The sequence below is a fragment of the Antechinus flavipes genome, chromosome 5 (genome assembly GCF_016432865.1).
Source record: "Antechinus flavipes isolate AdamAnt ecotype Samford, QLD, Australia chromosome 5, AdamAnt_v2, whole genome shotgun sequence".
In the NCBI taxonomy this organism is placed as follows: Eukaryota; Metazoa; Chordata; class Mammalia; order Dasyuromorphia; family Dasyuridae; genus Antechinus; species Antechinus flavipes.
In genome coordinates, this window is record NC_067402.1 from 230428539 (window position 1) to 230500627 (window position 72089).

At 34.9% G+C, this 72089-nt stretch overlaps 1 protein-coding gene across 1 annotated transcript; it reads left to right on the plus strand.

The window, feature by feature from the left end:
- The first annotated feature begins 11185 nt into the window (after positions 1 to 11185).
- LOC127538719 (ankyrin repeat domain-containing protein 7-like) lies at positions 11186 to 58281 on the plus strand. The gene is made up of 6 exons (XM_051962472.1): positions 11186 to 11472; positions 26757 to 26871; positions 27031 to 27204; positions 28712 to 28818; positions 52882 to 53019; positions 57897 to 58281. Exons 1-6 carry the CDS (start codon positions 11186 to 11188, stop codon positions 58012 to 58014), a joined length of 939 nt encoding a protein of 312 aa, XP_051818432.1. The 3' UTR covers positions 58015 to 58281.
- The last annotated feature ends 13808 nt before the right edge of the window (positions 58282 to 72089 follow it).

Below are 72089 nucleotides of genomic sequence, written 5' to 3' on the forward strand. Positions count from 1 at the left end.
AATTATCCTGTAGGCTGTTTTACATGAGAGCATTTGTCTATGAAATTGAAAGAGTGACAATGAATAAATATGAAATTGAACAGAACTAATATTTGTATTTTCATTATGACCAATAGTTGATCATTTTGATCCATTGAACTCACTGCCTGATATTCTCTGTGAGGAATGGGACGTGGTACTTCAAAAGTCTGATTCGGGAAGAGTGGCTAAACCTGAACCAGATACCTAATGAAAAAAAAAAAAAAAAAAAAAACACTGGCAGAGAAAGCACAGTTAAAAAGGAACTTCAGAATAATTTTTAAAGGTATTTGAAAAATGGAAAGATTCCAAAACAGTGGGAAAGATCACTTCCTAGTAAAATAAAACATAAATATTGAAGAATTAAAAACTAAAAGAGCTGAGATTTCAAAAGATGTTTATAGTCTCTTTTTGAGCCTTTCCTTTTGAATATGTTAACTTTACTACTTACATGTCAAGAAAATTTTAGCATTCAATTTTACAAGATTTTGAATTACAAATTTTTCTCATTCTTTGCCTCCCCTCCCATCCTCTGAAAATGGTAAATTGATATAGGTTGTGCATGTGCTATTTTTTTTTTATTTTCTTTTTTTTTTTTTTTTTAATAATTACATTATATTGACACTCGTTTCTGTTCCGATTTTTTTTTTCCCCTCCCTCCCTCCACCCCCTCCCCTAGATGGCAAGCAGTCCTTTATATGTTGGATATGTTGCAGTATATCCTAGATACAATATATGTTTGCAGAACCGAACAGTTCTCTTGTTGCGTAGGGAGAATTGGATTCAGAAGGTATAAATAATCCGGGAAGAAAAACAAAAATGCAGATAGTTTACATTCGTTTCCCAGTGTTCTTTCTCTGGATGTAGCTGCTTCTGTCCATCTTTGATCAATTAAAGCTCTCTTTATTGAAGAGATCCACTTCCATCAAAATATGTCCTCATACAATATCGTTGTCGAAGTGTATAATGATCTCCTGGTTCTGCTCATTTCACTTAGCATCAGTTCATGTAAGTCTCGCCAGTCCTCTCTGTATTCATCCTGCTGGTCATTTCTTACAGAACAATAATATTCCATAACATCCATATACCACAATTTACTCAACCATTCTCCAATTGATGGGCATCCTTTCATTTTCCAGCTTGTAGCCACTACAAATAGGGCTGCCACAAACATTTTGGCACATACAAGTCCCTTTCCTTTCTTTAGTATCTCTTTGGTGTGTATAAGCCCAGTAGAAGAAACATTGCTGGATCAAAGAGTATGCACAGTTTGATAACTTTTTGAGCATAGTTCCAAATTGCTCTCCAGAATGGCTCGATGTGTTCACAATTCCACCAACAATGTATCAGTTTCCTTGTTTTCCCACATCCCCTCCAACATTCCACATTATCTTTCTCTGTCATTCTAGCCAATCTGACAGGTATCGTGGTATCTCAGAGATGTCTTAATTTGATTTCTCTGATTAATAATGATTTGGAGCATATTTTCATATGTCTATATAACTATAAATATATACATATGTCTATATATAAATAGTTTCAATTTCTTCGCCTGAGAATTGTCTGTTTATATCCTTTGACCATTTATCAATTGGATAATGGTTTTTTTTTTTTTCTTATAGATTAGAGTCAAGTCTCTATATATTTTGGAAATGAGGCCTTTATCAGAACCTTTTATTGTAAAAATATTTTCCCAGTTTATTATTTCCCTTCTAATCGTGTCTGCATTTGTTTTGTTTGTACAAAAACTTTTCAATTTGATATAATCAAAATTTTCTCTTTTGTGGTCAATAGTGATCTCTAATTCTTCTTTGGTCATAAATTCCTCCCTCTTCCACAGGTCTGCGAGGTAACCTATCCTATTCTCTTCCAATTCATTTATAATCTCATTCTTTATGCCTAGGTCATGAACCCATTTTGACCTTATCTTGGTGTACGGTGTTAAGTGTGGGTCAATGCCTAGTTTCTGCCATACTGATTTCCAATTTTCCCAGCAATTTTTGTCAAATAATGCATTCTTATCCCAGAAACTGTTGTCTTTGGGTTTGTCAAACACTATATTATTTAAGTTATTGGCTGTTTTGTCCTTTGAACCTAACATGCCATTGAGTCTGGTTTGATCTTGTTTGCATTTGAATCATTACAATTCCAGGAAATGCATTCCAGTGTTTTTATAAAATAAAGACCAGTAGCCATTAAATTTGAGGCATTTCTTCCTTCCCTGTAAGGACTGCAATGTAAAGAATAAGCCCAGCAAAGTAAGATTTTGATGCGCACTTGATTAAGCTTTTTGAGCATAACAATGCATTGTTTCTTGCAGAGGAACGGTAGAATTGAATTTGTTTAACGTTTCTGGTTTGATCTTTTTTGCATTTGAATCATTACAATTCCAGGAAATCCATTCTAGTGTTTTGGTAAAAGAAAGGAAGGTATTCATCACATGGTAGACTTTCCTTCCTTTCATATAATGGCAACAATGTAATGAATAAACCCTCCTGTGTAAGATTTTGATGCACACTTGATTGAGCTTTTTGAGCAAAACAATGCATTGTTTCTTGCAGAGGAATGGTCGAATTGAATTCAAGGAAGCAAAACCTGAATATAAAGCACTTGATTCAAAAGTTCTGAACAGAAAAATCTGAAGCATGAAGTGTTTTTTCTCATTTTCATGTTTTGGTTCTCAGTATTGTCTTTGCTACCCTTTGGGTCAACTTGATAGACACATGAAATAAATTGGTGGTTTTCTCATTGTTTCTTTTGTATTTAGTGACATAGATCTTTATGTCAAGTCTGGGCGCTTTGCATCAAATTAACTCAATCTGCACACTGCACATTATCTTGTTTATTTCTCCAGGAATCAATGTAGTTGCATGGTAACCTTGCCATTCTTCCCTTTCTAATCTTCGATTCCTTTTCTTGATTGTTCCTCACTATTTGCCATTGTGTTTTCTATGATGATGTTTATGTCTGGTTGGATCTTGTTTACATTTGAATCATTACAATTCCAGGAAATCCATTCTAGTATTTTGATAAACGAAAGAAAGCTATTCATCACATGGTAGGCTTTCCTTCCTTTCCTGTAATGGCAACAATGTAATGAATAAGCCTTCCTGTGTAAGATTTTGATGCATACTTGATTGAGCTTTTTGAGGAAAACAAGGCATTTTTTCTTGCAGGGGAATAGTCGAATTGAATTCAAGGAAGCAAAACCTGAATACAAAGCAGTTGATGCCACAGTTCTGGATAGACAAATCTGAAGCATGAAGTTTTTTTTTCTCATTTTCATGGTCTTGTATGCAACATCATCTTTGATTTGGTTCAACTTGGTAGACACGAGAAATAATTTGTTGGTTTTCTCATTTTTTCTTGTGCATTTAGTGACATAGATCTTTATGTCAAGTCTGGATGATTTGCGTCAAATTAACTCTATCTGCACATTGTCTCATCGTGTTTATATTTCAAACCAGATGAAAGTTATCTCAACAGGCCCTATTTCTCCAGAAATCAATGTATTTGCATGGTAATTCTTCCATTTCTAATCTTCGATTCCTTTTCTTTACTGTTCCTCACTTTTGCCATTCTTTTGTGTTTCGTCTGACAATTTTTCTGTCTGGTTTGATCTTGTTTGCATTTGAATAATTACAATTTCAGCAAATAGATTCCAGTGTTTTTCTAAAAGAAAGAATGGTAGTCATTAAATTTGAGGCATTTCTTCCTTCCCTGTAAGGACTGCAATGTAAAGAATAAGCCCAGCAATGTAAGATTTTGATGCACACATAATTGGGCTTTTTGAGCATAACAACGCATTGTTTCTTGCAGAGGAATGGTCTTAAGGAATTCAAGCAAGGAAAACCTGAATACAAAGCAATTGATTCAATTGTTCTGAACAGAAAAATCTGAAGCATGAAGTGTTTTTTTCTCATTTTCATGTACTTGTTCCCAGCATTGTCTTTCCTATCCTTTGGGTCAACTTGGTAGACTTAAGAAATTAATTGGTGATTTTCTCATTGTTGTGCATTTAGTGACTAAGATATTTATGTCAAGTCTAGGCTATTTGCTTCAAATTAAGTCTCTCTGCGCTCTGCATTATCTTCTTGATATTCAAACCAGATGAACTGTTTCTCCACAGGTCCTCTTTGGTGTGGAATTAATTTAGTTGCATAGTAATCTTGCTGTTCTTCCCTTTCTAATCTTTGATTCCTTTTCTTGCCTGTTTCTCACTATTTGCCATTCTCTTATGTTTCCCATTACAATGTGTCTGGTTTCACCTTGTTTGCATTTGCATCATTACAATTCCAAGAAATGCATTCTCATGTTTTGATAAAAGAAAGGAGCCTAATTATTATATTGTAGGCATTTTTTCCTTTCCTGTAATGATATCAATGTAATGGATGAGCCCTGTTATGTAAGATTTTGATGCATACGCAATTGAGATTTTTAAACATAAGAAGGTATTTTTCCTTGCAGAGAGATGGTCGAATTGAATTTAAGGAAGGAAAACGTGTATAAAAACCAGTTGATGCAAAAGTTTTAGACAGATAAATCTGAATTTCTCATTTTCATGTCTTTGTATCCAACATTCTCTTTGCTATCCTTTGATTCAACTTGCTAGACACAAGAAATAAACTGGTGCTTTTCCCATTGTTTCTTGTGCATTTAGTGACTAGAGATATTTATGTCAAGTTCAGGTCATTTGCGTCAAATTAACTCTGGGTACTGTATTATCTTCTTGATCTTTCAAGCCAAATGAAAGGTTTTCAACAGGTCCTCTTTCTCATGAAAACAATGTTGTTGTATAATCTTCCCTTTCCAAGCTTCAATTCCTTTTCTTTCCTGTTCCTCACTATTTGCCATTCTCTTGTGTTTTGTCTTACAATGTGTCTGTTTGCCTTTGAATAATTAAAATTCCAGGAAATGCATTCTAGTGTTTTTTTATAAAATAAAGGAGGCTAGTCATTATATTGTAGGCATTCCTTCCTTTTCTGTAATGATTTCAATGTAATGAATGACCCATCTTATGTCAGATTTTGATGATGCACACATTAATTAAGCTTTTTAAGCATAACAACTTATTTTTCCTAGCATAGAAATGATCGACTTGAATTCAAGAAAGGAAAACCTGAATACACAGATGTTGATGCAAAAATTCTGGACAGATAAATCTGAAGCATAAAGTGTTTTTTCTCATTTTCATGTCCTTGTATCCAACATTGTCTTTGCCATCCTTTGGGTCAACTTGGTAGACACAAGAAATGAAATGGTTGTTATCCCATTGTTTCTTGTGCATTTAATGACTATAGATATTTATGTCAAGCCTAGGCGATTTGCATCAAATTAACTCTTTGCACACTGCATTATCTTCTTGATATTTCAAGCCAGATGAAAAGTTTCTGAACAGACTCTCTTTTTTGTGTAATCAATGTATTTGCATAGTAATGTTGCCATTCTCACCTTTCTAATCTTCAATTCCTTTTCAGATATGTTAGAAATGTTAAAAACATGTCTACCCAAGACTATAGAAACACTAGGGAACTACAAATTGCACCCATCTCTAGAAAAAATTCAAAGACATGTTCCTTTTCAATATTTAGCATATGAAATGTACTTTAAGGTACTTACAATACAAAAATTTTCCTTAAGACCAGAGAAGTTAAACACCTTAAATGACTTTTAGAAATTGATAGGAAATATCTAATGGATGCCTCTAGTATCCACTAGGATAGCCTCTAGGCTTTACTACCTATCAATTGCAACCATTATATGACATTTTAAGGGGCGAGAGTACTTTAAACTCACCATGCCAGGTTACAAAATAAGCTCGAGGCTTTGAGAGAAGCTGAACTGACTTTATCAAATGGGGTGAGTCACTCAAACACCCTTGGAAATATCAGTTTTTGCTACAAAAGAGGCACTCATCAAGGAGACATTGCAATAGAGTGGGTCAATCTTCCAGCACAATTAGAACAAATCCTTACTCCTTACCTAGTGCTTGTGACTAGAATTTTATTTAAGGCCATTAAGCGAGCAGTACAACTATCTGGGATAAGACCTGACAACATATATACCTTTTATACTAATGCACAAATTAATATATGCTGTGAAACTATCCCAAAGTGGCAAATATTATTGGCTACGGCTCCAAATCTTACACACGGGTCTCCATTAAAGATAACCAGACTATTACATAATGGTGATGGATTCTTAAAGAAAAGGTTTTTAAAGTTCCTCTTAAAGGATCAACTATCTTTCCAAGTGTATCCAAACATAATATTTGTGCAGTATACTCTCATGACTTAACTATAGCGTAGTCAGAACTCCTTTTCAGTCCACTCAGCAGAATGAATTGTATGCAATCATTGTAGCTCTCACTAATTATCCAGGAGCTATGTTATCTGATTTGGCCTATTCAGTAGGTGTGGTACAAAGAATTGCCACAGCCCAAATAAAATTTGTAGCTTCCAATATATATCTGCTCTTTAAGGAACTTCAAGAGCAAGTGAGAAAGCATCCAGGTAAGATTTATATCTTGCATGTCCACTCTCATAGAGAAATTCCAGGTCCTATTTTTGATGGTAATTCAAAAGCAGATAGCCTTCTAACCATGTTGGCCAATACTCCTTTATTTCAAGAAGCCCAAGAATCTCATATCATAGGGTGCTCAAGTTTTATGTTTATAATTTGGAATAACAAGAGAGGAAGCTAGCTGCATAGTAAAAGCCTGTACAGCTTGCTTTGCTATCCACACTCCTACACTCCCTCCAGGGAAGAACACTCATGGTTTGAGACTCGATGAAATTTGGCAAAATGGATTTGACCTGTTATAAACCTTTTGGTCATCTATTTTTTATCCATGTTGTAGTAGACACCTTTTCAGGATTCACTTTTGCAATACCAGCAATAAAAGAAGAGCTTAATGAAATTGAAAATAAGAAAATTATTGAACTAATCAACAAAACTGAGTTGGTTTTATGAAAAAAACCAACAAAATTGAAAAAACCTTCTCCTATCATCTCTTCCCCCTCTTCTTACTAGTTTTTTTTTTTTTTTACCCATCCTATCACCATTTCCCCCTTGTCTTAGTAGTGTTTTTTAACTACTTCACCCACTACTTTATCTTCTTCAACTCTTTCTCCCTTCTCACCCCTTTTTCCTTAGTGTTTCTGCCCTCCCTTCTATACTGTCCCTCCTTTTTGTTTTCCGCTTTCTCCTCCTACTTCTTTATAGGGTTAGATAAATTTCTATGCTCAACTTAATGATTTAATTATTCTTTCTTAAAGCCACAACTGATGAGGTCAAGCTTCAGACAATACTTATCTCCCTCCCTTCTTTCCCCTGGTAATAGATCTTTTGCACCTCTTCATGTAAACTAATTGTCCCATTATATGTCACTTTTCTCTTTTTTCCAGTATAGATCTTTTACCACCTCTTAATGTCTTTTTCTTAGATATCATGACATCAAAGTACATTTACAACCACATCCTCAGTCCATGTGACACTCTCCTCTGTCTGCCCCAGTGACAGATTCAGTTCTCAAGAGTTACAGATAATGTTTTTCCTATCTAGGAATATAAACAGTTTAACTTTTATATATTTCCCCCTCTTTACCTTTTAATGATTCTCTTGCATCCTGTGTTTGTAGATTAAATTTTCTGTTTAGTTCTGTTTTTTTCAATAAAAATGATTGAAAGTCTCTTCACTGAAGAACCATCTCCTTCCTTGAAAGATTATGCTGAGTCTCTCTGAGTAGGTAATTCTTTTTTATATTTTAAATACCATTTGTGGGTTTTTTATTTTTATAATAGCTTTTTATTTTTCAAAATACATGCATAGTTTTCAACATTCACCCTTGAAAAATCTTGTGTATCATATTTTGCTTCCTCCCTCCTCTTCTCCCTCCCCTGGACAGCAAGTAGTCCAATAGAGGTTAAACATGTGCAGCTCTTCTAAAATATTTCCACATTTTCGTGTCACACAAGAAAAATCAGATCAAAAAGGAAAAAAAAATTTGAGAAAAAAAGCAAACAGCAAGAAAAAAGGTGAAAATACTATGGTGTAAGAGGTACATTCAGTCCCCATGGTCTTCTCCCTGGATGTGGATGGCCCTATCACAAGTCTATAATATCATTTGTTTTCCCACTCAAGTTCAGAGAGGTAAATAATTTTCCTGTAGTCACACAGGTAGTTATAATGTCTGGACTAGCTCTCTCCAGAGACCCCTCCAGGGCCCCAGGATCAGTCAGAGTCAGGATCAAAGTCCTTGGTCTTTAGCAGGGAGAAGTGAAGGAGGCAGGCAAGTTGCCATGTGGCTTGCCAAAGATTAATCCTGGACTCTGGAGTCCAGAGCCTGAAGTCTCCTCCTCGTCCTGTGGCAGAACAATTCTGCCCTCTCTTCCTTTTTTTTTTTCTTCATAATTATAACTTTTTATTGACAGAACCCATGTCTGGGTAATTTTTTACAACATTATCCCTTGCACTCACTTCTGTTTCAACTTTTCCTCTCTCTCCCTCCACCTCCTCCCCCAGATGGCAAGCAGTCCTATACATGTTAAATATGTCACAGTATATTCTAGATACAATATATTGTGCAGAACTGAACAGTTCTCTTGTCGCACAGGAAGAATTGGATTCAGAAAGTAAAATAACCCGGGAAGAAAAACCAAAATGCAAACAGTTTACATTCATTTCCCAGTGTTCTTTCTTTGGGTGTAGCTGCTTCTGTCCATCCTTAATCAATTGAAACTGAGTTAGATCTTCTCTTTGTCAAAGAGATCCACTTCCATCAAAACACATCCTCATACAGTATCGTTGTTGAAGTATATAATGATCTCCTGGTTCTGCTCATTTCACTTAGCATCAGTTCATGCAAGTCTCTCTAACCCTCTCTGTATTCATCCTGCTGGTCATTTCTTACAGAATAATAATATCCCATAACATTCATATACCCCATTCTCCAATGGATGGTTATTCCTTCATTTTCCAGTTTCTAGCCACTACAAACAGGGCTGCCACAAACATTTTGGCACATACAGGTTCTTTTCCCTTCTTTAGTATCTCTTTGGGGTATAAGCCCAGTAGAAACACTGCTGGATCAAAGGGTATGCACAGTTTGATAACTTTTTGAGCATAGTTCCAAATTGCTCTCCAGAATGGCTGGATGTGTTCACAACTCCACCAATAGTATCAGTGTCCCAGTTTTCCCACATCCCTTCCAACATTCCGCATTATTTTTCTAGCCAATCTGACAGGTGTGCAGTGCTATCTTATAGTAATCTTAATTTGCATTTCTCTGATTAATAATGGCTTGGAGCATCTTTTCATATGTCTATAAATAGTTTCAATATCTTCATCAGAGAATTGTTCATATCCTTTGACCATTTATCAATTGAAGAATGGCTTGATTTCTTATAAATTAGGGTCAATTTTCTATATATTTTGGAAATGAGGCCTTTATCAGAACAGGAGTATGTAATTCTTGGTTGTAACCCAAGGTGCTTTGGTTTCCAGAATATGATATTCCAGACCCTCTAATCTTTATTGTAGAAACTGCCAGACTTTGGGTCAGAAAATATATTGATATAATACAGGGTTTCTTAAACTTTTTCCACTCACAAACCCCCTTTTTTTGAAAAAAAAGTAATTTTTATATTACCCCAGATATATAGGTATATAAAATATATACAAATCAAACATTTATTCTTAACAAATCATAATTTTGTGACCTCCACATTCAGGTATGAGGCCCTATATAGAATGTGGGATCTAATAAAATGATACTATTAATTATATACTAAGAAACATGAAATTTGTTAACATAATAGTCATATCTCAGGTTTGCAATATATGTCTTCTACTCTAAGCAATCTTACCCTTTTTATATCTTTTTTTGCAAAATATAACATTTTTCTTTTTAAAAAAAGATCAACTCTATAGCCTATACTTTAAAATAATTGTAAATATTAATACTTCATTAAGCTATGGACAGTCTAAATACAAAATTAACTTCAATTTACAATGAGCAAAACAGAAAATTAAATGCCTGTAAATAACTGTGATACAAAATTCAAAGGATGGTCAGAAAGTATTATATGAAAACATCTCCTACATTTTCTGTTACAATTGAAATATTAATTCAGAGAGATACTGATTTCATTTGATGTCCTAAATCCATATATTGATATGATTTTATGTAGATTTCATTAACATAACATTCTTTAAAGAAAAAAGTGTTGATATATTTTTAAGTCAAGACAAATGTCCAATATCATTTTCAAAAGGTTCTTTTTATATGCTTGACATATATGAAAAAATATCTCTGTTTCCATGAAATATATATGTGCATACACACACACATATATGTACATCTATAATACAGGGGATGATCAAGAAGAGCCTTATTAGCTTGATATGGTTGAAAGAAGGGTTTTGTTCTGGATTTAAAGATATGTCTAATATATATGGAGTGAACTTGACCAATGAGACTGGGTCCCACCTTCTTGATAGGCAGGTATTTGCTTTAGTTGTCCTCTGACATCATATTTGGAAATCTCAAGTTCTGTTTCCCTGCAAAGGCCCAATTCAAGGGCATGGCTCAGTTTCACACCAGCCAGATCTGTAGCAAACATTAATGTGAAATGTAAAAATGTAAAATAACCAGGGAAAAAAAAGTAGTCATATCTCAAAAGTAATGAATGAAGTCCTAAATACAGTAGTAGTGGACACACTCATACTCTCCTTAGGGACAAAGATTTGAAGTCAGAATAAATGTCTCACTCTAAGTTTGTCAGGTTAATAAGAATTTTTCTTCTGGAGATCTCTCTCCAAGTCCTTCTTTGTGTAAACATATATACATATGTATCAAACATACATACACACATATGTGTCTATGTAGGCATATGTATATATTCAAAGTCATTGGTTCACAGAGAGAGAGAGATCTGAACCCAGGTTTTCCTGCTTTCAAATCTAGTAATATATTTTTTCATGGGTGGAGCTAAGATGGCAGAATAAAGGCAAGAACTCACCAACCTCACCCCCACCAAATGCTCCAAATCCCTTTAAATACAAAATCTAAACACATTTTGGAACATCAGAACACCTCAAAAGGCAGAGTAGAACATTTTCCAGCTGAAGGCAATTTAGATCATCAGAAAAGGTTTCTGACACCAGAATGAGAGTCCAGTTCAGCCAATGCTGCATCTGGATCCAGCATCAGCAAGGAGAGGACTTCTCAATCAGTGACACTAGAGACTTCCAGACTTCCCATCACAAAAACACCAAAGAGGATTTGGAAGTTCAGCAGAAAAGGGCAGTAGAACCAGGATATGGGAGCCTAGCCACTGCACCTGGCCCCAGTGCAAGAATCAGCCCTGGCACAGATCCCAGCATTAGCAAGGTAGGCCCTCTGACTTTTCCAGCTGTGCAAGAAGCCCAGGGATACCAGAGAGGATTTGGAAGGTCAGGATTTTGTGTCTGTGACACCACGGTGGGAGTCAGACATGTAGTCGGGAGAGATGGAATGACATAAATAATCTACCTGAAAAGAAGAAAGGGAAAAAAGAGCTTTTACAGTGGATTGAATTGGCTCAAGGAAGAAATACCATACACACTCAATATAGATATAGAAATCTCTCTTACAAGAAAAGAGGAGGGGAAGGAATATGAGAAGGGTGGAAGATGATAGAAAGGAGAATATACTGAGGGGAGGGGATTGCAAGAGACAAAACATTTTTGAGGAGGGACAGGATGACAGGAGAGAGAGAAAATAGAACATAGTGGGGGATACAATTAGCAATAGTTGTGCAAAGAATTTTGAGGCAAATTTTTTTGATGAAGACCTCATTTCCCAAATGTGTTACAGGTCAGTTTTCCGAGAGCCCCCACAGCTGTATGAACCATAACATCTGAAGGAGCTGCAGGGCAACCTTTGCTGACACAGGTGTTTTGGACTAGGAATGAGATAAGTTGGAAGGCAAAGAGAAGAGGAGAGGGGTCAGACAAGACAACGGCCTCTCAGTCAGAGAGGCCAGAGAACAGCAACTGCCTCTCAGTCTCCTTGTATCATCCTCTCACAAGAGGAGGTCCATTCTGGGTTGGACCTCTAGCAGCCACTGTCAGGTGGCTCCCATGTATTCCAGCAGCTCTCCTATGTATTCCAATACAAATGTAATAGAACTAGAATCAAACTTATAAAAAATAGGAGTCATTTCCTAATATGATCAAGATATGAACAATTTTTAGATGAACTAGTCAAATTATTTCTAGCCATAAGAGAAAAAAAAGTCTAACATGCTAGATTGGAGAAATTAGGGAAAAACAATTCTGAAGAACAATCTTTTAGATCAGCTAATTGGCCAGAAAAGGAAAATGACAAATGTTGGGATGAATGTGAAAAAAGAAGACATTAATGCATTGTTAGTGGAGCTAGCTGATTCAAACCTTCTATAGAGGTATTTGGAACTATGCCCAAAAGTTTGTAGAAGTTATACTTATCCTTTGATCTAACAATGTCACTACTAGGCATGTTTCCTCAATGATTTTTTTATCTTTTTGCTGAGGCAATTGGGGTTAAGTAACTTGCCCAAGTCACACAGCTAGGAAGTGTTAAATGTCTGTGACCAGATTTGAACTCAGATTCTCCTGACTTCAGGGCTGGTGCTCTCTCCACTGCACCTAGCTGCCCCTAAATAATTTTTTTTAAGACAGTAAAGGGCTTATATGTACAAAAATTTTTTTATAGCACTTCCTTTCTCAGGACAAAGAATTAGAAATTGAAGGGATGTCCTTCCAATGGGGAATGGCTGAATAAATCATGTTAGATGATTATGTTGGAATAATATTGTTCTATAAGAAATCATAAGTAGGCAACATATCCAACATATAAAGGACTGCTTGCCATCTAGGGGAGGGGGTGGAGGGAGGGAGGGAAAAAAATCGGAACAGAAACGAGTGTCAATATAAAGTAATTATTAAATAAAAATTAAATTAAAAAAAAAAGAAATCATAAGTAGGATGTTCTCAGGAAAACCTGGTAAGTTCTCCATGAGCTTATACAAAGTGAAATGTCCTGTGTATAAAGTAATAGTAATGTGGAATTTTATTATTCTCATTCAATATACTGATCTAAGATTATTCTGAAGGACTTATGATGAAAAATGCCATCCACACCCAGAGAAAAAACTGATTGTGTCTGAATACAGATTGAAGCATACTTTTTAAAATGTATTTTTCTTCCAAGAGGCAGGAGGGAGATCTGTTTTCTTTTGTAGCAACATGATTTTGATAGAAGTGCTTTCCATAACTTTACATGTAACTTCTTAATGAGGGGAAAGAGAGGTTATGGGACAGAGAGCTGACAAAGGCTGAAGGGGAAGAATCTGGAACTTCAAGATTAAAAAATAAATTTAAAAATGATTGACAAGTATTTAGAAAAAGTAAAATGTTAAAATGGTGAAAATAAAATTAAGTGTTCCATAAAAAATCCTGAAATAATGCATGAAAATATTATACCCAGCAAAATTAAATGTAATACTGAATGAAAATCAATGGCCATTCAATAAACTATAATATTTTCAGGATTTTGTCTCAAACAAACCTGAACGCAATAGAAAATTTCACATGTAAGAACCAGTATGAAAAACTAATCATTCTTGCTTATTATACATGTACATGTGTGTATATGCTATTCTCTTCTTGTCACATATACAACAAGAAAAAGATAGTACACCTCAAAATCTATATAGAAATAAGGGGGCATAGCATATTATGGTAGAAAATAGATTAGAGGAGAAGAATGGAAGCAAAAGAATTGGTCAGAAGAATCATGTACAGTGAAAATAAGAAGGGACTCAACTAAGGCAGTGGCTTTGTGAAGGTAAAGAAGAGGACAGATATTATCAAGACTTATTAACAGATTGGATCCACAGGGTGAGGAAGAGTGAAAAAGACAGGATGATTCTAAGGATATGAATCTGAGGGATCACAAGGATTTGGGGAAAAAAATTAGAGAAAATTGAAAGAGGCATTTGTTTTGTAGATATGATAATATCTATCCCTGTAATATAATGATAAAATAATTTGGTAGAAGATAACTTCTATTTTAGACACATTGAATTCTTTTTACACATTGAATTCAAGATGCCCAAAGAATGTCCTGTTGGAAATGTCTAGTAGGCAGTTGGTGAGGGAGTTTTTTTTAATTATTATTATAGCTTTTTATTTACAAGATATATGCATAGGTAATTTTTCAGCATTGACAATTGCAAATCCTTTTGTTCTAACTTTTCCCCTCCTTCCCTCCACCCCTTCCCCCAGATGACAGGTTGACCAATAAATGTTAAATATATTAAAGTATAAGTTAAATACAATATATGTATACATATCCAAACAGTTATTTTGCTGTACAAAAAGAGTCGGACTTTGAAATAGTGTACAATTAGCCTGTGAAGGAAATCAAAAATGCAGGCAGACAAAAACAGAGGGATTGGGAATTCTATGTAGTGGTTCATAGTCATCTCCCAGAGTTCTTTCACTGGGTGTAGCTTGTTCAGTTCATTACTGCTCTATTGGAACTAATTTGGTTTATCTCATTGTTGAAGAGGGCCACATCCATCAGAATTGATCATCATACAGTATTGGTGCTGTGTATAATGATCTCCTGGTCCTTCTCATTTCACTCAGCATCAGTTCATGTAAGTCTCTCCAGGCCTTTCTGAAATCATCCTGCTGGTCATTTCTTACAGAACAATAATATTTCATAATATTCATATACCACAATTTGTTCAGCCATTCTCCAATCGATGGGCATCCACTCAGTTTCCAGTTTCTGGCCACTACAAAAAGGGCTGCCACAGACATTTTTGTACATATAAGCCCCTTTCCCTTCTTTAAAATCTCTTTGGGATATAAGCGGAGTAGTAACACTACCGGGTCAAAGGGCATGCACAGTTTGATGGCTTTTTGAGCATAGTTCCAAATTGCTCTTCAGAATGACTGGATGTGCTCACAGTTCTACCAACAATGTATCAGCATCCCAGTTTTCCCACATCCCCTCCAGCATTCCGCATTATCTTTCCCTGTCATTCTTGCCAATCTAACAGGTATAGTGGTATCTCAGAGTTGTCTTAATTTGCATTTCTCTGATTAATAATGACTTGGAGCATCTTTTCATATGGCTAGAAATAGTTTCAATTTCTTTGTCTGAGAATTGTCTGTTCATATCCTTTGATCATTTATCAATTGGAGAATGGCTTGATTTCTTATAAATTAGAACCAATTCTCTATATATTTTGGAAATGAGACCTTTATCAGAACCTTTGACTGTAAAAATATTTTCCCAGTTTATTGTTTCCCTTTTAATCTTGTCTGCATTAGTTTTGTTTGTACAAAAACTTTTCAATTTGATGTAATCAAAATTTTCTATTTTGTAATCAATAATGATCTCTAGTTCTTTGGTCATAAATTCCTTCCTCTTCCACAGGTCTGCGAGGTAACCTATCCTATGCTCTTCCAATTTATTTATAATCTCATTCTTTATGCCTAGGTCATGAACCCATTTTGACCTTATCTTGGTGTACGGTGTTAAGTGTGACAGTCGGTCAATGCCTAGTTTCTGCCATACTAATTTCCAATTTTCCCAGCAATTTTTTATTGTCAAATAATTAGTTCTTATCCCAAAAACTGGGGTCTTTGGGTTTGTCAAACACTAGATTATTAAAGTTATTGGCTGTTTTGTCCTTTGAACCTAACCTATTTCACTGATCAACTAGTCTGTTTCTTAGCCAATACCAAATGGTTTTGGTAACCACTGCTTTATAATATAATTTTAGATCTGGTACAGCTAGTCCACCTTCATTTAGTTTTTTTTTTTCATTAATTCCCTTGAGATTCTTGACCTTTGGTTTTTCCATATGAACTTTGTTGTTATTTTTCCTAAGTCGTTAAAATGGTATTATATATCATAGTGCATATACACATATATATTATTTAATATGTATGTATTTAATATGCATACTTATATATTATTTTATTTGATCATTGCAACACCCCAGAATGGAGATTCTCTTTATTTTAAAGTTGAGGAAACTAAGACAGAAGGTGGTTAAGTCACACAGGATCATATAAATTTAGTGTCTGAGATCAAATTTGAACTCAGGAATTTCTGACTTCAGGTCTAACACTCTACCCACTACCTCATCTTGCTGCAAAAATTTCATTTTAAGTTTCAGAAACAATTTTGATCTGCATTTTTAAGTGGAACAGTCAGAGCAATGCAAAGAATTTTGTTGTAGAGAGCATTGGGCAACTGTTTATCATCTGGGAAATTGGGAGAAATTCAGGAAATGGTAGCTGCAAGGCAGAGCAAAATAGGACATCAAAAAGGGCTCAAAACAGGGGGAGAAGTCATTGACATCTGAAAACAGTCATAGTGGACAAGAACTATTGTGAAACAAAGATTATGCAGACCAGAATTGAATATTGAAAATTCAATATGGAAGAGCTGAAAGTGTCCACTGAGTCCAACACATGGCAGACAAAAAATTTCCCTTTAAAATTTGCTTTACCATTTGTCCTCCAGTGACTGGAAGATTCAACTACCTTTCAAAGAAACTTATTATACTTGTTTAGCTTTAGTTATAGGGAATTTTTTTCCCTTAAAGCTAAAATCAGCTGATTTGCAACTTTCACACACTGATCTTAGAGAATTTTTGTAAGAAGGATTAGAGAGGCAGATTATGTTCAATTAGCATCTGGGGCATCCTACTGTGAAGTGGAGATTCCCATAACAGCTACCCCAGGTTCAAGTACTTCATGCCTTCACATGCTACTTATAATCACAATTTTTCTTTTTTTTTTTATTTTAAATTTTATTTTGGGTACTACAGACTCATCTTAACAAAAAAAAATAACCAACAAAAATATTAAAAGGATGTCACATATCATATGCTGTATCTTCATTTTACTTATGAAAACTTTGAGACTTAGGGAAGTAAATTACTTGTCTAACATCACACAGTGAGTAAGCATTAAAAGTAGGATTTAAATTCAGATTCTCTGACTCCAGAGTGCTTTGTTTTTTCATGTACCATCAATGCTAATGGGTTCTCTCTCAGCAGAAATTTTATTTGAAAAAAGACATGGTTATATTTTTAAGTAAATTAAGTAATAATTTAAGTATAAATATATACTTTTTTCTAATCATTCAGAGGATATAATTTGTTCAAAGCAAAGACATTAAGGAAATAACATTGTAGAAAAGAACTTTCACCTCATAAACATTCTCCCACAACTACAGACCCCATTGGTGAAGAGAGAGAGCATGTATAGAGACACGCATGTAGGAAATACCTTTGGCCTTTCATGATCTCTCATAGTCATAAAATGATAATTGAACTCTGATATCCAGGATCATGAACATCTCTAATTATGTCATTGTATATGGTATTATATAATCTTTCTACTGGTTCAATGTCTTCTGGGCCAGTTAGTCTCTGTTGGGTATGATTTCACTGGTCTCAGATAGGCTTGTGAAGACTAACCACTGCTGGAATTATAATCTCTGCAGAGCATTGCTCCTTGCTATGATCTTCTGTATTTATTTTTAAGGTCACCTGCTGAACATTTCATCTTGTCTTTTAAATCTTTGAATCTAAGGGAGAGTGATCAGAACATCTTCATAAGGGCAGAATGACAACTGTTTAGTCATAGTCATCTTATCCAGCTAATAAACGCCACTTGTGTAGGGTGGCACTAGACTAATATAAAGTCTTTTTGTTTTGACTCCTGATGACACAGTCCTGTTCTAAGAGAATTCCACACTCAAGAGAGTTGGGCGTCATCTGTGCCATTATTCAGTCTTTTTCAGTGTGACTGCAACCTCATTGAGGTTTTCTTGGCAAAGATATTGGAATGGCTTGCCATTATCTCCTTCAGCTCATTTTACAGATAAGGAATTGAGACAAACAGGGATACCCAATTACTAAATGTCTAAGGCCATCCATATTTCAACTCATGAAGATGGGTTTTTCTGGTTGCTAGCTCAGTACTCTATCAACTGTACCACCTAGCTATCTGTTTCCCTCCCCTTTATATTCAAAATTAGTCCATTTTAAATCTCCTATCATAGTTTTCACCATTTCAGCACTACTGGGCTCATTTTCAGTTGTATTCATGCCTGGGATTCTGAAAGAGACTCGAGTTTTATAAATATATTGAAGAAAACTCTTTATGAATAGATGAAAGAAAAGTCTTCTGTCTTTTTCCCATTTTTTCATGGCATTGGGATAAGGTATGTAGATTAATATGAATGGGATAAAGAGAGAGGTATAAGATTAAGAAAAAAGATAAAAAAAGATATCCATGATGCTTGGGCAGAGGTGGAGGTCAGCTGGAAAGCAATAGTAATAGCAAGGCAAGAAAACAAGTATAAGTAGAAGAATTAGTAGAGATGAAGAAAAGAAGACATATATACCAATATAATACCAATGATCAGGAACAGAATTTATTAAAAAAAAGATGTAGAAATGATAATTGAATTCTGACCAAATCAAAATTACAAAAAATTTAACCAAGAGAGAAATCTACATTATATGTCAGCCATATTAATGTTTTAGAAGTATGTGTATGTGCATGTATATATATATATATATATATATATGCATGTGTGTGTGTGTGTGTGTGTGTGTATGTAGGCAGGTATATATATGTATACATACACACATATGTGCATATTTGTGTTAACTGCAGCCTGCTTTGGAGAGGTAGGGGGTAGGAAAAGACACATACACAAAAAATAAAAAATACTCAGCATAAAACAAAAGAAAATCTAAAAGGAAGCAAAGATGGACAGTTATGAACCTTCTTTTATATTTTAGAATATAATTATTATTAACATAATATTATGTTTTCTTGAAATTGAAATTTATTGTTACATATTTTGAATATGTAACACCTCCCTTAAAGCTCTTAGGGCCAGAGAGCACTATGGGAGAAAACCCATAATCCCTCTCTCTCATATCCCACAATTCCTCCCTCTTGTATAAAAGAAACAGACAGAAGCTCTCGGTCAGATTTCAGCTGAATTACTCCAGAAGCCCTCTCTCCGAGGCAAGAGAGAATATTTTCCACTTGGCTGGCTGGTGGTGGAAGAGAGTTCAGCTGGATTGGAGAGAAGCACTCTGGTGCAGACACAGAGCACTTTGGGAGATCGAGAGCTAGAAGCCCTCTCTCGGAGGCAAGACAGATTCAACTTGGAGCTGGATTGAAGGCTGAAGAAAGCAGAGGCAGAAGCAAAGGACAAAGCTGTAAGAGTTCTTGGAACCAAGCAGAGAGATAGACCTCTAAGCTAACCGGGCTATATTGGAGATAATAAAAGATCTGAACTTTTATCACCTGGCTGCATTTTGAGGTGATTATTACTTTCAACTGCAACTAAAACTGCCTTAGAGGCATATTAATGTTTTAAAAGTATGTGTATGTGCATGTATATATATATATATTTCTCCCCGAGAAATCTGCACCCTCTCCCCTAGAGAGAACTATTCTACTTATTTTAAAAGAAGATCACTACATTATGGTATATGAATATTATGAAATATAATTGTTATATAAGAAATTGTTAGCAGGATAATTTTAGAAAAGCATGGAGACAGTTACATGAACTGATGCTAAGTAAAATTAGCAGAACCAGGAGATGGAAACAATATTATACAATGATCAATTCTGACATGAATCTTTCCAACAATGAGATAATTGAGGCTAGTTTCAGGGATTTTGTGATGAAGAGAGACATCTATACCCGAAGAGAGGACTGCAAGAACTGAGTGTGGATCATAAAATAACATTTTCACTCTTTTTGTTGTTGTTCATTTACTTGTTGTTTTCTTATTCATTTTCTTTCCTATTTGATCTGATCTTTCTTATGTAGCAAAACAAATGTAGAAATATGTTTACAAATATTGTATTTAAAATATATTTTAACATGTATAACATATATTAGATTACTTACTATCTAGGGGGGGGGATGAGAGGAGAGAGGGGAAAATTTGGAACAAAAAACTACGCAAGGATCAATGTTGAAAAATTATTCATGCATATGTTTTGACAATAAAAAGCTTTAATAATTAAAAAAAATTAAATGTATTCTTTTCTGATCCAAATTCAATAAGATTAAATTTAACAAAGAGCAGTGGTAAAAAGAGATAAAAATTAATTGGAAACTAAATAATTTAATCCTAATGTATAAGTGGGTCAAAGAACTAAATCAAGCCTCAGAATAGAAAATGGACTGACAGAACCCACAAATCTTCAGAGTGTAATAATGTTCCAACTTAAGATATCTTGGAAGGACTTTGGAAGTGTCTGGGCTCAATTGGGGGTGGGGGAGCCAAATACAATTAGGGCATCTAAAAAGAGGCTCTTAACCAAAATATAGCAGAGTTGCCAATCTATTCTGGTTCAGAAGGCCAATGGTTAGCAGAACAGATGTTAGACCTTACAATTTAAAAAATTGTGAGCTCCCAACCTCAGCATAACAAGTGGGACTTGGCAGGCCATCCAATGCAGGGGGGAAATCTGAAGTAACCCCAGCACAATCAGTAAGAGACCCTGTTCCCCCGCAAAAGAAGATTGGGACAATCTCCTCTATGCCCTAGGAGGACAGGTCAACTTTTTAAAAGGAGCGAAAAGGCAAAAAGAGCTCTGACCATAGAAAAAAGATCTTAGAAGAGTTTGAAAAGGATCTTAAAAGAGAGATAGGAGAAAAATGGGAAGTGGTGGGGAGGGTGGTCAGGAAATGACAGCAAGAATGATGAAAGTTTTTAGGGGAAACCCAACAAGTTGGAAAAGCACAGAATCTGGCTGAAGAAAGTAACTCCTTAAAAAATAAAATTGAAGAAATGGAAAAAGAAAACAATTTCTTAAAAAATAAAATTGGTTGAAATGGAAAAAAAAAACCATCAAATAACTCCTTTAAAAGTACAACTAGCCAAATGCAAAAGGACACTTTTTTTATTACTACAAAGCTAACAGAAGAAAATAAATCACTAAAAATTAGAATTGGACAAATGGAAGTGAATGACTCAAAGAGATATTGAGAATAAGTAAAATAAAATTTTAAAAATGAAAAAATAGAAAAAAATCATAAAAATGCCTCATTGGAAAAAAGGATCCAGAAAATTCAATCTGTATGGAATCAATTACTGGACTGCCTGAAAGCCATGATGAAAAAAGAACCTGGATAACACCTTTCATATACTCATTGAGGAAAATTGCTCTTACATCCTAGAACCAGAAGATAAAGTACTTATTGAAAAAATTCACTGATTACCTTCAGAAGGAGAACTCCAAAAAGAAAACTGAAAGGAATATTGTAGCTAATTTCCAGAAATAGCAGATCAAGGAGAAAATACTGAAAGCAACCAAAAAGAAACTGTGGCCCTTTCCACTCCCACATTAAAGGATTGAAGGGCTTGGAATATGATATTCTGGGAGGCAAAGGAGCATGGGAGGCAAGAAATAACTACCCCACAAAAATTAAACTATCATTTTTTGGGAAAAGATGAAAATCCAAGAAAATAGAAGATTTTCAATCACTTCAATCACTGTTTTGCTTGGATAAAAGAGATGTATGGCTATCTATGTCAGGAAATATTCCAATACGCCATGAACCAGTCCCATTTCAATAAACCAGTGAGAGATCCAATGAAACCCAGTGTTGTGGAGAAGGCAAATGCAAACATTAGGACCCTCCAACTGCCTCACTATATCCACAGGAATGGGCAGATTTCATTTCTGAAAACTGACATGCATCAGCATAGCCCTGAGTAAACATTTAAAATGTTTAAATCTCTACATGGGAAGATGATACAGGTAATTCTTGAGAACTGTTTCTTGATTTTAATGTGATGATATAAAGAGTAATTAGAAGTAGAAAAGAAATTGTATTGGGAAAAGTGGAAAGGGAGGTTAAAATGGTATAAATTATATTACATGAAGAGGTACCAAGGACCTATTACAGTTTAAGTAAAGAAGGGAGGGAGATGACCATTGTTTGAACCTTAATTTCATAGGATTTTGCTCAATAAAGGAATCACATACTTACATAAGTGTAGTATAAAATTTTTTCTCATCCTACAGAGAAATAGGAGAAGAAAGGGGAAAGGAAAGGAGGAGGATAATAGAAGGAAGGGCAGAACTAGAAGGAGAAAGTGATAAGAAAGGAAGAGCTAAAAAAGGGAAGGCAGTTTGAGGGAATGATGGAGCAGAACTTAAAGAGTCAACAAGGATAGGAAAATCATATTTATGTGGTGTGTGTGTGTGTGTGTATGCCTTTTTAAAAGGTTTTTTAAAAAATTTTCAAGACATATACATGAATAATTTTTCAATACTGATCCTTGCAAAATCTTACGTTTCAATTTTTCTCCTCCTTCTCCCCCCCATCCCTTCCCCTTAGATGGCAAGTTATTCAATGTGTTAAACATGTGCAATTCTTTTATACATATTTCAGCATTATCATGCTGCACAAGAAAAATCAGATCAAAAAGGGAAAATATAACAAAATGTATGCAAACAACAATTAAAAGACTGAAATTACTATGTTGTGATCTACACATAGTTCCCACAGTCTTTTGAAGTCTTCATCATAAGACTATTGGAACTGGCCTGAAACTGGTTGAAAAGAGCTATGTCCATCAGAATTGATCCTAGTATACTCTTGCTGTTGCCATTTATAATGTGCTCCTGGTTCTGTTTGTGGGGAATAGAGAGATAAGGTGAAGAATTTACAGGAATGTATGAATTCTTTTTCTGTATTTTATTATTTCTGTCTTTCCCCTATGACCTGTATAATATGTGCAGGCTCATATTTACTTGAGCCTTAGCCAGTTAGAAACATATTTACTTAACCTGAGCTGATGACATTTATTAGTATTTGACATTTATCAATATTTAGTCTATTAGCTGGACCACTGTCTGCTTGATTAAGTCTGAAGGCCTAACTTTCTGTTTCCTAGTAATGAAGAGATTTCAGGGAAACAGAAACCTTCCATTCCAATTTTCCCAAATAGCAACAACCAATTAGATGCCTCCCCCTCCCCTTCTCAATGCTCTCTTATTTGTGATGTAATTTCTTGCATAAAAGCTATGTATCTTTACTACTTCTTTAGCCCTCCTACCTCGAGCTTTATCTCACGATGGACAGCTCATCCTTTGGAGGTTTTCAATAAACAACTTTTCTGCCTTCTACTGAGTGATCTCTGAGTAATCATTTTGGGTAAGGGTCTTCTACATCCTCCACATGTTCATTTCACTTAGTATCAGTTTATGCAAGTCTCTCCAGAATGAGACCTTATTTTAAAAATATTTAGAGAAAGCTGTCACAAAATATGAACAGACAGTTTTCTAGGGGGAGATAGTGGGGGAAGAGAGGGAGAAAAATTTGTAATGTATGGTTTTGCAAGGATGAATTTTGAAAACAGCTTTAAAGTTCTACAATGTATAATCAATTATGGCACATATAATTGAGAGGGTCTATCGCTTGAAGAGATATTGACAAGTCATGTCATAAGTGCAACTAACAATTTGGTTGAATACTGAATTTACACACTGAATCACAAACAGTCCCTACTAAGACTAAAAGACCTGCAGGATGAGCTGATATTTTGGTTGTTTGGAAAGAAGGAGGAAAGGGGGAAAGCAGGGGAGGGGGAGGGAAAGGGAAAATAGGAGAAGGAAAAGGAGGAGAAAAAAAGGAGGGGCAAAGGGGAAGAGGAAAGGAGAGGGAAAAGGGGGAAAGGAAAAAGAAAAGGTGAAAGGAAGGGAGAAGAAGACAAGGGAAAAGGGAAAAAGGCATAGAGATATGGAAGGAGGAAGGGGGAAGAGAAAGAGGAAGGGCAAACAGCAGTGGTCAACAGGGTAGGTTATCCATCATTTATTTATTTTCAGGTTCAATGATTTTAGAGCTGAAAGAAAAAATCAATGTGAGCTAGTATTGCAGATCTAGTATTTTACATCATTAATGGAATGGGGGCGGGGAGGGAGGGAGAAGCAGCAGGAGGGAAAGGTGAAGGCCACTTGGATAATAATCTGTACTGTTTTTCTTTGCAGCATTTTCCTTACGGGTTGGGCGTTGAACCGAAATCAATAAAACAAAATACCTCTAGTTTCTACTCTATACCATATGTGACTTACAAAACAAAGCAGACTTTAATACTCTCTCATAATGGAAGCCTGCAAGAGTCTGACATAAACCGATATAGAGAATCAAAGTATCCGTGTCAGATATTTGAAAATAGTCATTATATATTCCCTATCTTCTCTATCTTTCCTGTCTTTTCTATCTCATCCCTATCTCTTCCCTCTGAATTCACCAATGTCCCTTAAATAAACAGAATTTCCTCAGCCCAGAGTTGAATGGGACTATTATTCTCTATAGCCTTAGAGAATGTTTAGATCTTTCAACTAAAAGTGTTATTATATCTTTTCCTATTGAACTGCTGGAATCTCCTTCTTCGCTCCGCCCCCTCTATTAATAACACTGTCAATAAAAGACAATTTGCAAAATAAAATTGCCAATAAAACGCAATTTAAATTCTGTATTGAGATCAGCTCTCCCCCTCCCAGTGCTATGGTATCCCATACAAATCCTTCCCTGCCTCTCCTAAAGGCGATAAAGGGGGAAGGAAGAATCAAAACAAGAACCTAGACTGTATTCTTTCCAGAGGGTTCGTCAGGATTCCTGGGATCTTCGTTTTCAGTCTGGGAGACTTCGACTTCACAGAATTGTTGAGGACTGCCAGAGACTTGAGATATTATCTAGTAAAATGTCTTCATTTTAGAGAAGAAGAAATAGAGGCTCAGAGGGGAAGTGCTTTTGCCCATAGTCACAAAGGTAAGCAAGAGTCCGGATCCCGACATTCGAATCCGAATCTTGGAGCTCATCTACTCTTGTGGATGACTCTGGACTCTTCATGCTGAGAGCTAACGGACCCGGCATCTGTGCACTCACCAATGTGTGACTGGACTTTTTATCGAATTCGCGTGAGTAGAGGACCTGAGAATCGCACGCGCAGTTCATTTCCGCTCTTGCCGTTTCCAGGATTGCAGTCGGCTCGAGAACTGAATCGGTTATAACTGCTGCTGCGGGCTCTCAGGTCTCTATATCTCCGGCCTCCGATTATTGACATTTCCCCCTTTAATTCTGCCTGTAACTCCCCCTTTAATTCTCTTGTATATATTCTTTAATAAACACAGGAAAGGCAGCACAATATGGTGGATAGAAAGCTATTCTGGAACTTGGGAAGACCTACTAGGATCAAGTCCTTCCTCTGACATACATTGGCTATTTGTGACTGTGGGCAAATCAATTCACTTCTCAATGACTGAAGCAATTTTTAAAGATTCTAAGTGGTAGAGAAGGCATTATAAAAGAAGTTCCCTCAGATAAAACCACACATCCAGTCTATATCCCATGAGACATTGGACAGTTGTATGAGTTGTGCAAAAAGAGTAAAGAACTGATTCTACAAATTACACATGACAAACCAGTCTTCTGACATTATGGTCATATATTTTATACCTGTTTTATTAACCTGTCTTTATATGTGGAAATCATGTTCTAAATCTTTATTTTAACTTGAAAATGTGGATAAAAAAATCTGGTTTCAAGAATTTAGGATTTTGGTAGGTTAAAGGAATTATTTTAATTTTTTTGTGAACAGAAAAGCAGGTGGGCTAATCTTGTATTGAAAATAAAAGCTAGAGAGCATGAGTACTGCACTGGTCCTCAAGTATTAAAAGAACCAGGAGAATGATTTGGTGTGTTTCTTGCATCCTTTATGAAGAATTTATGGAATGACAAAAGTCATATAGGATGAGAAAGCATGGAAGCATTAAAATCTGAATCAGGAGTATGAATATCCATTTATATTTGTCAATGTGCATATTTTTAAGGGAAATAGAAACGAGGAGAAAATACATGGTCTTTTGACCAACCTGGTATTATCTTTATGACCTTATTAGGTAGGTCTGTGAAGAGCAGACATACCAGGCTTTCACTGCAAACCTTTCCAGCATGGTAGAACTACCAACATGTTTACCCTGCTGGAATAGCCTGTAGCAACAGAGAGCCACTTCAACTGTTACAAGGCTGCATTTCAGTAAGCCTTAGTGGAGAATGCACACGTATGTGTACATGTACTTGTGCAAATATGTAAAGGATTTTCTGAGGTAGCTGCTTTGCTAAATATTTTGTAATTGTGGAAGGATATTTCTTAGTGGAAAGAAGTTATTATGCTTAACATCCAAGTAGAGTTAAGCCCACTTGTAATCTCAGGTATCAGAAAGGCTGAGGCTGGCAGGTTTCTTGACCTCTTGAGTTCTGAGCTACGTGCACTATGCCAGTAGGATGTCTGCACTACTTAGTTATAACACTTGTTATATCAGTGTGGTGAATTCCCCAAAGTATTAGGTGTCAGCAACTTGCTTCAGGAGAGATTAACCAGCCAAGGTCAGAAACTGAACAAAGTTCCTGTGCTAATCTGTAGTGAAATCAAAATCTATCTGGATATTCTTCCCTCTGTGGCAATTTTGTCCATCATATTCATATTTCATTTTAGCAATGATTTACAGTTTAGGCATAAGAATACTCATGCATGTTATATTAAATATTATACTAATAACAATAGAACAATTTTGATTATTATAGTATATTATCAAATAATCACATTGTTCTCTCATTTCTGTAGAACACCTCTTCACCTGGCCTGTGCTAAAGGATATCCAGATATTGTATCTCTTTTAGTAGAGAGAAAATGCAAAGTAGACCTGCAGGACAAAGACAGTCTAACACCTTTAATCAAGGTCTGTTTTAGTTGACCATGCAGTTCAATGAAATGCATTTTGATTTTTTTATTTTGGTTAAAATATGCTTTACTAATTTATTTAAATATCACTAATGATGCTTGAATGTACAAAATTTTGTATTACAATTTTTTTTATCTCTTTGTATTATACTGACAGGCAGTACTGTGTCATCAAGAGGAATGTGCAATAATCTTGCTCAAACATGGTGCAAATCCTAATCTTGGGGACCACAACAACAACACTGCACTTCACTACGCTGCCTTTGATCAGAACGTAGCCATGGTAGAAAAACTACTTACATATAAAGCTGATATTGAAGCAAAAAACAAGGTAGAAGCCAACCTCTTGTATAATAAAATAAATTATCAGCTAAAATGTATAATCAAATAGTGTCTAATTCACATATTTTAAAATTCATTTGTTCATGGAAGCTTTTCTTTAATGAAAATAAATTAAAATTATTTTGTAGTCAAAAATTCATTAGCCTTTTCTAATCTAGAATTTTCTAATACAGGGTGGTGGGGTGAGGAAGGAGAAGAGTGGGCATGACACTAGAGGAGATTTCATTCACACTGAAACTCCTAATTGAGGAAATTCCATCTACTGATTTAGACCAGATGATTTAATCTCAGAGTAGGGATTCTTCAGCTGGGTTTCATTAACTTTAAAAAAGACAAAAATATTTTTGTTTTCTTTTGTTTTCTACATATTTTAGGCGTTTAAAAACATTATTTTGAAAAAAGTTAAGAAACCCTGTGTTAGGAAGTGTCTTAGAGTACCGCAGAGTCACTCAGTCAGTATTGGTGTGTCAGCAGCAGCCTCTGAATCTAGGTCTTACTGGTTTTGAAGCTAGCTAGCTGTTCTATCACATCTGTCTTTCCAGAATGTTTTTGGCATGATATATTAGGTCTGCTCCCCAGAATGCAATAGTTGTCTACAAAATATTGCCTTTAATGCTTTTCTACATGTAAACCTTTACAACATGAATTTCTCACTAAAAAATGCTATAAATTTTTAGGAAATTTTTTTGAAATTTGTTCCTACTAGATATAATTACACAGACACAGACTTTTCACAGGAACAAAATTTTAAGTATGTGTTTTCTTTTTTCTAATGACTATACCATTTTATTTCTAGAACTACTGAATAACTCCTGATTTTTAAGAAAAGGATTAATTCTTAATTACTGCCACTTGAGAGAAAAAAAAACAAAACTTATTAGGAGAGTTGGTAAGAGGGGAAATGGCTGGTGAATGACTTTCTTCCTGTTTAACCCTCTCAAGAAAAGAGTTTTTTAAAATTTGTTTCATTTTGAGTTTATTTGTATATACTTGAGGGGAATGGGTAAAGATAAAGATAAAGATATGGGTAAAAGTCAACTTTTAAACTCAGCCAGGGTATAGCTTTACTTTAGCACAGAATTCTTAGGAAATAACATTGGCTGCATTTGGACAATAATTAATTGTGAAATGAAGATGATGAGAAAGGAAAATACTCATGAAATATATGAAAATGAAAAATAAAGTGGTCTCTTAGAAATCCTGGATTTCTACCTTCTAATTATAGATAAATAGCTAGAAGGAATCCCAAAGATATCTAGTTTTATTCTATCATTTAACATAAAAAGAAACTTGGGGTGCAGAGAATCGAAATAATTTGCTTTATGATCACATAGAATTAACTTAACAAAAGCAGGATTTATGCCCAAGGTTCAATTGTACTATACTCAATACGTCATTAGCAAATTCACAAGATATTCAGAAAATGTTATAAGCTGAATTGAAGTAAATATGGAATTCTTGCTTTCTGCAACAGTGTCTTTATTATGATTTTGCAGGAAGGCTTTACACCATTTATGTTTGCAGTTATGAAAAGGAGCTATGAACTGGTAGAACTTCTCTTAAAGATGGGAGCAAATGTGAATGCCACGGATAACACTAAAAGGTACAGTAATTAAAGCTTAATTTAAAAAAAAAAAAAACAGGAGCAGCTAGGTGGCGCAGTGGATAGAGCACCAGTCCTGAAGTCAGGAGGATCTGAGTTCAATTCTAATCTTAGATACTTAACACTTCCTAGCTGTGTGACCCTGGGCAAGTCACTTAACCCCAAATGTCTCAACGAAAAAAATAAAATAAAATTTAAAAAGCAATAAGAAAAACTTAAATCATTGAACACTTAATAAATAAAATGAAATTGATTATCATTACAAAAGAGTGAAAAATGTCTATTAAGAAAAACTATGAATTTGTGAGAGAAAACTGTATGTGGACATACATGATTTGTTGGTTTATTGCTGATTTCTATATGCAGCTTTCTTTATTGATTTTAAATTATTTAAAAATTATTCCATAGAAGTTTTGTGCTCTTGTGATTCAATTGATTTACTTTTACAAAATAATCTTCATGTCACTTATGAGGATTGTAGCATGTATTTTCTTCTCCTTTTCCCTTAAGAATATGCACATTGACAAATGCAAATAAATAAAAGAATGATTGTGGATATTCATCTGATAAAATCTGATTCATATTTTAATCCTTCCATACCTTCTCATCCTACATGACTTTTGTCATTCCATAAATTCTTCATAAAGGATGAAGAAAACACATTGAATCATTCCCCTGGTTCTTTTAATACTTGAGGAGGTTCTTTTAATACTCATGCTGTCTAGCTTTTATTTTCAATACAATATTAGCCCACCTGTTTTTTCTGTTCATGAATGTCTTTGATACCACTTATTACATCAAAATCATTATTGCCTACACCTACTTATCCTCCCCATGAATATGTCCATTATACAATTTTGATTCTTCTGAAATCATGTGTTTGGATTTTGGATTTTTAAAAAATTAGTATGAACAAATAGCATTCTTGAAAGAATATTGGTATTTATAAAATGAGCTTTTGTGGCAGTGTGATCATTAGAAGTGATCTGTGGTTTCTCAAATAAGATCCAATTGGATTTTATTTTCCCAACAATTTTGAGATCAGTAAGTTGTTCTTCAATGCCCATGCAGGCAGTGTGTGTGTGTGTGTGTGTGTGTGTGTGTGTGTGTGTGTGTGTGTGTTTGTGTGTGTGTATGTATGTCTATATGTATAAATACATCTACAAAGATATAGGTAAACTAAATGGAGCTTCCCATTAAATTACATAGAATGTGGAAAGTACTTTCCATTTACTTTTTCTATGTGGAAACTTTGGCCTGTCTCTTTTTACTAAATTTGATTTCATCAGTTATATTCCAAGCCTTGATGCAGTTAGCACAATGTCATCCCCAAATAGGAGTATTTGGAAATCTTTGCCATCACATACAATCTATTCTATTTGGACTCTATGGAGGACAACAAACACTTTAGGTGATCATATGTCTCATTATTTACATCTAGCTTAATGCCAATAATTACTTATTGAACAAAATTAAAAATTTTGGTGGAATGTGTCATTAAATCTTGCTTTATTTTAATATCGGAATGGGAGGAAATGAGTTGATAACTCCAAAAAAAACAAAACAAAACACAATACTAATAACAACTCAACTCCAAACACAAAACTGACATTATCCTAATAGACAAAAATTTATGGTTACATTGTTGGAATAATTTCAGAATTAGTTGTCTATGGTCTATGGTCATTCAGATCATATCTGCCAGAGATAATGTCAAAATTAATACAAATAATAAAGCATAAAGATGAAACACAAATAGTGGATATAATAACTATTACCTGTTGTAATTAAACAAGCTTATCAATTCTTCAAAATGGAAAATGGACATATTAATTAAATACTAAACCACTGTCCCAAAGAAGAGGCCACAATAGGCCAGAAATTGCCTGTGAAACAGTATCTTTGCCAAAACAATTTGCAAAAATTTCAGGAAGAAGATAAAAGATGAAGACTAGTATTGCTTCACAAAGAAATGAAATTCTGTTAAGAAGAGAATTATCCTGTAGGCTGTTTTACATGAGAGCATTTGTCTATGAAATTGAAAGAGTGACAATGAATAAATATGAAATTGAACAGAACTAATATTTGTATTTTCATTATGACCAATAGTTGATCATTTTGATCCATTGAACTCACTGCCTGATATTCTCTGTGAGGAATGGGACGTGGTACTTCAAAAGTCTGATTCGGGAAGAGTGGCTAAACCTGAACCAGATACCTAATGAAAAAAAAAAAAAAAAAAAACACTGGCAGAGAAAGCACAGTTAAAAAGGAACTTCAGAATAATTTTTAAAGGTATTTGAAAAATGGAAAGATTCCAAAACAGTGGGAAAGATCACTTCCTAGTAAAATAAAACATAAATATTGAAGAATTAAAAACTAAAAGAGCTGAGATTTCAAAAGATGTTTATAGTCTCTTTTTGAGCCTTTCCTTTTGAATATGTTAACTTTACTACTTACATGTCAAGAAAATTTTAGCATTCAATTTTACAAGATTTTGAATTACAAATTTTTCTCATTCTTTGCCTCCCCTCCCATCCTCTGAAAATGGTAAGTTGATATAGGTTGTGCATGTGCTATTTTTTTTTTATTTTCTTTTTTTTTTTTTAATAATTACATTATATTGACACTCGTTTCTGTTCCGATTTTTTTTTCCCCTCCCTCCCTCCACCCCCTCCCCTAGATGGCAAGCAGTCCTTTATATGTTGGATATGTTGCAGTATATCCTAGATACAATATATGTTTGCAGAACCGAACAGTTCTCTTGTTGCGTAGGGAGAATTGGATTCAGAAGGTATAAATAATCCGGGAAGAAAAACAAAAATGCAGATAGTTTACATTCGTTTCCCAGTGTTCTTTCTTTGGGTGTAGCTGCTTTTGTCCGTCATTTATCAATTGAAACTCAGGTCTCTTTGTCAAAGAAATCCACTTCCATCAAAATATGTCCTCATACAATATCGTTGTCGAAGTGTATAATGATCTCCTGGTTCTGCTCATTTCACTTAGCATCAGTTCATGTAAGTCTCGCCAGTCCTCTCTGTATTCATCCTGCTGGTCATTTCTTACAGAACAATAATATTCCATAACATTCATATACCACAATTTACCCAGCCATTCTCCAATTGATGGGCATCCATTCATTTTCCAGTTTCTAGCCACTACAAACAGGGCTGCTACAAACATTTTGGCACATACAGGTCCCTTTCCCTTCTTTAGTATTTCTTTGGGATATAAGCCCAATAGAAACACGTGCATGTGCTATTATCATGTCAAACTTATTTCCACATTAGTTTTCAAAGAAGAAACAGATCAAAAGACAAAAAAAAAAAATCCACAAAAAAGAATAAAGTGGAAAAAATATGTTGCAATCTATGGAGTCTGTAAATTCCTTATATGGATGTGAATAGAATTTTTCTTCCTGAGTCCTTTATACTTATCTTGGATCATTGTATTGCTGAAAAGAGCTGAGTTATTTATACTTGATCATCACACAGTGTTTTTGTTAATGTATACAATGTTTTCCTGCTTCTACTCATCTCAGCTTTGCATATGTTCATACAAATCTTTCCAAGTTTGTCTGAAATCTGCCTATTCACCATTTTTTTTACCACACAGTAATATTCTATTCCAGTCATACATTAGTTTGTTCAGCTATTCTTCAGTCTCTGGGCATTCCCTCAATTTTCAATATTTTGTGACCGTAAAAAAGACTGCTGTAAATATTTTTGTATATGTATTTTGTACATTAAAAAGGATCCTTTGCTTTTTTTTTAATGATGATCTTGGGATACCGACCTAGCATTGCTAGATCAAAGGGTATTCAAAGTTTTCTTACCTTAGTTTACAGTTTCACAATATTGCATTAGTGTCCCAATTTTCCTATATATTCTCCAACTTTTGTCATTTTTCTTTTTTTACAATATTAGCTAACTTAACACTTCAGAGTTGTTTTAAATTGCATTTCTGTTTTTCCAGGCATTTTTGTCAAATAGTTATTCTTATCCCAAAGGATAAGGTCTTTGGAAAGGGTAAGGTCTCTGGTTTTATCAACCATTAGGCTACTATGGACATTGACTACTGTATCTTACATGCTTAATCTTCAATGTATCCACTACCATCTTTCTTGAGCAGTATCAGAATATTTTTATTATTATTGCTTGAGAATGTAGTTGAAAATTTGTTATCTAGGCTTCTTTCCTTAATATTTTCTTTTCATTAATTCCTTTGGTATAATTTTTTGTTTTAGCAGATGATTTTTCTTCTAGTTCTATCATGATTTTTGATAGTTTTCATGGTACTGAATAAGTAAATGAATGTAAGTAAAATTATATTTTTTCTTATATTGGCAGATCTACCCATGAGCAATTGATATTATTGTTTAGATTTGATTTGGTGTCAAAAGTATTTTGTAATTGTATTCAGATAATTCCTGGGTTTTTTTTAGCAATAGACTCCCTTATTTTGAATGGGATTTTAGATAGATAGTATTTTTATTTTGAAGAAAACTCCATTTATTCCTATGCTATCATGTTTTGTTTTATTTTTTAATAGGAATGTGTATTGGCATTTTGGGGTTTTTCTGCACATATTGAGTTAGTCATAAGATTTCTGTTTGGTTATTTATGCTCATAGATTTGGTCAATTATGCTCATAGATTTTCTGATATTAAACTAGCCTTGCATTTCTAGTACAAATATCACTTGACTAAGGTGTATTATGCTGGTGACAAGTCCCTGTAATCTCTTTTTTAAAAATTTATTTAATATTATTTCCCTATCTATAAGTCCCATTAAGAAATCATATGTGAAGTTATGCAAAACATTTCCATAAAAGTCATGTTGTGAAAGAAAACCTAGATCTCCTATCCTAATTTAAAAAAATCAAGAAATGAGAAAGTGAGAGTCAGATAAAAAGAGAGACAGAGACAGATACAGAGACAGAAAGAATGCTTCAATCTACATTCAGACACAATTGGTTTCTTCTCTGGGAATAGGTAGGATTTTTCATCATTAAGTCTTTTAGCATAGATATGGATCATTGTACCTATGAGAATAGCAGTCAATTACAGTTGGTCATCCCAGAACATTGCTATTAGTGTTTTGTTCTATTGTGCTATTACTTTGGATACAGTATAGTTCACTTTGCTTAAGTTCATGGAGGACTTTCCAAGTTTTTTTTTTCTGAGAGCTTCCTGCTTCTCATTTCCCATAGAATAATAAAATTCCATGACAATCATATCACAATTTATTCAGCCATTCACTAATTTATGAGTGTTCCCTCAATTTTCAATTTTTTGCCCTGAGAAGAGAGCCAATGAATATTTTTGGCACATATACATCCTTTTCTTATTTTTAAAAAATCTCTTTTGGTATTTCATACCTATCAGTGGCATTGTTAGGTCAAAGGATATGCATAAATTTCTTATCTATACCCCTAGATCATATATTTTGCTCATTTATCAGTTGGGGCATGGCTCTTATTTTTTTATAAATTTGACTCAGTTCCCTCTATGTTGGAGAAATAAGGTCTTATCAGTGAAACTTGCTTCAAAATTACATTTATTCTATTCTCTTAATTTCTTCACCTTGGCTCTTCTTCCTTGCTGCTGACTACTTCCTTTCTTTAATCACCTTCATTACCTTCTCTCCCCAAATCCCATGATTTTCCTATTTTTCTACAGAGTAAGATAGATTTCTATATCCATATTGAGAATATGTTATTTCCTTTTCAAGCCAATTCTGATGAGAGTAAGATTCATTCACATTCCCTCTCCTCTTTCCCCCTCCACTTTAAAAGCTTTTTCATGTCTTTATTTTATGGCAGATAATTTAAACAATTCCACTTGTCCCTTTCCCTTTTTCCCAGGACAATCTTCTCTCACTTTTAATTTCATCATTTTTGAAAGATATTATTCCTTCATATTCAACTCACACCCATACTTTCTGTCTATATATATATTCCTAACTGACATAAAGTTACTTAGTTCTAATGAGTTACAAGTATATTCCTCTCATGGAGGAAACTAAACAGATAAACCTTAAGTTCCTTATGATATCACTTTTCCTGATTAGTTTCCTATGCTTCTCCAGAGCCCTATTTTGAAAGTCAGATTTTCCATTCTGCTCTCATTTTTCATCACAAATGCTTGAAAATGTATTTCATTGAAAGTACACATTTTACCCTCAAGAATTATATTCAGTTTTGCTGGATAAGTGATTCTTGGTTGTAATTCTAGCTCCATTGCTCTCAAGAATATTACATTTCAAGCCCTTGAGTCCTTTAATGAAGAAGCAGCTAAATTTTGTCTTATCCTGACTGTGGCTCCTCTGTACTTGAATTGTTTCTGGATGTTCTGGAAAACTTGCAAAGTTTTCCCTTTGACCTGGGAGTTCCAGCATTTTCAATAATATTTCTAGGAGTTTTCACTTTGGGATCTTTTTCAGGAGGTGATAGGTGGATTTTCTATTTTTATTTTGCCCTCTAGTTCTGGAATATCAAGACTATTTTCTTTGATAATTTCTTGAAAGAAAAAGTTCATACTCTTTTTTGATTACTTTCAATAGATCAATAATTCCTAAATTACCTCTCCTGAATCTGTTTTTTCAGGTCAGTTGTTTTTGCAGTGAGATATTTAACATTTTCTTTTTTTTAATGTGTTTTTTTGTTTTGCTTTATCATATCTGGCACTGAGGCTGGAGCTGCACTAGAATGGCCTCTGCTTGGATTGCACTGGTTCCACAGACCTTTTCTGCTGACCTTCAAAGTCATTTTTGGTGATTCTGGACAGAGAGTTCTAGAAACTGCAAGTACTGTTGCTGAGTAAGAGGTCCCCAGACCTGTTCCTGCTTCACTGGATTGGAGATGTGTAGTGTCTGGACTAGCTTTCTGGAGGATCTCTGGACAAGCCTGGGTTTTAGATGGAGAAGTGATGAAGGCAGGAGAGCCACAATCAAGATAGTCAAAGATGGAGTCTGGAGTCTAAGTCCAAGTTCAACCTCGAACTCTCCAGTCCTTTCAGCCCTTAAATATCTTAGTACAATCACATCACTGCAGCCCACTGAGCATATGCCAATTGTAGAACCATTATATAATATTAAGTATTAAGTATAGGTGAAGTAGAGAAACCTCATCTCATCAATCACACTGAGTTAATACCCTGCTATAAGTATCTTTCCTTCAAATATATTTTTCTGAGAGTTCCCTAATATCTGCAATCTTCTACATCTCCCACTTTTGTTTTAGAACCCAGGTGGTCACCCCTTCCTTGACTTCTAGGAAGGAAGGTGAAAATATCAAAAAGAGATGATCACACTTTCCCTGACTTCTCAGGAAGGGAGATGGGCACCAAAGGAAAATGGGGAGTCAAATCAGATATTACTAGCAGGTTTCCTTTGGGCTGAAAGGTCTTATTTGAAATAGATACACACAAATCCATGGGAGATATTACACAAGCACATAGTAATATTACACAGACTAGTAGTGATGTAACAAACTTGAATCAATATAAGGACATATACATGTCCATAAGTCCTAGAAGGAGGGTATATAAATAACAATCACACATATACCTCCTTCAGCAGCCAAGAGATACCCCAAAACCAATTGTCCATCACTTAATGGACCTGAGCTTCCAGGACCAATGAATCTTGCAGGTTTTAAAGTCTTGCAGCAGTCTTACGTGTTAAGGAATTCAATGATTCCTGAAGATCTTGAAGTCCTGCAACAGTCTCATTCTGTGTCAGAGAATCCAATGATTCCTGAGGGTTTTGAAGTCCTGCATCAATCTCAACCATTTTTGATGTTCATGAGTCAATTGCCATACAAATTGGGTTAACAGCCATGCTTTTTCAGTGGCATGTGAAGTCAGAGATGGAACCATCTGATGTTTTGTGGGTCTTTTCCTTTGTTTCAAGGGTCGTCTTCTCCAATGGACAAAGCAAATATGGCTCATTGGCATCCGATTCCTTCTCCATCTGTAGAGATACAAGCAAACCCTCTCCCCCAAGCAATTAACCTATCTGGTCCCTTCCATTCACCACTTTCTGGATCTCTCCATATCACCTGGCGATTATCTAAAGATAGTAGAACTGCTCACATTGGACACTGCCCTTCTGGTGGGTTATAAAACCTCTCTGCCAAAGCCAGTGCATTTTATCAAAAATAAAAAAATAGTGTAAACAGCTAAATTTAAAAGTTCTTTAGGATTACCTGCGACTGCCCCTTTTGTTTTTGGGGGAATGTCTTGATGTCTGTTTCTTCTCTCTACAATTGCTTGTCTTTGAGGATTAAAAGGGATGCTGGTGGTGTGTAAAATCTGATACTGAGCATAAAAGTGTGCAAAATGTTTAGACGTATATGCATGTCCATTATCTGTTTTTATTGCTTGTGGCACACCTATAATTGCAAAAGCTTGTATAAGGAATTCAGTGACTACTCAGGCAGTCTCTTTTGCTTCTGGTATTGCAAAAGTAAATCCTGAAAATGTGTCTACTACAATATGGATAAAGGACAGATGACCAAAAGATTTATAATGGGTCACATCCATTTGCCAAATTTCACTGGGTCTCAAGCCATGAGGGTTCTTCCCTGGAGGGAGCATAGGACCGTAGAAAGAAAGTCAAGCTGTACAGGCTTTTACTGTACAGGCTCCTAGCTTCCTCTTTTGTTATCCCAAAATGCAAATGTAAAGCTTTAGCAGCCTGATGATATTTAGAATGAGATTCTTGGGCTTCCTGAAATAAAGGAGTATTGACTAACAGGATTAAAAGGCTATCTGTCTTTGAATTTCCATAAAAAGTAGGACCTGGAAGTCCACTATGAGAGTGGACATGCAAGATATAAATCTTACCTGGATGCTTTCTCACTTGCTCCTTAAAAAGCTTCCTTAAAGAGCTGGTATAAGAAGCTACAAATTTTATTTGGGCTGTGGCAATTCTTTGTATGATACCTACTGAATAAACTGAATCAGATAATTATATTGACATCTTCTGGATAATTAGAGGTAGCATGATTGCATACAATTCATTATGCTGAGTGGACTGAAAAGGAGTTCTGACAATTCTATAGTTAAATCACGAGAATATGCAGCACAGTTATGTACATCTGTAAATATAGTTGGTTCTTTAAAAGTAACCTTAGAAACCTTTTCTTCAAAAATCCATTACCAATTATGTAATAGCAGGTATATTTTTAATGTAGACCTGTGTGTAAAATTTGGATCTGTGGCCAATAAAATTTACCACTTTGGGATGGTTTTACAACATAAATTAATTTGTGCATTGGTATAAAAGGTGTATATTTTGTCAGATCTTTGACCAGATAATTGTACTGTTCGCTTAATGGCCTTTAATAAAATGCTAGCCACAAGCACTGGGTAAGGAGTAAGATTTTGTTCTGGTTGTGCTGGGAGGTTTGCTCACTCTTATCACACTGTTAACTTGATGAAGGACTGCTGTGGGTGCCTCTTTTGTAGCAAAAACTGATATTTCCAAGGGTTTTCAACCACATTGGATAAAGCTAGTTCAACTTCTCTCAAAGTCTTTTGAGCTGCTTTTGTAAGCTGGCATGGTGAGTTTAAGCAGTGTCTCTCCTTAAAATATCACATAATGGCTGTAATAGGTAAATTAAGCCTTACACTGGACACATTCATTGGATATCTCCTATCAATTTCTGAAAGTCATTTAAGGTGTTCAACTTCTCTGTGCTTAAAGTTTTTGTACTGTAAGCACCTTAGGATATACTTCACATCCTAAATATTGAAAAGGAGCATGTCTTTGAATTTTTTCTGTAGCTATATGTAATTTGTAGTTCCTTAGTGTTTCTATGGTCTGTTGTAGACATGCTTCTAACATTTGCTCTTCAGGTGCACACCCCAAGATATCATCCATGTAATGTAACAACATAACTTTTGGAAATGCTTTTCTTATTGGAATAAGAGCAGCAACAACATACATTTGACACAAAGTATGGCTATTTTTCATTCCCTGGGGCAAAACTGTCCATATCTTTTATAAGGCTCAGCTAAATTAACGCTAGGTACTGAAAAGGCAAATCTTTTCATATGCTCCTGATTCAGAGAGATAGAATAGAAACAATCCTTAATGTCTATAACCCAAAGAAGCCATTCTCTAGGCAATTGAGTAGGAGATGAAAGTCCAGGTTAAAGAGTTCCCATAGTTTCCATCTGTTCATTTACTTTTTTGAAACAAAATCCTCCATTTTCCAGATTTCATTTTTACAAGAAATACAGGAAAATTCCAAGGACTTAGAAAAGGTTACAAATGTCGTTGGTCAAGTTGTTCCTGTATTATATCTAATAAGGCCTGAATTTTTTTCACTTGTTAAGAGCCACTGTTCCACCCACACTGGTGTATCAGTTTTCCATTGAATGGGAACAGGTGAGAGTGCAGGCAGGTCTTCAACAGCAGCCCTGCCTAAAAAGCTGAAGTACTCAATTGTAATCCTAACTGTTGTAAGATATCTCTTCCCCATAGACTGATGGAGATTTTTTCAACTACAAAAGGAGGAAAAACTACCCTTTCACCTTCAAATTTCCATTTCAAAGGGGTACCACTAGTTTCAGCTGCTATTGATCCTCCTATGTCAGACATATGGGTGCCTGCCATAATCTTTGGCCAATGATTGGGCCAACTGGTACCTCTAATGACTGTATCATCCACACCCGTGTCTACCAACCTTTTCAATGGTGTGCCATTTACATAGATAGTGAACATAGGATGGTCAGCTGAAATAGCTGCAGTCCAGAATATTTCTGGTTTCTGTTGTTGAGAGTCAAAATCTGGCTAAATATCACCAAATTACCTACCAGGAGTGTGTATCAATAAACCTGATGCAACTATTTCTCCTGGGTGATAGATCACACATTGTCTACCTGTATTAGTGACTGGGATATTAGCTACATATTCCCCAGTTTCCCAAGTCAGTGTACAGATGGACACTGTTTTGTAACCACTCATAGGAGATGAAATAGTCAAGTCTATTGTGTGTGGAGGCAAGGGATCTATAGGCCAGACAGGGACAGATTTCAACTCTCCAGGGACTATCTCAGTAGTCCCAGCTGCATACAATTATGTTCTCCCCAATTGCAATCTCTTTCCCCCATCAAGTTGCTTCTTGGCTGATTGATCATGTTGGAGTATTGAACTTCTAAAGATTCTCTGGAAGTAACATTGGCTGCCATCTTGTTCCAAGTGTTTTTTGCCTGGAACCCTAGAGCTAAGCTCTGCTTCCCATTTCCCTGAGTTAATCTACATTCTAATGCCCAATGGAAGCCTTTGTTGCATTTTGGACATGATGCTTGGGATCTTGTTCTCCCACCCTGTTTTTTCACATTATCTTTATGCCAAGATTGAGCTTTCAAATGCCCTACTTTACCACACTGAAAGCATTGATGAGTCTCTCTGGTCCCTTGCCAAAAGGGACCTTTTGTCTTCCCATGTTCAGTTCTTAAAATGTTTGTATCATATCCTTGGGTATAAAAGTTATTTGTTCCCACTGTGGCACAGGGTCTTATGATCTCCTCCAAAGGAGCATCCTTGTGTAGTCCTAGTATAATTCATCTACTAACCTCATTAGCATTTTCCTTAGCAAATTGTCTTATAATTTCTGTTGCTGCATTTTCACTAATAGTTCATATGACAGGTGTCAGCAGAGATCTCACTAAATCAGCAAAGGGTTCATTTGGACCTTGTGCTATTTTCGTGAAGGCTTCCCCTCTATCTTGTCTTACTGGGATGGTGCCCCATGCTTTGATAGCAGCAGAAGCAAATTGCTCATATGCTATCAAATGGTAATCTGTGCTAATGTGTTTGCATAAAGACATACACCTGTTAGTTGGTCAAAGGTGACTGGTATATTAACTCCAGTTTGCCTGTTTCAATATGCTTGTATTTTACAGAGTTCATTATACTCAGAAAGCCACAAGTTTTATCCACATTCTAAACATGTACTTGCTATAGATTTCCAATCATTAGGGGTTAAAATTTCAAAACATCTTAACATAAGACAATGTAAACCTAGTTAAAAAAAAAAAAAAGAAAAGACAATGTAAACCTATAAAGAGTGTAAGCCTTTTTCAGATCTTTGATAATTTCCAGATTTAAAGGTATATATCTTCTTTCTTGGCCTGAAGAGTCAAATTCTTCAATCACAGATATGCTTCTATTCTCAAGTCAGATGTATCTTGTCCTTCCTCTTTAGCTTTAACTAGTGCCTTTTGTAATTGTGTCATAGAGGGTGGACAAAGTTATTGCATGGGTGGTGCTGATGGTGTCACCCACCCCTCTTCCTCCCTCCAGCTAGGAAGGCAAAATTGAGGGAGGAGGTTCAGGAGATGGGGAATGCCCTAAAAGGTGCCTGCTTGGGTGTAGGTGGAAGTGAAGTTGAGCTGTGAAAGTGAGAAGTACCACACTCTTTAAGCTCATCAGCACTGTCCTTAAGGTATTTATCTCCTTTCTTGTCCAACTCTCCATGCCTTTCATCTGCTTTGTCAAACCATTCCCCTCTTGCTCTTTCTCCTCACACTTCCTTGTCTGTCCACATTAAAATTTTTCCTTTTTTTAGAACTTGTGGGCTCCTTTAAAGCCAATTGTATTATATCATACATAAAGAATGTTTCCTCAGGAATTGAATCAGGATCCATACCTTCATAATATTCAATTAATTGCTCTCCCACTACTTTCCACATATCTGGCTCTAATTTTTCTTCCTTAGAGAGCCAAGGAGATGTGCACACTAATATATTTAAGAGTTCAGTGATCTGCTTCCAAGTTACCAACAAACCTTGCTTCTTTATTAATCTTACTATGCATGCTGCTTACTCCCCTCAGGGTGGAGGAGGTTCTTAATTTTTGTCCCATTTCAGCAGAAAAACAAAAGTGACTACTTTAGCCCCTACCAAAGTTTTCCACTTGTCTATTTTTGTACTCAGTTTATTTCTGGGTCACAGGGACTTCTCCACTTAGCTTATGATTTCATCAGTCGAACTGCTGAATGTAGGTTCTTATGTCGAGCGCCTCATGTCTAGGACCTCACATTTAGTGCCCCACGTTTGGATGCCAAAATATAATGTCCAGACTAGCTTTCTGGAGAATCTCTAGACAAGCCTTGGTCTAAAGTGGAGAAGTGATGAAGGCAGGAGAGCCACAATCAGGATGGTCAAGGATAGAGTCTGGAGCCTGAGTCCCAGCTCGAGCTTGAGCTCTCTAATCCTTTGAGCCCTTAAATACTTTAGTACAATCACATCACGGCAGCACACTAAGCATGTGCCATCTGTAAAACCATTACATCACCATACTAAGTACTAAGTATAGGTGACCTAGAGAACCATCATCTCATCAATCACACTGAATTAACAGTGTACTATAAATATCTTTGCTTCAAGTATATTTTTCTCAGAGTTACCCAATATCGATGTCTTCTACAGAGATGGGTGGACTGGGGCCAGGGTTGTGCTTCATGCTGGACTCCCAGTCACAGACTTTTCTCCTGACCTTCTGAGTTATGTTTGGCTACTACTACTTTTGGGGTGTTTTGATATTCCAAATTTGGTTTAGAGAGATTCATTATTTAAAGAAATTTAGATCACTTTGGGAGAGATGATGGGTGAATTCCGGCTTTTATTCCACCATCTTGGCTCCATCTCAGTTTCTGTAGTCCCTTTGACAATACTTTTAAAGATTTTTGTATCAACAACCATTAGCAAAATTCATCTATTGTGAAGTCTGGATTAACTCACTGTTGACCTCAAGATCAGCCAGAGTCGGGATCAGCAAAAGTCCTTGGTCTCTAGGGAGAGAAGTAAAGGAGATAGACAAACCTCCACGAGGCTGGCCACCAATCTCCTCTCTCCTCCTAATCCTCTTCAAAAGTGACCCTGGCTTGTCTTACTCCATCCCCTAATCCCTCATACAATTATCTGTATATACCAAAAGATTAAGCCAGCACAGAATAGTGAGAAGGGCCATTTTCCAAGCATATGCTAATAGAATATTGTCCAATAGTTAATTAACCTTAAGTGCTCGGTTGTCTGATTTCCACTGCACCTATTCAGAGTTTCAGCCCTTTACATCGCCTGCTTTTCTTTGTTTTAGAACACAAATGGTCACGCCATCCCTGACTTCTCAGGGAGGTGAGAACCCGAAAAAGGAGGTGATCACACCTTCCCTGACTTCTCAGGAAAAGAGGTGAAAACACTGAAAAGGAAGTGATCACACCACCCCTGACTTCTCAGGAAGAGAGATGAAAAACACCAAAGGGAAGTGGGGAGTCGAGCCAAATATTGCTAGCAGGTTTCTGGGCTGAAGTGTCTTACTAGAAACAGGTATGCACAAACCTATCAGCATGGGAGGTATTACACAAGCACATAGCAATAAAATACAGGCTATTAGTGATGATTGTCTCCACAGCCAGTGTAGGCTCAATGTGGTGTAACAAACATGAATTATACATCCAAGTAGTGATATAACAATCAACATGGTATTTGTATGTAAATAATAATCACACATATGCCTCCTTCAGCAGCCAAGAGATAATGCAAAATCAATCTATTGTCCATTGCTTCACGTGTCAAGGAACCCAATGATTCCTACAAGTTTTTGAAGTCTTGCAACAGTTTTTTTTTTATGTATTAGGGAATCATTTATGCATTTATCATGCAACAATCTTATCATTTCTCAGAAAATCCAATGATTCTTGAGAGTGTTCAAGTCCAACAATTTTTGATGTCCTTGAATCAAATGCCATAACTGCCAAGCTCTTTCAGTGGTGGGCACAATCAGAGATGGAACCATCTGATGGTTCTTGGGTCTTCTCCTTCATTTCAAGGGTCTGCTCCATCTCTCTCTAATGGACAAGGCGAATATGGCTCATTGGCATCCATCTGATTCCTTCTCCATCTGTAGAGATACAAGCAAACCCTCTCCCCCAAGCAGTTAACCTATCTGGTCCTTTCCATTCACCACTTTCTGGATCTGTCCACATCACCTGGTGATTATCTAAAGATAGTAGAGCTGCTCACACTGGACACTGTCCTTTTGGTGGGTTATAAAACCTGTCTGCTGGAACCAGTGCATCCTTGTCAAAAATCAAGATGTTAATAGTATAAAGAGCTAGATTTAGAAGTAAAATTGTAAGCTAGAGAAGTTCTCTAGAGTAACCTGCTGCTCCCCCTTTTGTTTTTGGAGGAGCATCTTAATGTCTCTGTTTCTCCTCTCTACTATTGCCTGTCCTTGAGGATTAAAGGGTATGCTAGTAGTATGTAAAATCTTATACTATGCACAAAAATGTGCAAAATGTTTAGAAGCATGTGCAGATCCATTATCTGTTTTTATTGCTTGTGGCACACCTATAATTCCAAATGCTTGTATAAAGAATTCAGTGACCACTTGGGCAGTCTTTTATGCTGCTGGTGTTACAAAAGTGAATCCTGAAAAGGTGTCTACTACAACATGGATAAAAGACAAACCACTAAAAGATTTATAATGAGTCACATCCATTTGCCAAATTTCACTGGGTCTCAAACCAAGAGGGTTCTTCCCTGGAGGGAGTGTAGGAGCGTGGATAGCAAAGCAAGCTGTACAGGCTTTTACTATGTTCCTAGCTTCCTCTCTTGTTACTCCAAATTGTAAACGTAAAGTTTGAGCAGCTTGATGATATTTAAAATGAGATTCCTGGGCTTTTTGGAATAAAGGAGTATTGACCAACATAGTTAGAAAGCTATCTACCTTTGAATTACCATCAAAAATAGGACCTGGAAGTCCACTACAAGAGTGGGCATGCAAGATATAAATCTTACCTGGATGTTTTCTCACTTGCTCTTGCAGTTCCTTAAAGAGCTGATATATATTGGAAGCTACATATTTTATTTGGGCTGTGGCAATTCTTTGTATCACACCTACTGAGTAGGCCGAATCAGATATATTTATATCTCTTGAATAAATAAGAGCAAGAATGATTGCATACAATTCATTCTGCTGAGTGGACTGAAAAGGAGTTCTGACTACTCTCTTTATAGTTAAGTCATGAGAGTATACAGCACAAATATTATGTTTGGATGCATCTGTAAAGATAATTGGTCCTTTAAGAGAAACTTTAGAAACTTTTTCTTTAAGATCATCAATTATGTAATAGTCTGGTTATCTTTAATGGAGACCCATGTGTAAGATTTGGAGCCGTGGCTAATAAAATTTGCCATTCTGGGATGGTTTCACAGAATACATTAATTTGTGCATTAGTATAAAAGGTGTATATCTTGTCAGGTCTTATCCCAGATAATTGTACTGCTTACTTAATGGCCTTTAATAAAATTTTAGGCACAAGCACTGGGTAAGGAGTAAGACTTTGTTTTGGTTGTGCTGGAAGGTTCACTCACTCTATCATACCTCCTTGATCAAGGACGGCTGTGGATGCCTCTTATGTAGCAAAAACTGATATTTCCAAGGGTTTTTGAGTGACTCACTCAACCACATTGGATAAAGCCAGTTCAACTTCTCTCAAAATTTCTTGAGCTTCTTTTGTAAGCCAGTGTGGTGAGTTTAAAGCACTGTATCCCCTTAAAATGTCATATAATGGTTGTAATTGATAGGTAGTCAAGCCTAACACTGGACACATCCATTGGATATCTCCTATCAATTTCTGAAAGTCATTTAAGATGTTTGGCTTCTCTGTTCTTAAGGAAAGGTTTTGTACTGTAAGCACCTTAGGGTATACACATATCACATATTGAAAAGGAGCATGTCTTTGAATTTTTTCTGGAGCTATGTGCAATTTGTTGTTCCTTAGTGTTTCTATGGTCTTTTGTAGACATGCTTTTAACATTTGTTCCTCAGGTGCATATCCCAATAAATCATCCATATAATGTAATAACATTACTTTTGGAAATGCTTTTCTTACTGGAATAAAAGCCACAGCAACATACATTTGACACATAGTAGGGCTGTTCTTCTTTTCCTATGGCAAAATTCATATCTTTTATAAGGTTCAGCCAAGTTAACACTGGTCACTGAAAAGGCAAATCTTTTCATATCCCCCTTATCTAGAGAGATAGAATAGAAACAATCCTTAATGTCTATAACCCAAAGAGGCCATTCTCTAGGCAACTGAGTAGGAGATGGAAGTCCAGGATGAAGAGTTCCCATAGTTTCCATCTATTCATTTTACTTTTCTTGAATCATCAACATTCTCCATTTTCCAGATTTCTTTCTTACAACAAATACTGGGGAATTCCAAAGACTTAGAGAAGGTTGTAAGTGTCTTTAGTCAAGTTGCTCCTGTACTATATCTAAGAAGGCCTGAATTTTATTGCTAGCTAAGGGCCACTGTTCTATCCACACTGGTGTTATTAGTTTTCCATTGGATAGGAACAGGTGAAAGTGTTGGCAGGCCTTCAACAGCAGCCCTGCATAAAAAAAATCGAAGTATTCATTTGTAATCTTAATTTTTGTAAAATGTCTCTTGCCCACAGATTGATGGGGATTTTTCAACTATAAAAGGAATAAAAACTCCTGTTTCACCTTCAAAGTCCATCTCAAAGGGGAGCACTGCTATTGTCCTCCTACGCCAGATATGTAGGTGTCTGCCTTAATCTTTGGGGAGTGACTGAGCCAGTTGGCACCTCTAATGACTTTACGATCTGCACCTGTGTCTACCAATCCTTCTAATGGTATGCTATTTATATAGATAGTGAGCATAGATAGATTGGTCAACTGTCACAGCTGCTGTCCAGATATTCCTGGATTTTGTTACTTGGAGTCAGAATCTGGGAGACTATCACCAGATTGCTTATTAGGAGTCTGGATCAGTAAACCTGATGCTACTACTTCTCCTGGTTGATAAGTCACACATTATCTACCTATATTACAGACTGGGATATTATCTACATATTCCCCAGTTTCCCATATCAGTGTATAGATGAATACTGTTTTGTAAATACTCTCAGGTGGTAAGATGGTCAAGCCTACTGTGCCTGCAGGCAAGGGATCCATAGGCTGGAAGAGAAACAGATTTCACCTCTCCAGGGGGTATCTCAGTTGTCCCAGCTGCATATAACTCTATTCTCCCCAATTGTAATCCTTTTCTCCCATCAGGTTTCTTCCTGGCTGATTGATTGTGTAATCCCTTTCTCCCATTAGATTACTTCCTGACTGATTGGTCATGTCTGGGTATTGAACTTATAAAGGCTCTATGGATGTAGCATCAGCTGCCATCATGCCCCAAGTATTTTTTCTTTTGGTCCCTGGGGCTGGGCCCCTCATTCCATTTCCTTGAATCAGCCTACTTTCTGATGCCCAATGGAAACCTCTGTTGCATTTTGGACAGGGGTTTTGGGTCTTGTTCTCCCACCCTGTTTTCTCACTCTGTCTCTATGCCAATATTGAGCTTTCAGATGCCCTACTTTAACCACATTGAAAGCCTTGATGAGTCTCTCTGTATGTCACTTGCCAAAAGGGACCTTGTCTTCCCATGTTTGGATCTTGGGAAGTCTGCATCATAGCCTGGCTATAAAAGGTATTTGTGCCCACTGTGGCACAGCATTTTATGATCTCCTCTAAAGGAGCATCCTTGCGTAGTCCTAGTATAATTTTTCTACAAACCTCATTAGCATTTTCTTTAGCAAGCTGCCTTATCATAATTTCTGTTGCTGCATTTTCAGCAGTAATTCATATGACAGCTGTCTGCAAATGTCCCACGAAATCAGCAAAAGGTTCATTTTGCCCTTGTGCTATTTTTGTGAAGGCCTCTCCTTTGTCCTGTTTATCTGGGACAAAATCCCATGCTTTGATAGCAGCAGAAGAAATTTGCTCATATCCTGTTATGGGGTTATTAATTTGTACTGAAATGTCTGTATAAGGACCTACACCTGTTAGTTGGTCATAGATGATTGGAGTATTAATTCCACTTTGACAATAGTCAAATTGGGCTTGTATCCTACAGAGCTCACTATATTCAGAAAGCCACAATAAGTTTTGTCCAGGTTCTAAGCATGTCCTTATTATAGATTTCCAGTCCTTAGGGGTAAAGACTTCATAAGTCAAATTCTGTAATAACATCATAACATAAGATGATGTAGCCCCATAAGTAGTGCAAGCCTTTTTCAGGTCTTTGAGGATTTCTAGATCAAAAGGAGTGTTGTCTTCTACTTTCTTGACCTGAAGAGTTAAACTGTTGAATCACAGGATACATTTCTATTCTCAAATCAGCTGTATTCTGCCCTTCTTCTGTGACTTTAAGGAGTGCCTTTTTTGTAATCTAGTCATGGGAGGGAGTGATTGCTGGGAGGGAAGTGCTGGTGATATCACCGCCCCTCCCACTACTCCTCCTCCCTCTATTCTGGAAGGTGAAATTGATAGGGGCGTGTCAAGGACCTGCTCCAAAAAAGGACTTGAAGTTGCCTTGTGAGAGAAAGAATCACCATGCCCTTAAGGTGATATTGATATCTGTCCTTTGTCTTCCTTTTTTTCCTCACACTTCCTCATCTGGCTGTTCTTAAAACTTTTCTTTTCTTTTAATAACTTGCAGGATTCCTTAAGGCCAATTGTATTATGTTGTATATATAGAATGTTTACTTGGAAATGAATCAGGACCTTTATCATTGTAGTATTCACATAGTTGATCTATTAGTTTCCAATTATCTGCCCCTATATCTTCTTCCTATAAGAACCAAGGGGACATGCATTCTAATCTGCTCCCAAGTTACAAATAAGGCTTGTCCCTTGATCAACGTAAGTATGCTTTCTATAGCACCCCGTCGGGGTGGAGATGGGAGAGAATCTTTTCCTAATATCTGCCCCATTTCAGTTAGAAAAGGTTACTAGTTTAGCCCTTAACTAAGTAAGTTCCATGCTTTTCTATTAAAATACCTAACCCCAGGGACTTCTTCTGTAAAATTAGAGTCTTTGGCTCACATGTTGGGCACCAAATGTGAAGTCCAGGTTAGCTCTCTGTTGACCTCAGGATCAGCAAAAGTCCTTCGTTTTTAGGGGGAGAAGTAAAGGAGACAGACAAACCTCCACGAGGCTGGCCACCAACCTCCTCTCTCCCTCTAATCTTCCCCCAAAGTGACCCTGGCTTGTCTTACTCCACCCCCTAATCCCTCCTACAATTATCTATATACACCAAAAAATCAAGCCAGCACAGAATAGTGAAAAGGGCCATTTTCCAAGCATATGCTAATAGAATATTGTCCAATAGTTAATTAACCTTAAGTGCTTGATTGTCTGATTCCATGCGTCTGTTCAGAGTTTCAGCCCTTTACAATCTATATATTTTTTCCCTCTGTTTTGGCCCATTCATGGTTTAGGTATCAGCACCATACTTGTGTCACAAATTTTAATATAATTCATTTTTCTCCTATTTTTCCCAAATAGTTTCTATAGTATTTGAGTTATTTATTCTTTGAATATTTGGTAGAATTCACTTGAAATCCATCTGGCCCTGGAGATGTTTTCCTAAAAAGTTCATTGAAGCTTGTTCAAATGTTTTTTTTTTTCCTAAAGTGAGACTGTTTATTTTATTTTCCCTTGTGCTAATCTGGGCAATCTATATTTTTGTACATATTCATACATTTCACTTAGACTATCAGATTTATTGGGATACAATTAGAAAAAAATTGGCTCCTAATTATTACTTTAATTACCACTTCATTGGTAGTCATTTCATACTTTTCATTTTTTGATATTGGTAGTTTGATTTTCTTCTTTCCTTTATCTGATCAAATTGACCAAAGTTTACCTATTTTTTGGAGTTGTTTTTTTTTTCATAAAACCAGGTATTTGTGTTATTACTTCAATCTTTTTTCTTAATTTCTTTTTTGATTTTTAGAAATTTTAATTTGGTATTTAATTGAGAACAAAAATTTGTTCTTTTTCTAGCTTTTTAATTGCAAGGCCAATTTATTGACCTTCCTTTTCTTTATTTTGCTCATGTAAGCACCTAGAATTATAATATTTTCCCTAAGAACTGCTTTGGTTGTATCCCATGATGTCTCATATGATGTCTCATTTTTGCCATTCTCTTGGAATAAGTTCTTGATTGTTTCTATGATATGTTGTTTGAGCTCATTCTTTAGGATTAGATTATTTTTCAATAAATTTTTGAGTCTATTTTTCCATAGCCCTTTATTATATGTAATTTTAATTGCATCATGATCTGAAAAAGATACATTTACTCATTCTGCTTTTCTGCATTTGATTGTGATATTTTTATGCCCTAATCCATTTTTATGGAGGCACCATGTACCACTAAGAAAAGGGTCTATTCCTTTCTATCTCCATTCAATTTTCTCCAAAGGTCTATCATACCTAACTTTGCAAAATACTATTCACCTCCTTATCTACTTTTTTTATCTATTTTCTGATTACATTTATCTAGTTCTGATAGAAGGAGGTTAAGATGGTTTTGCTATCTGTTTCTTATTGCAACTCACTTAACTTTTCTAAGAATTTGCTTGTTTTGCCACAGTGCCTATATGGTTAATATTGATATTACTTCATTATTTGTGATACCCTTTATCAAGGTATAGTTTCTTTCCTTATCACTTTTAATTAGGTCTATTTTTGCTTCTGATTTATTTGAGATCAGAATTGCTACCCTGTTTTTATTTTTATTTTTTACTTCTGTTGAAGCATAATATATTCTGCTCCAGCCTGTATTTCTCTGCTTCAAATGTGTTTCTTGTAAATAACATATTGTAGAATTCTGTTTTTTAATCCACTTTGATATTCTGTTTTATAGGAGAGTTCATTCCATTCATATACACAGTTGTAATTACTAGCTCTGTATTTCCATCTTATGTATGGAAATACATCTTATTTCTCCCCTCTATGAACTTTTTTTCTCTTTCCATCTTGTCCCTCCTTAGTATTGTTTAACCCCCCTCTCTACCTGCCCTCCCTTTTATCAATCTTCCTCCTTTTTCTTACCCCTTTCTTCTAGTGTTTCTGTCTTCCCTTGTATCCAGCTCCTCCCTTTTCTTTCCCTTTTCTTTTCCTACTTTCTTAAAGGAAAGGATACATTTCTGTATCCAACTGATTGATTATATTATTTCCTCTTTGAACAAAACTGATGAGAGCAAAACTTTATACAATGCTCATCACCTTTCCCTCTTTCCCTCTATTGTAATAGGTCTTTTGTGCCTCTTCATGTGATCTAATTTTACCCATTTTACCTCCATTTCCCTTTTCTCCCAGTACAATACTTTTTACACTCCTTAATGTGTTTTTCTTTAATATCATGATATCAGATTCCATTCATAGCCACACTCTCAGTCCATGTGATACTCCCTCTGACTGTTCCAAAGAGTTCTCAGGAGTTACAGATATAATTTTTCCATCTAGGGAAGTTTAACCTTTAAATTATGGAAATAATATATAAATATATAGCATATATTGTTGTTTACCTAGCTATACTTTTCTTCACTCCTTTGTTTGAAGATCAAATTTTTTGTTTAATTCAGTTTTTTTTCAATTGAAATAATTGAAAGTCTCTTACTTCATTAAAGATCCATCTCCTCCCCTGAAAGATAATGCTTATTCTTACTGAACTGTTAATTCTTGATTGTAATCCCAGGTCTTTTGCCTTCTGGCATATGATATTCCAGATCATCTCATTCTTTATTGTAGAAGCTGCCAGATATAAGATAATCCTGACTATTGCTCCTCAATCATCTGGCACTTTGTTTTTGTTGTTTTGGGGGTTTTTTCTGGCAGTTTTTGCAGCATTTTTCCTTTAAAATTATAGTTTTGGAATTTGCAACAAAGTTCCTTGGGGTTTTCTTTATAGGATCTCTTTCTGGAGGTGATTGATGGATCCTTTCAAGGACTATTTCCCCTTCTAGTTCAGGGCAGTGTTTCTTAATCTCTTGAAGAAGACTGTCCAGACTTTTTTTTTTTTTTTTTGGTCATAGTCTTCAAATAGACTAAACACAAAGAGTACCTGTGTCAAAACCAAAGTTTAGTTGCACAGAAAGCTTGGCTCAACACCCCCTTTACTCCAGGAGCAGAACTGAACCTTACAAGGCACAAAAAAGATGGGAAAATAGAAGGAAAGAAAATGAGCAAGAAACAAAACAGAATCTTAAGCATAGAAAGCTACTCTGTTGACAGAAATACTAAAACATCAACTCAAATGAGGGCAAAATGTCCACAGAGGAAATTTCAAAGAGTGATGTGAATCAGTCTCAAGCCCAAAGAAGCTTCTTGGAAATTCTCATAAAATATTTTAAAAATCAAATAAAAGAGGTAAAGTAAAAATGAATTCCCAAAATGGGAAGTATGTAAGAGAGTCAACAGTCTAAAAAAAGAAAAAAAATTGAAGAAAATCTTTAGAAAAGACAATAGGGCAAATGGAGAAAAAAAGATCCACTAAAGAAAGCACCTTAAAAAGTAGAATTAATCAAATAAAAAAGGATAAACTACACATTAAAAACTAACATGGGACAAATGGAAGGTAATGACTCTATGCAACATCATGAATTTAGTCAAACAAATGAAAAAGAATGAAAAAAATGGAAGAAAATGTAAAATATTTCACTGGAAAAACAGCCAACTTGGAAAATAGATCTAGGAAAGACAGTGTTTTAAGACATAAGATAGTTTGTTCTGGTTTAGCTTTAGACAATCGAGGGCATTATAATGGGGCATTGGAGTAGAAATTTAGAGTGAATTATCAAGATTATTTTTAATTTATTTCCAAAGAGCTTACACTTTACTTTGAAGATCAGTAAATCAGTTGAAAGTTCTTATCCTTTTTTGTCGCAATTGACATTACAAGCTCTCCTTTTGTCTATTATATAGATTTAAATTTGACAATTTCTGCTAAAATTGAAAGGGGGTAAAAAAAAACTATCTTTCTATCTGGTTTTCATTGCCATTTCTAATGCTGTGTATGAACAATAAAATTACTTCGATCTATCATTTTGTGTACATGTTCAACAGACTCTACTAAAGAATATGAGATTTCCATTTATTGAATTATATCCAGAAAAAAAATTGATTAAATGTGCCTTTAAAAATTTTTTCAAAATGAATTATTCTTTTTTTATTCTAGAACATCCCTTATGATTGCTATCAGTATGGAATCAATGGGCATAGTCAATCTTCTTTTTCAAAATAATGTTGATCCCACATGTGAAGATGAAGATGGATGGACAGCTGAGAAGTATGCTAAGCATTTTCGTTATCCTCTGTAAGTGCTAACATAATTCTTAACTTATACAGTTGCATCTAAAATAATTTTTCCTCCATAAAATTGAGCTTTATAGTTGCACAATATAATATAGTAACTGTTCGGCATACTTCAGCTCTGAGAACTGCCACATGCTTCAGCATAGTCTCATGCAAACGGGGAACCACTATAGAGGACAGACTTCGACGTGTTTCATACTTCTTAATACCCTTAAGTATGCAAGTATTTGCAATTGGGCAAGTGGCAAAGTTACCCAAGTTAAGTAAGACATAAAAGGAGAGTATACAAGATAGTCTCATAATCTGAGAGAAGAATTTTCAAAATGTAATACTGATAATAGCTGCCATTTTTGTAATTTTGTAAGGTTTTTCTATATTTAAAATATTGAAGGTTTTTCAATATTTTAAATATATTTTAGTCTTTAATCTTCACAAAAGTTACATAACTTAATAATAATAATAATGTAGATTTAAAGCAGCATTAGTTTTTGTTTGTTTTAACCTCTTGCTAATGATAATGAAACCTAAAGTTAATTTTAGGGGAAATCACATTATGTCTTAGATGGCTTCACATGTGTGCTAACTAAAAAGAATCATAAATTAGATTAGAATTCACAAAGAGGCAATTTGGTACAAGGGGAAGGGTGCTCAAAGACCTAGGGAGAGATCATGCCTTTTAATGTACATGTGACTTGGGCCAACTGTAACTTTTCTGGGATTCAGTTACTCAATAAAGAGATTACAATTAATGACATATGCACCTTTTTAGCTCTAAACCTACAATTCTATAATACTGTGACTCTGAAGACAAGTGTATTACATCTAGATTGATTAGTTTTGCTCTACAGATTTTTATAAAACAAAAAGAAATCAGTGATAATCTGATTAAGATTTGAGATATACAAAGACTTGTTGCATATAATTTTTATCTTGATTGTTTTAGATTTATTATGTTTTATATTTTATTTTAGACATATTTATCACTCTCTAATTGATGAACAAAAACTACAGAAGGAACTTTATCAGCCTTGTTCACTCCAAATTAGCTGTTCAGAAAAGACTTCTGGTACTCGATTTGGTTTGGGTGGATCTGCCTTGGACAAAGAAGGTAGAACTGACAAACCCAAATAAACAGTTAATTAAAAAATAATGAAGAGCAGTCTTAAAATTCATGTTTTCTATTTCTTCTATTCCCATTCAAAAGGATAGGAACTGGTTAATTTTGGGTAAATTACTTAATTACTCTCCTAGATCTTCTACCCTAAAACTGCAAAAACACTGTCAAGACCTTCTGTGTTATTATCTGTTTTATCAAAAAAAATTTTTTTTAGATAGGCTGCAATATCAGTTTTCTGATTTCTATATTATTCTAAATATGTTTAACCAAATCATATGAAAACTTTTAATACTTTAAAAACATATTTATTAATATTGTTTGCTTCTTATTCTCTAATATGGGGAAAATAAATAACACATATTATTTGTGATCAAATATATATATGCACATATATACAAATAGATATATGTGTCATGAATGTATATATAGAGAGACAGACAGACGGACAGACAGATAGACAGAGACAGAGACAGAAAGAGGGAGAAAGAGAGAACAAAGAACAGAAGAATAAATTCATTGATTTTCAGAACTCTATGGAATTTTTTGGAACATTTATCCAACCTTTGGAAATGCATTTTAAATGTTTTTAAAATTTTACAATGTTCATAAAGCTTTCCCTAAACACAAACTAATGAGAATAAAAAAGTCATGGCAATTAGGGAGACCAAACCACAGGAGAATATTTGAAAGATAATGCCTATGTTCCTACATTTTACCTCCAACATGACGTTCAGAAGACTTTGCAACTTCCTGACTTACATAGTTAAACTTTAGAAGAGAGAATTTTCTGATTTAGCTTCTAACATTTTATCTTGCTAGCTGGGCCATTTGAAATCTTAATGACATAGACTTGTAATAATAAATTTATCTCACATTTATGAAATTTTTAAAAAATCAATTTATCCATTACCTTGTGAGAAATGTAGTGCAGCTATTTTGATGATTCCTACTTAATGCTAATGAAAGCAGAAAGTTAGGTGACTTGCACAGAAAGGAGTAATTATGTACTTTTAACTACTGGCTATTATACTATATATTAGAAAAAGATGAGTCTTGTGAACATTTCCTTAATTAAGAAATGAGAAACCACAATGGCAGAAAAAGCTACTTTAATTTTAAGAATATCTTTCTTTTGCAGAAAAATGTCTTTTTCCAATAAAATATTCTTAATTACTATTGCCAGTCAGGTCAAAACTGATCCTCCCTTTTCCTTGTTTTATTAATTTGTAAAATAGAATATGTGTAATTACATACATAAAATTGTTTTGACAAGCATTTAAGGGGGAAAACTTTTTGAAGTTCTATTCTTCAATAAAGTAGCATTATATTTTTATTATGTTAACTACATATTAAAATTATAACAGTTTTTTTTAAATCCCCAATCCAATTTTAATAAAAATAATTATAATACTCTCATTAACAATGGGATGTTGGGGAAGTTTATCAAGAAGAAAATGTTGTATTCTATAATAATTAAATATAAGTACAGTTGAAGAATATGGCTTATCAGCGATGGAAATGGTCATAAATTGTGTTCAAGGAAGATATCAGAATATTGACAATGATTATTTGAATATGCAGCAACTAAAAATGCAAAGCAAAATCCTACTTTATGTATAAATGTATTAGTGTTAAAAGGTTAAATGATTAAAAGAACTAGGGATAAAAATAAGATTTACTTTAAAATATATTTGTTTTCCCTAAAATATTCATCTTCTCCCATAAGACATTTCTGATTTAGCTTCTAACATTTTATCTTGCTAGCTGAGCCATTTGAAATCTTAATTACATAGACTTGTAATAATAAATTCATTTCACATTTATAAGATTTTTTTCAAATCAATTTATTCATTATCTTGTGAGAAATATAGTGCAGGTATTTTGATGATTCCTTTATTGCACCATATTTCCTGTTGATCAAAAGATTGATAAAATTAATTATTTGATTGGTAAGCCATTGATAATGGCATTGCTTAACCCTTCATTACACTCAAAACCCTCAGTTCTTTTGAACATTAGGAGTGACTGATCTATCACCATAAACCTCAAATCTTCAGTTTGATTATTATTGCTTGGAGTAATAAGAAGAGGACCTTTTTTCCCCTTTGAGTTTTACTAATAGAGAACCCTTTGCATAAAAGTTTTTGTATAAATTATATTTTCAAAGAGAACCAGACTCTTGTAATGAAGAATGAGTGTGCTGGAGGCCTGCTCCTGGAGCCTGATAGTCCTTTTTATATCCCTGGAATCAACATTTTGCTTTTTTATCATTAATTTTTGCATTCTTTTGTAGACTTTAATTGTGAATAACCCCAATTTTGTCATAAACCCAAAATTTGAGTTTTATGAGTTTTCTGGTACTTGGACAAATTATGACATAGGGGGGAGAGGTGTTGAGTAGTTATTTCTAATGGTTACTTTGATATTTTAATTCAGGGTTATGGTGGAAAAGCCTTGATTTATCCATAAAATTGGATTCCAAAAGTCCTTTTTCTTTGCTTTCTGAAAATTAATGCTTTATTTGCTTTTTGCACAATCATAATTTTAATTGTGTAATTTCCTCTTGCTGAACAAGTCATAATTGATGATAATATTTATGAGCCACTGAATGACAAATGCCAACAAGCAAAAAAAATATCCTTTTCAACTGAGATAATGCTGTAGTGTAGATAAATAGGGCAGGTAGGATCACTTGACATTCCTCAGCTACAATGTTCTCTTTAAAATAATGGGGTCGGAGTAAAGAGCATCATGAAAAGTGACATGTTTCAGCACATGGTTCAGATAGTTTAAAAAATGAACAAAATGTATCCAGTTTTAGTTAATTCTTAATTCTTTTGTATTTTATCTTTTCTGGTTGATAATAGTAACTCACATTCAAATAGTGTTTTAACATTTTCAATTGTTTTCCTCATGTTACTTTTATCCTTGGTTATAACTTTTGAAATTTATCCTTTAGGGGAACTGTCTAGAAAATTTATTGGCTTTTTAAAATGATTAGAATACAGACTTAAATGAAAAATGATTACAATACAGACTTAAAAACTAGCAATTGGAAATTTCAAGAAGTAATTCAGTCTTAGCAAAGCATATGTATTGGTTTGTTTGTTTGGTTTAGTTTGGTTGTTTTAAGAGACATCATTTTGCAATGGGAAAAATACTAGCTTTGGAGTTAGGAAGTCCTGCAATTCCTTATCATTTAATCATTTATCATTTAAATATCATTTAATCTCTGAACTCTGTATAATAAAGAAATTCAATTGGACGATTTCTAAATCTTCTAGCTTTAAATTATATGATTCTATGAAATTATTCTTTAATTTGATAGGTGCTGATTGTTTATTTTGTAATAGTTAACATTTTAAAGTTTAATACTTATGTGTACTTAAAACAGAATCATTAAAAAAAAGAATTATGGGAATTTTAACAACTCTCTTTTCTGCCCAAATTAAGTGGAGAACTGTGCAGTTTTTCAGTGAAAATGAAAAACCTGCAAAATTATTTTTGGCTATTCAAGGCAATTCAAAGGAATATTATTTATCATCAAAGTTCTTGAGCCAATGTGACAGTTATTAACTTGTTTGGTTAAACTGATTTTATCTATTCTAAATAATAGTAAACATCAAAAAGTAATTTATATCCATAATAATGTTATATAATTTTTATTAAATGTAGTTTTAATGTAAAATGCATCTTATTTTATTTTTTCATAATTGGTCATTTATGCACATTTAATCTATATTGGATTACTTCCTATCTAGGGGAGGCAGGAAGGGAGAGGGAGGAAGAAAAGATCTCCCTGATGAAATGACTGAGATCACACCCCATCCCCCTCAGATCAGCTCAGTGTGGGCTGCCTTCAGTACTCTCACTGTCTAAGTGCTGCCACTGCCTACCTTCAATCTGCACCTGATCTAACTGTCCCCACCTGCAAGCAAAAACAGACCTTTTCTGGTGAATTTCAAGGATATCTTCTGTTGGTAATTATTTGTGGGTTTTTTTCAGTCAAGCACTAATTCCAAGGCCTTGTTATGAAATAAAATATTCTGAGAGCAAAGACAGAGATCTTCGCCAAGAGCTGTCCAATTCTCATTTTAACATTGTAACAACTTTGTCTTCTTAAAAGCTGTAGGCAAATAAAAACAATCAGAATATCACTTGTCTTGAAGTCCATTCATTATTTGCAATTTTTGCTCTTAATAGATAAAGCATAGTTTAATCAAGGCAAGAGCTATAAATAAGAACAAGAATTCCAAGTCCATGAGAAATATTGAATGGTGCTGAGTTGAAAACTGGTTTCTTCAAACTTGATACTATTCTGTCTTGGAGAAAATAAACTTCTTTAATTTTTCTGGCTCCACTATAAGTCAGTGATAACGCTGTCCATTCAGGATAATATATAGCACAACAACTTGTGAGACATGACTTAACTCAGGCCCCAAATACCAACAACTTTGGTCCATCTGGAGTGGCCAATCTTGGGCTTTCACTTATCATTGTGGTTTATCAAAATTTACATACAGGGCTTTGGAAGTTTAGCTTTTCTATACAGGAACTAGACTATAATCCCAACTTCAGAAATAATTCTATATTTAACTGTAGTCTGATTTCCTGAAAACTTTTTTTAATAAAAATCAGGTATGAACCAGGAATGCTAATAAAATAATTATAGAATTATCAAGACTGCAATCCAATAATTATCAATATTAGATACTTTAATCAGCTAATATTCAATTTTTGAAATGCTGTTAATTAGTTGAGTACACTTCACCTTCACCAAATACAAGACAATTGGGCACCAAGTAGGATTTTCTTTCTGATTTTCATTCTCACTGTCGCTCTGTGTCTGATGTTTTTCTTTTTCAGTTTCTGTCTCTCCTTCCTCCTCATAAAAACTATTCTCTTGACAGCAGCTCACACTTTATGGTGTAATTATAATCACCCTTGGCATAAGTTCTTGCCTTTATTACTTCTAGGCCCTTAAAATATTCATAATATAAGTATGTGCTAAAAGAAAGAAAAACACAAGAAAGTCAAAAGGAAATCTAGCTAGTTGAATTTATGCTAGATTCTCTATATGGGAAGTCTCCACCAACTTTACAAAAGTCCTCTATAGAGAATCCCTGAAATATTTATAATTTTCAGAATCATCTTCATCCTAGCTAGCATTTAGATAGTACCTACTACAAACCACACCTTTTGCTAAAAACTTTATGAATATCATCTCACTTTATGCTCACAACAACCTGGGACATTTTACAGAAAAGGAAACTGAGGAAAACAGAAGTTGAGTGACTTGTCCAGGATTACACAGCTGGTAAGTATCTCAAGTTGGGCTTGAATTAAAGTCTTCCTCATTCTCTGTTTTGCACTCAATCCCCTGAAAAGCCTTAGTTAAATTAAAAGTGCAAATGATTCCAAAATTGTCAAGTTCCCCATATCAAGTACAATGATTGCTACCTGCTCCTTGGCTGAAGCCACAAAGAGACTCAACCTCCACAAATTTTTGTCTTTTATCTACCATCACCCTTTTCTCAGAATTCATTTATGAGTAAAATTTCAATTTCTACTAGCAGAAGAAAGATATAAAATTGGAAGCCATTAGAATATCCAGCCTTCTGCTTCACAGAGATAATGGCTATTTGAATGTTGATTTGAAGAATCTAGGATTTCCCCCCAAAAAAGAAAGCAAAAATGCTTGATCATGAATCAAATAATAGTAAAGATTTTTTCTTCCCACATAGAAAGCAATGATTAGCATTAGGGATTTACAGTGTACTTACTAAGAATAGCTATAGGATTAACTAATAGGATTTAGAAACAATTTGTAGTTTGTAACTTGATACAAATTAATCTGTAAAGAGGCTTAGAGCAAGTCAGATAATTCAGTTTCAAAATTCTAATTAGCAATTATAGATTTTTCATGAACAATATTCAGTCAAACATTGTGTGTGTGTGTGTATGTGTGTGTGTGTGTGTGTATCTTTGAGACAGATCTTTAACAGTGGTTCCTCTTTCTTAAATGTGAACTCTTCTTTTTGCTCCAGCCAGATGCTACTAGCACTATTGACCGCTTCATTAGACAATATTCCCACAGCTTTAGTGGCCTGCCAGGACCTCATGAACTTCTGAAACTCGGTCACTTTGGTCTCATTCAAATATTTGTAACAAAGCCATGAGTTTTTAAAGATTTGCCTTTATAGTTGAAGTTTTAGTACTTCAAAACTTAGTTTACTAATTTATTGTTCATATACCCTGTCCTCAATAACAATATATGTATTTTTTATAAGAATACAAATCATTCCCCAATTGTTAAATGGTCTAAGGATATGAACAGACAATTTTCAGATGATGAAATTAAAACCACCTATAGTCATATGAAAAAATGCTGTAAATCACTATTGATTAAAGAAATGCTAATTTAAACAACTCTTTGAGGTTACCACCTTACACCTCTCAGATTGGCTGAAATGACAGGAAAAGACAATGATAAATGTTGGAGGGGGTGTGGGAAAACTGGGAAACTGATACATTGTTGGTGGAGTTGTAAAATGATCCAACTACTCTGGAAAGCAATTTGAAACTATGACCAAAGAACTATAAAACTGCATATCCTTTGATGGAGCAGTGCTACTACTGGGTTTGTATCCCAAGGAAACCATAAAAGAAGAGAAAAAGGACTCTTGTGCAAAAAATGTTTGTAGCAGCTCTTTTTATGAAAGCAAAAAATTGGAAAATTAGTAGATGCCTATTAATTGATGAATGGTTGGGTAAGTTGTGATATATAAAGGTAATGGAATACTATTATAAAAAATGAACAAGCTGATTTTAGAAAGACCTGGAAAAATTAATATGAACTGATGCTGAGTGAAACAAGCAGAACCAGGAATATACTATACACAGTAACAACAAGATTGTGTGCAATCAAAGACTTGGTTCTTCTTAGTTCTTCAGGGATCAAAGGCAATGCCAAATGCATCCATAGAAAGAACTATGGAGATTGAATGTTAATCATCATGTTTTCTTCACTTTTTTTCTTTTTCCTTTTTTTCTCATGATTTTTTCCTCTTATTTAGATTTTTCTCTCCCAACATGATTAATAAATGTGTATTTTTAAAAATTAATATATAATCAAAAAATAATAAAACAATAAAAATGAGGGGAAATATATTTTTCAAATAAATAATTCATTACTAATTTTTGCTCATAAATTATACACAGTATATGTTTTAATAATGGAGTTTATTATTTTATCCTTAAGACATCTAATCAGCGAAGCCATCTTTGCATGTATTTTGAAAATAAAAAAACCAACCATGTTTTGAGGGCATAAAAATCTCAAAATCAAATGCAGAAAGAAATAGTGCATCTTTTTCAGATCATGATGCAATAAAAAATAGACTAAAAGTAAATTGTAAACTAAATAATCTAATCCTCAACAATGAGTCTGTGAAACAAATCATAAAAATAATAATTTCATCCAAGAGAATGACAATAAGACAACATACCAAAATTTATGGGATGTAATCAAAGCAGTTCTATTGTTAATAGTTATATCTCTAGATGTTTACTTGAATAAATAAAAATTAATCAATTGGGCATGCAACTAAATAGACCTTAAAAAAAATCCTCCACTTGAATAACAAATTTAAAATTTTGAAAATAAAAGGGGAGATTAACTAAAATAGTAAGAAAACTATTTAACTAATAAGCAAAACTAAGATCTGGTTTTATTTTAAAAAACAAAACAAAATAGTTAAATCTTTAGTTAATTTGATTAGAAAAAGGAAAGAAAAATTGTCAGAATCAAAAATGTAAAGGGTGAACTTGCCACCAATGCAAAGGAAAATAAAGCAATAATTAAGAATTATTTTGCCTAACTATATGCTAACAAATCTGGTAATATAAATGAAATGGATGAATATTTACAAAAATATAGATTGCCCAGGCTAACAGAGGAGCAAATAAATTACTTCACTAGTCCTATTTTAGAAAAAGAAATTGAACAAGCTCTTAATGAACTCCTTAAGAAAAAAACTCCAGAGTAAGATGAATTTACAAGTGAATTCTACTAAACATTTAAATAATTCCTAGGCCATGCAAACTATTTCAGAAAAAAAGGAGTCCTACCCAAATTCCTTCTATGACACAGATATGGTGCTTATACCTAAACCAGATAGGATCAAAACAGAGAAAGAAAATTATAGACTAGTTTCCCTAATAAATAAAATTGATTCAAAAAAATCTTTAAAAAATATCTGAAAAGAGCTTATAGCAATTTATGACCAGAATAATATACTGTGACCAAATAGGATTTATACAAGGAATGTAGGGCTGGTTCAATATTAGAGAAACGATTATATTTTTATATTAGCATAATTGACTGTACAAATGCCCAAATTAACAGAAATCATATCATATTAATAAATGCAGAAAAAAGCACTTGACAAAATACAATACCCATTCCTATTAAACACACACACACACACACACACACACACACACTAGAGAGAATAGGAATAAATGGAGTTTTCCTTAAAATGATCAGTAGCATCTTTCTAAAACCAGCAAGCATCATATGTAATAAGAATATAAACTATAAGTGTTCCCAATAAGATGAAGGGTGAAACAAGATTGCCCACTCAATTGGAAATGTTAGCTAAGAGAAAAAGAAGTTAAAGGAATTAGAAGAGTAGGTAATGCAAAAACAAAATTAGCACTCTTTGCGGATAATATGATAGTATATTTAGAGAATCTTAGAGAATCAACTAAAAAAAACTACTAGAAACTATTAACAAAGCTGTAGGATCCAAAAAAAGTTTACAAAAATCATCAGCATTTCGATATGTTACCAAAAAAGTCCAGCAGCAAGATATAGAGAAATCCTGTTTAATTTAACTATGGAAAATATGAAATATTTGGGAGGTACCTGCCAAGAAAAAGCCAGGAATTATATGAATACAATTACAAAATACTTTCCAAACAAAGTTAGAGCTAAACAATTGGAAGACTGTCAAGTGCTCAAGGGTGGGCTGAGCTAATAAAAATAAAAATGACAATTTTACCTAAATCTACTTATTCAATGACATACCAATTAAACTGCCAAAAATTATTTTATAGGACTAGAAAAAATAATAAAATTTATCTGGAAAAAGAAAAGGTCAAGAATATCAAGGAAATTTGTAATGTCCAGACTAGCTCTCTGGAGTATCTCTGGACGAGTCTTATGGTCTTAGGTGGAAGAGCGATAAAGGCAGGAGACCCACCATGCAGATCTTTGTCTCTGTCTCCATCTTCTGTGTCTCCTCTGTGTCCATGTCTGAGTCTAAGTCTGAGATGGAGCTCTAGAGCTTGAGCTCTAGTCTCCAGTCCTCTCAGCCCTTAAATACTTCAGTCTGATTACATCATTACATCACACTAAATATATGTGAACTAGAAAACCATTATCTCATCAATCACACTGAGTAAACACCCTGCTATAAGTATCCTTGCCTAAAGTATACCTTTCCCAGAATTCCCCCACTATCTGTGGTCTTCTACATCTCCTGCTTTCTTTTGTTTTAGAACACAGCTGGTCATGCCCTCCCTGACTTTTCAGGAACCGAGGTGAGAACACCAAAGGGAAATGGGGAGCCAAACCAGATATTATTAGCAGGTTTCCTCTGGACTGAAGGGTCTTAGTTGAAACAGGAATATATAAATGCATCAAGATGGGAGATATTACATAAGCACATAACACAAGCTACTAATGATGTAATAAACAATATGAATCAATATGAGGAATTATACATGTCCATAGTCCTAGAAGGAGGGTATATAAATAACAAACGTACATCTCCTTCAGCAGCCAAGAGATAGTCCAAAACCAATCTATTGTTCATTACTTCATGTGTCAGGGAATCAATCCAATGATTCCTGCAGGTTTTGAAGTCCTGCAACAGTCTCATCCTGTGTCAGGGGAGCCAATGATTCCTGAAGATTTGAAATGCTTAACAAATTTTTGATGTTCATGAGTCAATTGTCAAACACATTGGGTTAACAGCCATGGTTTTCAGTGGCACATGAAGTCAGAGATGAAACCATCTGATTTTTTGTGGGTCTTTTTCTTTGTTTCAAGGATCTTCTCCTTATCTCTCTGATGGACAAGGCAAATATGGCTTGTTGGCAACCATCTGATTCCTTCTCCAACTGTAGAGATAAAAGCAAACCCTCTCCCCCAAGCAGTTAACCTATCTGGTCCCTTCCATTCACCACTTTCTGGATCTCTCCACATCACCTGGTCATTATCTAAAGACAGTAGAACTGCTTGTACTGGACACTGCCCTTCTGGCAGGTTATAAAACCTCTGCTGAAGCCAGTGCATTTTATCAAAAATAAAAAAAAAAATTAAGAGTGTAAAGAGCTAAATTTAAAAGTTCTCTAGGATTACCTGCGACTCTCCCTTTCTTTTGTTTTTGGGGGAGTGTCTTGATGTCTGTTTCTCCTCTCTACTATTGCTTGACCTTGAGGATTAAAAGGTATGCCAGTGCTCTGTAAAATCTGGTACTGGGTACTGGGCACAAAAGTGTACAAAATGTTTAGAAGTATATGCATGTCCATTACCTGTTTTTATTGCAAAAGCTTCTATAAGGAATTTAGTGACTACTCAGGCAGTCTCTTTTGTTTCTGGTATTACAAAAGTAAATCCTGAAAAGGGGTCTACTACAACATGGATAAAAAAGGACAGATGACCAAAAGATTTATAATGGGTCATAGCCATTTGCCAAATTTCATTGGTCTCAAACCATGAGAGTTCTTCCCTGGAGGGAGCACAGGACAGTGGAAAAGAAGGCAAGCTGTACAGGCTTTTACTATGTTCCTATCTTCCTCTTTTGTTATCTCAAATTGCAAATGTAAAGCTCAAGCAGCCTGATTATATTTAGTGAAAATGCTGACTCTGCATTTACTATTGCCAGTCTCTCCTAATTCCAGGCCCTCAGAGAAACCTCTGGTCACTGTGTTTTGCAGTGTTTACTAAGATTACCTCTTTCTGAAGTCTTCAGAAGTCTCTGGCTTCTATTTCACATGAACAGTAGTTGGAATGTGATTAGAGCACTCGAGAGCAGTTGTATGCAAACTCAGGATCTTTATTAATGTGTCTACATCCTACCTTCTGACCTCCTGCACACTCTTAGTTCCTACTCCCAGCAGAACTCCAGGTAAAAAGAGAGCAAGCTTCCTCCTCTTCACAGCTTAAATACAATCTATGAGGTCACATGCACAGCCAATCAGAGAAGGAGATATCTCCTGTTATGAAGCAATCTCAATATGGCCAGAGTTCCCTATATGTCCCTATATGCTCACAGCAAATCACTTCATGGAGTCTCAAGCATTACAGATTGTTTACTTTCTGGTGCACTGAACGAGACCTTTCTCCTCTGACACTTATAATTTAGAATGAGATTCTTGGGCTGTCTGAAATAAAGGAGTATTGGCTAGCATGGTTAGAAGGCTATCTGCCTTTGAATTTCCATCAAAAATAGGACCTGAAAGCTCACTGTTAGAGTGGACATGCAAGATATAAATCTTACTTGCCTGGATGCTTTCTCACTTGCTCTTGAAATTTCTTAAAGAGTTGATATATATTAGAAGCTACAAATTTTATTTGGGCTGTGGCAATTCTTTATACCAAAACTACTGAATAAGCTGAATCAGATATTATATTTACATCTTCTGGATAATACATAAGAGCTAGCATGATTGAATACAATTCATTATTCTGAGTGGACTGAAAAGGAGTTCTGACTACTCTCTTTATAGTTAAGTCACGAGAGTATACAACACAAATATTATGTTTGGATGCATCTGTAAAGATAGTTGGTCCTTTAAAAGGAACCTTAGAAACTTTTTCTTCAAAAATCCATTGCCAATACTAAAGAATGATTGGGTGAAACAGCGAATCATAGACATAATTAATAACTTCACCCAAGAAAATAACAATAATAGGACATCATATGAAAATGTGTGGGATGTAGCCAAAGAGGTAATAAAGGGAAATTTCATATCTCTAAAAGCCTACTTTCATAAAGTAGAGAAAGAGAAGGTTAATGAATTGGACTTGCAATTAAAAATGCTAGAAAAGGAACAAATTTAAAACCCCCAGTCAAACACTAAACTTGAAATTCTAAAAATAAAAGAAGTCAATAAAATTGAAAGTAAAAAAAAAAACTATTGAATTAATAAAACTAAGAGTTGGTTCTATGAAAAGACCAATAAAATAGACAAATCCTTAGTAAATCTGATTTAAAAAGGAAAGAAGAAAATCAAATTGTTCATCTTAAAAATGAAGAGAGAGAACTCGCCACTAACGAAGAAGAAATTAGAGCAATAATTAGGAGTTACTTTGCCCAATGCCAATAAATTCCAATAACTTAAATGAAATGGAAGAATACCTTTAAAAATATAGCTTGGCCAGATTAACAGAGGAAGAAGTAAATAGTCTAAAATACATTTTAGAAAAAGAAGTAAAACAAGCTATTAACCAACTTCCTAAGAAAAAATCCCCAGGACCAGATGGATTTACATGTAAATTCTACCAAACATTTAAAGAACAATGAACTCCAATGCTATATAAACTATTTGAAAAAATAGGGATTGAAGGAGTCCTACCAAATTCCTTTTATGACACAGACATGGAACTGATAACTAAACCAGGTAGGTTGAAAACAGAGAAAGAAAATTACAGACCAATTTCCCTAATATTGATGCTAGAATTTTAAATAAAATATTAGCCAAAAGACAACAGAAAATCATCCCCAGGATAATACATTATGACCAAGTAGGATTTATACCAGGAATGCAGGGCTGGTTCAATATTAGGAAAACTATTAGCATAATTGACTATGTCAATAACCAAATTAACAAAAACCATATGATCATCTCAATAGATGCAGAAAAAGCATTTGATAAAATCCAACATCCATTCCTAATAAAAACACTTGAGAGGATAGGAATAAATGGACTTTTCCTTAAAATAGTCAGGAGCATCTATTTAAAACCATCAGTAAGTAAGCATCATATGTAATGCATATAAACTGGAACTATTCCCAATAAGATCAGGAGTAAAACAAGGTTGCCTACTATCACCATCATTATTCAAAATTGTATTAGAAATGCTAGCCTCGGCAATAAGAGTGGAGAAAGAGATGAAAGGAATTAGAGTAGGTAAAGACGAAACCAAACTATCACTCTTTGCTGATGATATGATGCAGTTCTTAGAGAACTCCAGAGAATTTACTAAAAAACTATTAGAAATAATTTATAACTTTAGCAAAGTTGCAGGATACAAAATAAATCCACATAAATCCTCAGCATTTTTATACATCACCAACAAAATCCAACAGCAAGATATACAAAGAGAAATTCCATTCAAAATAACTGTTAAAAGCATAAACTATTGGGTATCTATCTACCAAAGGAAATTCAGGAATTAAATGAACAAAATTATAGAACAGTTTCCACACAAATAAAATCAGATTTAAATAATTGGGAAAATATTAAGTGCTCTTGGATAGTCTGAGCAAATATAATAAAGATGACAATACTCTCTAAACTAATCTATTTATTTAGTGTTATACCCATCAGACTCCCAAGAAAATATTTTAATGGCCTAGAAAAAATAACAACAAAATTCATATGGAAGAAGAAAAGGTTGAGAATTTCAAGGGAATTAATGAAAAAAAAAAATCAAATGAAGGTGGCCTAGCTGTACCTGATCTAAAACTATATTATAAAGCAGCAGTCACCAAAACCATTTAGTATTGGCTAAGAAATACATTAGTTGATCAGTGGAATAGGTTAGGTTCACAAGACAAAATAGTCAATAACTACAGCAATCTAGTGTTTGACAAATCCAAAGATCCCAACTTTTGGGATAAGAATTCATTATTTGACAAAAACTACTGGGAAAATTGGAAATTAGTATGGCAGAAATTAGGCATGGACCCACACTTAACACCATATACCAAGACAAGATCAAAATGGGTCCATGATTGAGGCATAAAGAACGAGATCATAAATAAATTACAGGAACTTAGGATAGTTTACCTCTCAGACTTGTGGAGAGGAAGGCATTTGTGACCAAAGAAGAACTAGAGATCATTATTGATCACAAAATAGAAAATTTTGATTACATCAAATTAAAAAGCCTTTGTACAAACAAAACTAATGCAAACAAGAGTAGAAGGGAAGCAACAAACTGGGAAAACATCTTCACAGTTAAAGGTTCTGATAAAAGCCTCATTTCCAAAATATATAGAGAACTGACTCAAATTTATAAGAAATCAAGCCATTCTCCAATTGATAAATGGTCAAAGGATATGAACAGACAATTTTCAGAGGATGAAATTGAAACTATTACCACTCATATGAAAGAGTGTTCCAAATCACTATTGATCAGAGAAATGCAAATTAAGACAACTCTGAGATACCACTACATACCTGTCAGATTGGCTAAGATGACAGGAAAAAATAATGAAGAATGTTGGAGGGGATGCGGGAAAACTGAGACAATGATGTGTTGTTGGTGGAATTGTGAACAAATCTAACCATTTTGGAGAGCATTCTGGAATTATGCCCAAAAAGTTATCAAATTGTGTATACCCTTTGATCCAGCAGTGCTACTACTGGGCTTATATCCCAAAAAATACTAAAAGGAAAGGGATCTGTATGAGCCAAAATGTTTGTGGCAGCCCCTTTTGTAGTGTCCAGAAACTGGAAAATGAATGAAGGCCCATCAATTGGAGAATGGTTGGGTAAATTGTGGTATATGAATGTTATGGAATATTATTGTTCTGTAAGAAATGACCAGCAGGATGAATACAGAGAGGCTTGGAGAGACTTACATGAAGTGATACTTCAACAAAAATACTGTATGAGGATGTATTCTGATGGAAGTGGATATCTTTGACAAAGAGGAGATCTAACTCAGTTCCAATTGATCAATGATGGACAGAAGCAGCTACACCCAGAGAAGGAACACTGGGAAATGAGTGTAAACTGTTTGCACTTTTGTTTTTCTTTCCATGTTATTTTTACCTTCTGAATCCAATTCTCCCTGTGCAACAAGAGAACTGTTCAGTTCTGCACACATATATTGTATCTAGGATATACTACAACATATTTAACATGTGTAAGATTGCTTGCCACCTAGGGGAGGGAGTGGAGGGAAGGAAGCAAAAAGTTGGAACAGATGTGCAAGGAATAATGTAAAAAATTATCCATGCATATGTTCTGTCAATAAAAAGTTATAATAAAAAAAAAGAGTTTTGAAAACTTAAAAAAAAAACCCATTGCCATTTATGTAATAGCTGGGATATCTTTAATGGGATATCTTTAATGTAAAATTTGGATCTGTGGCCAATAAAATTTGCCACTCTGGGATGGTTCACAACATAAATTAATTTGTGCATTGGTATAAAAGGTGTATGTCTTGTCAGGTCTTTTCCCAGATAATTAATTGTACTACTCGCTTAATGGTCTTTAATAAAATTCTAACCACAAGTACTAGGTAAGGAGTAAGGCTTTGCTGGAAGGTTCACTCACTCTATCACTCTGTACTCTGTCTCCTTGATGAAGGGCTGTTGTGGGTGCCTCTTTTGTAGCAAGAACTGATATTTCCAAGGGTTTCTGAGTAATTCTTTCAACCTCATTGGATAAAACCAATTCAACCTCTCTCAAAGCCTCTTTGAGCTTCTTTTGTAAACTAGAACGGTGAGTTTAAAGCAGTGTCTCCCGTTAAAATGGTTGTAATTGATAGGTAGTTAAGCCTAACACTGGACACATCCATTAGAAATCTGTCAATTTTTGAAAGTCATTTAAGGTGTTCAACTTCTCTGTTCTTAGAGAAGGTTTTTGTACTGTAAGCACCTTAGAATATACTTCATATCTTAAATATTGAAAAGAAGCATGTCTTTGAATTTTTTTTCTGGAGCTATATGCAATTTGTAGTTCCTTAGTGTTATTATCATCTTTTGTAGATATGCTTCTAACATTTGCTCCTCAGATGCACACCCCAAGATACCATCCATGTAGTGTAACAACATAACTTTTGGAAATGCTTTTCTTACAGGAGTTAAGCAGCCATATACATTTGACACATAGTAGGGCTATTTTCCATTCCCTGTTGCAAAACTGTCCACTCATATCTTTTATAAGGCTCAGCTAAATTAACACTGGGTACTAAAAAGGCAAATAATGTCTATAACCCAAAGAGGTCATTCTCTAAGCAATTGAGTAGGAGATGAAAGTCCAGGCTGAAGAGTTCCCAGGATGAACAATTTCATTTACTTTTCTCAAATCAGTCAACATCCTCCATTTTCCAGATTTTTTTTTACAAGAAATACAGGGTAATTCCAAGGGCTTAGAGAAAGTTGTAAGTGTCCTTGGTCAAGCTGTTCCTGTACTATATCTTTTAAGGCCTGAATTTTATCATTCCAAGGGCCAATGTTCTACCCACATTGGTGTATAAGTTTTCCATTGAATGGGAACAGGTGAGAGTGCAGGCAGGCCTTCATTAGCAGCTTTGCCTAAAAAGCTGAAGTACTCATTTGTAATCCTAATTGTTGTAAAATGTCTCTTACCCACAGATTGATGGGGATTTTTCAACTATAAAAGGAGTAAAAACTACTGTTTCGCCTTCAAAAGTCCATCTTAAAGGGGCAGCACTAACTTCAGCTACTATTTATCCTCCTATGCTAGACATATAGGTGTCTGCCTTAATCTTTGGCCAATGACTGGGCTAGCTGGCACCTCTAATGACTGTACAATCTGCACCTGTGTCTACCAACCCTTGCAATGGGATGCCATTTACATAGATAGTGACCATAGGTGGGCCAGTTGTAACAGCTGCAGTCCAGAATATTCCTGGATTCTGTTGCAGGAAATAAAAATCTGGGCAAATATCACCAGATTGACTATTAGAAGTCTGTAAACCTGATGCTACTATTTCTCTGGTCGATAAGTCACACATTGACTATCTGTATTAGTGACTGGGATATTATCTACACATTCCCCAGTTTCCTAAGTCAATGTATGGATAAACACTTTTTTTTGTAAGCACTCTTAGGAGATGAAATGGTCAAGTTTACTGTGTGTGGAGGCAAGGGATTTATAGGCCAGACAGGGACAGATTTCACCTCTCCAGGGTATATCTCAGTAGTCCCAGGTGTATACAACTCTATTCCCCAATTGTAATCCCTTTGTCCCATCAAGTTGCTTCTTGGCTGATTGATCATGTTGGAGTACTGAACTTTTAAAGACTCTCTGGGTGTAACATCAGCTGCCATGATGTCCCAAGTGTTTTTTGCCTAGGGCCCTGGAGCCAAGCCCTGCTTCCCATTTTTCTGAGTCAATCTACATTCTGATGCTTTGTTGCATTTTGAACATGGGGTTTTGGGTCTTTGTTCTCCTACCCTGTTTTTTCACTTTATCTTTATGTCAACATTGAGTTTTCAAATGCCCTACTTTACCACATTGAAGCATTGACTAATCTCTCTGGAAGTCCCTTGCCAAAAGGAACCCTGTTTTCCCATGTTCAGATCTAATAGAAAGTCTGCATCATAGTCTGGTTATAAAAGATATTGGTGCCCACTGTGGCACAATGTCTTATGATCTTCTCTAAAGGAGCATGCTTGTGTAGTCCTAGCATTTTCTCTAACAAGTTGTCTTATTATAATTTCTGTTGCTACATTTTCACTAGTTGTTGTATGACAGCTGTCTGCAGACGTCCCATGAAATCAGTAAAAGGTTCATTTGGACCTTGGGCTAGTTTTTTTTTTTTTTTAATAACTTTTTATTGACAGAACCCATGCCAGGATAATTTTTTACAATATTATCCCTTGCACTCTCTTCTGTTCCGATTTTCCCTCCCTCCTTCTACCCCCTCCCCAAGATGGCAAGCAGTCCTATACATGTTA

What these genes read in the sequence shown, in the direction of transcription:
- LOC127538719 (XM_051962472.1), top strand. Translation starts at nt 11,186, where the DNA reads ATGAGAGTCCAGTTCAGCCAATGCTGCATCTGGATCCAGCATCAGCAA. An exon ending in GCCACGGATAACACTAAAAG is followed by an intron (nt 28,819 to 52,881) that starts GTACAGTAATTA and finishes TTTTTATTCTAG; the next exon opens with AACATCCCTTATGATTGCTA. An exon ending in AAGCATTTTCGTTATCCTCT is followed by an intron (nt 53,020 to 57,896) that starts GTAAGTGCTAAC and finishes CTTCCTATCTAG; the next exon opens with GGGAGGCAGGAAGGGAGAGG.